This window comes from Phaethon aethereus (assembly GCF_964289735.1).
Source record: "Phaethon aethereus genome assembly, chromosome: 2".
In the NCBI taxonomy this organism is placed as follows: Eukaryota; Metazoa; Chordata; class Aves; order Phaethontiformes; family Phaethontidae; genus Phaethon; species Phaethon aethereus.
Genome location: NC_138582.1, coordinates 32,417,543 through 32,489,631, shown reverse-complemented (window position 1 = coordinate 32,489,631; position 72,089 = coordinate 32,417,543).

Below are 72,089 nucleotides of genomic sequence, written 5' to 3'. Positions count from 1 at the left end.
ATGTGTGGCACCAGGCTGACGGTGGACTTGCATCCCAAAAGAAAAGGCATCTCACCTGTCAGCAGAACACGTGCACTGCCAGTATGCAAGAAATTTTATAGCTAGAGGTGGACCTAGCTGTTTCAGAAAAGGTTGTTCCTCTGAAGATGGGGTTACTGGACTATCCACAAGTATTGTTGCTACTTTTACTAACTATTCATCAGGTCAACAAGAAAAGCTGTGTTGAGATTTCTGCTTCATAAATCCTCTTTACTTGTTTGTTTCCTTTCTACATAAATCCAGCAAGGAATTTTTTGCTTTTCTTTAAATGTTGATGCATTTCAACCATATGGGGCCCTGATCCTGCCTCAAGCCACTGGAAGCTGCAACAATGTAAAAAAAGTGTTTTTAGCGGTATTTTTATTCACTAGAGGTGAAAACATTATCTGCAAACCCGCATAATGTATTGTTTTAAATCAGAATTATGCTAGAGGACTCAGATGTTTTCTAAAGCTTCTAGAAAGCAGAGAATTCTAGATTTTCTTATATTTAGTAGTCTAATGGGATTCCTGGAGTGTTTGAAGTTAAATGGGTGTGGGATGATTTCTTAAGTAAACACAGACTTTACTTTGGGACTGAAATTAGTTTTTTGGAAACTATAATATTAGGACTATGGTATTGACACTGACAATTAAGATAAGCAACATCCTTTGCACAGAAATTTAATGGAAAGAATTGCTATGATGTATTTCAAAATTACAGTATTATCACTTCTTTTCATTCTTTATAACCATTACATGGCATATTTTTCCAGAGGTGCTACCTAATTATGTTGTAATTAAATGTGATTCATCAAATAGAACTGAAGACAAAACTGGTAATCAGTGAGTCTTTTCTATTCACAGAATCTGTAAAAAAAGGTATATCTTGTAATTAGTTTACAGATGTTTGCTTTAGAACAAGTAAATCAAAATTATAATATTTTTTCTTCTCATCATCTGGTAGAATATTTTAGCATATATTTGCAGTACATAACAATGGCTTTTATGGGTGGGATAACAGGCCACTGCCAGAAATTATCAGCATAGCCACATTCAGAGAATAAAAAATGTAGCTTCTTACTAAAGTTAATGAATAAGACCAGGTTTTAAGTCCAGAGGCAAGATCAGAAGTTTTTTTCTGTTTGTACACAATATGCATAACTGAAACATCAACTATTTATCGTTTGTGTTGACTGAGTTTACTTTCCTGTGTAACGTTGAATAAATACTACTGGAAAACCAAATACTGCTGTACACAATATATTGATTAAAAATGCACCTTCTTGGGAATATTTACAGGCTTCAGTTGTCTTTCTGCTAGAAGGGTTTGACCATGCTTGTAATTTCACTGGCTATAATCTCTTGACTTTTGGGTAACTGAGAAAAATGGGTTCTTTTCTCCCCTGAAGTGCTCAATTGCAAAAATCGGAATAGGCTTCTCTGTGCTGCGTACACCGAGCTGTCGTTTCGGCCCATTGCTCTGCTCGTGTAGTACAGAAGAAAAAGGGGCTGTCTGTCACCGCCGTTTTGGGGATGTTCCTAGCACATGGAAGTTTTGCGTGCAACACAGAGCTAGTGGGCCATGGATCTGCCCGCCCCTCTGCTGGGGTACTCGATCACACACCGCGGCGATAGCGTGGAGCCTTTTGGCATGTGCTGGTGGCAGACAGACCCTGGGGATTAGGGCACCCACGGCAACAGCTGCCACGTTTCTCTCCCCTACACCTTAGACCAACGACAGACTGAACGTCAGAGAGTGGTAGCTGGACCCCGGCCCCCTCCCGTCCTCATGCCTGACACAAACTGAGTGCAGCAGGGTCTTCTCAGAGAAAAGAAAAACTTAACTGAGGTCTCTTTTTTGTTTTGACTGCTGGAAGTATATTTAACCTAATCATGCTTAAAGCAGGTGATGATGAGCCATCCTGTTTATTTATGGAAATTGCTTTCTGCTAGAAAATAAATCTGTTTTCCTTCCGAGTACAGACCCAAGCCCATCCTATTTCCATCACTCACTGTGCTTCCCTATATTTATCCACCCACACAATCTATTTGAAGCTACAACTGTTTGTAGGACTCCTCTTCTTATCTTCCCAGCCTTTGCAAAGACTCTCTGGACAGACAAAACAGCTTAACTAAGCTTTGTTTAGGGTTTCTTTTTTTCCTATTAATTTGTTTAAAGAACATTTGACTGAAATCTAACTTTTGCTCTTTTACAGCTGTTTCTGCTCTTTCAGTAGCAACAAATCTTTCATTTTGTGACAAGTTATTTCCAGGACAACCTGTTATATGACAGAAAATTACAGATTAAGAGAGGAGGAAAGAGAAGGAGCAGTTGATATCGCATAACCTTACAAAAAGTATGACTATTAATAGCTATAAAGATGAAGGAAAACAGGTACTATTTACAATTTTAAAAGGATGGTTGCTAAGCTGAGCATTTTCCTAAGGACTTTGAGTTGCTTTTTGATAGTGATAAGCCACTATCAGTTCTGAAAAATGCCTGGCAATAGGCATTGACGAAGGAGATACAGCATAGGCAGACAGGGAATGCTCTTGAAGCTTAATCACATGCAAATTGGAGATTAATAGATTACAACTGACTTCAATGCACGTGAAGAATATGGTGCAAAGCCTTCATGTATCTTCCATTTTAATTCCACATTAATCTCTGGGTGTGAATCATTCTTAAAAAGAAAACCTCGGAATTGGGAAAACAGACCAAAGAAGCCTGAACTTCTCTGCTAATGAAATCAATAAAACCACATATGAAGTTGGTTTTGTTACATCCACATCTTTCCCTTAGAGGAGGTTAAAAAGTATTCCCAAAGATTACTTGCCCAGTAGGGTCTACAAGAGATTGCAGGATCTTTGGGGCCCATGGCTGAAGTGGGATGTACAGTGCATCCAGCTGCCCAGGCCATGCTGGTCTGAAACTCTGGTGCACTTGCTTTGTCTGGGACTGGATGGTCATGCCCTTGCCAAGCAACACATCTTCTTCAGTGATGAGTTGTGCGTCCCTATCCAGATATCTATTTAGGGGCAGAAGTCAAAGTAACATGTTGTATTTACAAGTAATGAGATTGCTTTATTTTATAATTAAGATACAAGGAAGACAATTGCTGGTTGTTAGTTAAAGCATGGGCTGCAGCTGTACACAAATCCTCCTTCATAATACTATCTCTGCCATAGATTCACAGGAATACAGAACTTAAGCCAAAAAGGACCATGATGATAAATGATCTGTTGTAGAATTCTGAAAAAAATTCTTCACTTGTTTGTGCTCCCCCTGCCCATCTTTGACATGATGGTAATCAGAGGATAAGTTCAGCTTGATATTCCTCAAGGAAACGTTTTTCATATCCCCAAATATGGTGTGACAGATTAATTTTTTCTTTTAGTTGCCATGCATGTTAAATAATTAGTGGGAGGTAGGTACTTACTTGCAATACTAAGAGGTTAGTCCTTGGTGCCTAATCCATGTTCAACCTACTTTGAAAATTTGAATACAGTGACTTTGGCTTGTTGTAGATACAAGCAAACTGTGCAGACAGCCTTCACCTGGATACATACTTTTTGTGAAACCTTTGCCATACTACTTTAACACCCCTTTTCCCACCATTATTCCAGTTTAAAAAATGAGTACAAATATTGTTTCTTTCTTGTATCAGGATGATAACCATTTTTATGTAGTAGTAGAGCATATGGGCTAGATCCTTAGCTCAGGAAAATAAAGGATGTGCCATTGTTGATTTATGCTAGCTGAAGATCTCTTTCCTGAAGTAGAAAATATTTATCCATAGAATGCTTTCTCCATCACTGGTAAATGTATTCATGGATTTTTCTACTCCAGCTTTGTCTGACTCTTCAACCATGATATATAATTAATACTGTTAAATCAATTTTTAAAAGTTTTTAAAAAATATTTTTTGCTAGTTCCAGAAATTCAGATTTTCTGAATTCAGAAAGAGAATAAATAGAGAATTGTCATAAATAATAAAAAAGGATGAATTTAGGCCAACTGATCATCCTTCAGTGGTCAAAGGGAAAGATTTTTATTTATACAATAGCATTTCACACATAATTATCAGTCAATTGTTTCTATATTATATGAATAGAACTATGTCAGTTGTGTGATCACAAATAAAAGAATTGCAATTATTCTGTCTTTTATAAAAAGTGAGAGATTATGTACATATTCTTTCATAGCAAAAATAGCTAATAGATTACCAACTGCAGGAGTCTGTCAGTTGGATGCAGGGTGCAGCCTTCATTTTTGTAACTAGTTCACTGGTATGTCAACTGCTAGTTTGACATGGAGAAAACAGAACAGTATTTTCCTCAGAAAACTTTATTCCCTTGAATGAAATCCTGGTCAAAATGTTATGTGGGAGCTGTGTTGGTAGGGAGGGAAGATAACTCCCTAAAATGGACTACTCACAGGCATTATTTACAAGCAGAAGCTACTCTAGGAGAAAATTTCTGTTGAAAGCTAAAATGGTATGGTGGTTATTACAATAGCCATTTCCTTCCGAGTACAAAAATAGCTTAAAAGGCATCTTTTATAATACTCTTCGTTGACAAAGAAATGACTGTGTAAAGTTAAATAGACCTACATTTTCCTCCATGTCGTAGACAGAAATGGTAAATATATGCAATTATCTTTGTATTGCAAGCACAGGTTCAGCATATGTGAGGAGCTACAGAGTTGAAAAACGATATAGCACTTACAACAGTTTGGGAATGACAGGAACGTTAAGAAGGAGACCAATAGTCCTCAGCTGATGTAACCTGACAGAGCTCCATTGAAATAAATGGAGCTATTATGATTCATGCCAGCAGAGGAGCTGGTCAATAAGTGCATTGCTTTGAGACTTGAGCTTTTCTAAGATTACGGCAATTGTTAAGTGCTGTGGATATTTTATTTTTTCTTCAGCACTACATATATATTTATAACTTCTGTGATGAGATTGGCATCTTATAATATAAAAAACTAGAAAAAAGTCTTAAAGCTTTCTAATCCATCAGTCCTCTGAGTCCTTTTTCAGGCAAAGCTCTCACCACTAAGACTTAGGTGACCTTTCAGCCTCATTACAAACTCACACTCTGCGTGGAAATGAGCAATTTGCTGTGAATGCAAATGTGCGCTGAAGCTGGTCACTCCTTCTAGTGGGCTGGACTGGATTCACAACTTCACTTTCATGACCCAGAAGTGAAATAGTGCACTGAAGTCTGCCTAATGCCCTAGTGCACGCTGACCTGGTAGGTGTGCTTTTAACAACCTACTCTACATTAACAGCATTGATTCTCCAAGAAGGTGTCTAACTGTATGTAATTTTTAAGTATTCTTGTGCTTCAGTTGGAAGTATCAGAATTTCTTTTATTTTGCCTCTTTTCAACAAAAAGACTGCAAGAGTGCATCTCTGGCCAAAAGGCTTCACACAGAGCTTTATCAATGACAGCTATCAATGGCAGGACATAATGGCCCTGTATGCCAGTACCCCAATATTGTGTCAGTCAACCATATGCAAACAAATATTGACCAGTGTAAGGTGTGTGGGGACAGATTTAAAATAAAAAGTTTACATGTGTTCCTTACCTAATATACATGCTTCTAAAATTCAGAGAGTTGCAAATAATCAATTTATTGAAATCCTGAGTAACTTGGATTTTGAACACATCATCATGGATAAAGAATACTTCTGATTAGGCTTTTGTGCCTCCGGATGTCACTGTTGTTTTGAGTAACATAAACAATGTTATATGACAAAGAACAAATGGAAATGGTATAATTGTCACCATCTTATGCTTGTTAAAAAGTACAAGGCTGAATACACTGGCAATGTAAGAGATTCCATTATTTCAGTGTAGGGGATGAACAGCTGGATATGTAAAATAATTCTTACTTCAGTTTAATATCAGGTAACAAGGAAAAAAACCCTATACAGTTCTTCTCAGATGAAAGTCAGCTTCTCTGGTGACCCAAAATGCATTCCTTTGGAAGGGCTTACAATGGAATATGAGTGTTCATTGCCCTGATGTGGCCATGTCAGATTGTGTCAAGGATAAATATCAGTTTATAGGAGTCAGCTGCAATGGTGAAAGTGTGAGGAGGAGGTGGGTAAGTGTCAAGTACCATGCACTACCAGTGCTGCTCATGGCTGCTCAGGAGAGCAGTGAAGCTTGCTTTTCCCAATTAAACCTGTTATGCATTTGTTACAAAATTGGGAGCAAAAATAAGGAAGGGAAAAATTGTACCTTTCTTTTTTACAGTCTCTTGCACAGCACAGAGTTCCACCTTCTGGAAATATATATGAAATTAATGGAGATTTAATGATTAGGGAGGGTATTTTCAGAATCATAAATTGCTGTGGTTGCCCCAGTTATTGACAATAAAATGGGATGTCTGCCTGCACTGTGTGCAGAAAGTCTTTCTTGGAAAAAGGAAGATTTGTTAGAAACTTGTAGGGCTAGTGGGGTGTGACAGAGAAATAAGACTGTGTACAATTTTCTAAGTGTCTTTAGTTTTTGTTGACAATTCAATGGATTAGAGCTGCCTTTGGTTGGAAGTATCAAATGCTAAATAAAGATGGCAATAGACCATTTCCGTGAAAAAACAGAACATATTTTATTTTTTAGAATCCTTGAATTTCATTTGACCTCAACTGGAATAGGAAATTTTGCCCAAAGAAGGTCTAGGACCTAGTGATCAGGAAACACACTAGCAACCTGTGCTTTTGAAGTCTGTAGCCATTGACTTCAGTTTGGATAGGCTTTCTTCTTTACAAATGGATCTCATAGGATCCCACTGTCAGAGTCCCACTGACTTCTATGAACCTTGAATTAAGGTAGTCAACCTACTTTAGAAGTAGATTAATGTGTTCAGGTATGTCTGAAGAACTCTTTGCTATTATTCTTCAGCTAGACCAGAGAAAATGTATTAAATCATTCATAAACTGTAAAGAAGATGCTGCTCTTAGACTGTATCTTCCCTTTCCCAGCAGCACGATGCTAATGTCACATCATGCTGTGTGGATAGGTTTTCATTCTTTTCTCTATTTTAAGCCTGCAGAAAAACATCTTACACATTTCTTTTATAGTTTCAAACTGCTACCATTACAAGCCTGATTAATAAGGCTTTATGAGCTAATTAATATGCCTTTATCTATACGAGCTTTTATCTTTATGTGCCTGATTACTACAGTAATTCTATAACATTACAGGAAGATATTTATTTTCAAATTAACGATGTCATCATGACCTTTTACCACATGGATAAGTCAAGGTTCTGTCTGCCAGGTACATAGAGGGCAGCTCAAACTGCTCAGTGCTGGTTCTAAATTACAGGCTGATGAGAGGGTGTGATGGTCTCTGTTCCTTAATGTGTATGCAGCAGTTTATTCTCCCAAACATAAATGATGATGGAATTCTCAAACACTGGAAAGATGAACAAAACAGGCAATTTTTAAAGTAGTAATGGCAGTAGGAGCATTAACGTTTGTCCTTTTGGGAAGCGAGTGTCTGTGTACCTGGGCCAGTACCTGATGGTTCCTGTGGCTGGACCTCCTGTCGACCCAGGGACATCTCCGGTCCTTCCAGATACTCTGCCCAAGATCCTCTGCAGGTTGTGTTTCGGGGGGTCACATCACCAGGCTGGTGTGGGTCTCCATTTCTGATCTGGTTCCCCCAAGCCTAGTATCTGCACCGACTCACTGGGCAAAATACTGAAAACTCCAAGAACGAAGGAATAAGACACAGATATTTATATTACTGTAATATATGAGGCCTCAGCAGAATATGGCTTAAGCTCGGCTCTTGGTAGTGAACTAACCTATAATGGGAAACTCTCCCTTCCAAAAACTTAAAATCTCGGCAGTAACAAAAAGGGAGGGGTTAGAGTAAAGCCACTGAAGAGCAATGGTTCTATTTTGTCATGACAGTGACTTCAGCATTTGTTTGCATTCAAATGTGTTCAGACATTTACAAGGGTAATTAATTAGAAGTATTTATTTTCTGATATTGAAACCACCCACTTCTCAGGTCTGTCTTTCCTTTGAAAGGACTGGACCTTATCAATAGCAGGATGACACTGCAAATATTTAGATTTTAAGAAATTGCATTATTTTGATGAAAAAATAATCATCAGTAAAGTAACTTAAGGGAAGTGCAGTAATTTTGGAAGTTTGTTGGAAAAACTGGGAAAATGGAACTACAGTCTCCGAAGTTTCAGTTCAAAGTCTTATTTTCTGACAAAAATATTTTCCATGCAAACATTTTTCTTCCCCTCTCAGTTCAATAGTTCAGCCTTGCATGGCTGATTTTTTTAATGACTTTTTGCTTTATCCACACAAATTTGAAAGTCATTTGTATGAGGTTTAATAAGGCCAAGTGCCAGGTCCTGCACTTCGGTCATAACAACCGCATGCAACGCTACAGGCTTGGGGAGGAGTGGCTGGAGAGCTGCCCAGCAGAAAATGACCTGGGGGTGCTGGTTGACAGCCGGCTGAATATGAGCCAGCAGTGTGCCCAGGTGGCCAACAAGGCCAACAGCATCCTGGCCTGTATCAGAACTAGTGTGGCCAGCAGGAGTAGGGAAGTGATTGTGCCCCTGTACTCGGCACTGGTGAGGCCACACCTTGAATCCTGTGTTCAGTGTTGGGCCCCTCACTACAAGAAGGACGCTGAGGTGTTGGAGTGTGTCCAGAGAAGGGCAACAAAGCTGGTGAGGGGTCTGGAGCACAAGTCTTATGAGGAGTGGCTGAGGGAACTGGGGTAGTTTAGTCTGGAGAAGAGGAGGCTGAGGGGAGACCTTATCGCTCTCTACAACTACCTGAAAGGGGGTTGTGGCGACGAGGGCGCTGGTCTCTTCTCCCAAGTAACCAGTGATAGGACAAGAGGAAATGGCCTCAAGTTGCGCCAGGGGAGGTTTAGATTGGATATTAGGAAAAATTTCTTTACCAAGAGGGTGGTCAGGCATTGGAACAGGCTGCCCAGGGAGGTGGTGGAGTCACCATCTCTGGAAGTGTTCAAAAAACCTGTGGATGTGGCTCTTCAAGACATGGTTTAGGGAACATGGTGGCGCTGGATTAACGGTTGGACTTGGTGATCTTGAAGGTCCTTTCCAACCTAGTGATTCTGTGATTCTGTGAAGTCTCTGCTGCTTTCCAGGCTACAGTTCAGATAGTGATTCTCTGGAAAACTTTTAGGTGGTATTGGTATCTGAGATAATTTAAAACACAACAATAATATTAATTGGTTATAATAAATATTACAAATATACTATTTATATAAGAAAGCATTTTTTTACTCTACTGTAGTTTCAAATTTATGGGTAAATAACTTAAAAAATTATTAGATTTGTTTCACAAGCACTTTTGATTTGGATTCTTCAAAAGTGCATAGAGTCTGATTTCTTTTGGAGTTAGAACTGATGAGACTTCCTTCCACTAATGTTAAAATACCAAGTTCTGGACTGTTACACAACGGGATTAAAAACTGTAGTGTGTCTAGGGGAAAACATTCACAAAGGAATGAAAATGAATTTATGTGGTATTTGTGTGACTATCATACATGCTTTCAAAGGATTTCTATTGTAATTCAAGATTAGTTGAGCATAAGTTAATGGACTCTTAAAGTATTATCCAAAGCTTATTATGATAGACTATAGGAGCCTCTTTTTAAAATGTTTTTTAATAATATCAACTACAAGGTCCCTGAAGAAATGATATTTCTAGGCTTAGTATTTCTTCATCAAATATTAAAATAGGTCAAGCAATTTTGTTTCAGTTCCTTTGCTGCTCATTCTACTGCTGTAACGTGCATACCAAGTAGAGTGTATTATGTAGATTTACCAACTGTTGGAGTTCCCTGCTTTGTTTCATTATGCTGTTCATCTTGTAATCTATACAGAAAATGGAAGAACTACGATTGCATGCTGAGGAAACCTGGTATTTACTAATTGCATAAAGTTAAGGTCATCTTCCATAGCAATAGGAGAATAAATTAATTGATCAGAATTCAATCTTGCAGACACAGGTAAGCTGTAATGAAAAGGCTGACATGAGGACGGATGACTCAACAAGGTTCATAGTTGCATGATTAAACCACTAATAGCTTATAGTATGAATAATAGGATAACTCTGTGGAGCAAACTCTGTGTTTCCCAGGGAATATTTGCACTTGCCAATTAGAATTTGGCGCAATTAATGGCCTCAAAGTTTTGTTCTTAGGGCCTAGTAGTCAAAGACAACGCCTGAAATACAAATCTTCCTGCCTTACTTTCCAGATGAACAATTTTCCACACACCTTCTTTTGTTTTTGAGCAGGAACAGGTATGTAGCATGTTTAAAGCTTAGTCCCATCAATCTAGCATTAAGTTCTGTAAAAATTTTTGCAACCACTAGGCAGAAATCAGGCAGCACAGGGCCATGGAAACAGAGTGAACTACCAGTTATAAACTTAGTTTTGGTGAAGTGTAAAGGAATGTGACCCTTCAGACCTCTTTTATTTAAAAACTATTTTTTGTACGAAGTAGCATACAAAAATGGCACATTTGAAGTGGACATTTAGAATAGAATTAAAATCTTTTTATGTTTCAAAAACGAAGATGCACACATTTTTACATAAGATCTGGCATGGAAGACGGACTCTTAGAGCATAAATTGCGGTGAAAACATGAAAGTGCATGACCTTATAATCTTATGGTTCATCAATAACATTGTTAAATGAGTTTTCATACCTTCTGTTATACAGTAGCAAAACGCTGCTCTCACTGATTTTATCAAAAGCAAGAGCTGGCAGCAGAACTGTTGCTGGGCAAAAAATAAGGTTAAAGAAGAATTTGGAATGTTCATTTTTGATTTTAAGCAATCTAATATTCAGCAACTCAACAACTTAGGAGCCTGACTTTCTTGAAAAAAGGTTGCAGGGCTTGTATAGAGCCATGTCCTTGATCCAGGAGCAGGATCCATGAAAGAGTATGTCAGGTATAGTTTGGAGTCTGCAGACTAAAATTATCTATGAGTCTTTGATTTGATTTTGATGCCAGAGACAATCTTTGCTCTGATATCCATGCCAAAGACTGTCAAGTAAAAGTAAAATTGTGTGTTTCAGCATGACCCTTTTGACAATACTGGTGTATCATTATCTTGGTTTGCCTTTCTTCTGTGTATATGATTCTGTTTCTAGCAATTTAAAATACTTATCATTATCATTTCAAAGATGCCTTATTGTTAATGATACATTTCAAGATGAGCTGCTAGCTATTCTGATTGAATTTCTCAGGGTATCACTTTGAACAAACTTAGGTTTATTGGTTTTAGTAGCTTGCTGAGGAATAAACTTAATGATTATCCTCTTGTCATTCAAATCAGTCTCAGATTTATTTCCACTCCAGGCACTGCAAAATACAAGACAAAATAAGACTAATTTTTTGAATGGTGACTGTGAGCAGCAAAATAAGAAAGTCATTCCTTAGGAAAGGACTTGATCCAGCATCCCTGCAAGTTACTGCAATGCGTCTTTTGACTTGCAGAATTTTGGATCATGATGTAAGTGTGCAGACTCAAGGAGTTAACAATTTCTACAACTCCCTGTCTTCTTACTACCTGCCTTGTTACCTCTTGGTTGCAAATTGTGGCCAAGATCACATATCAAAAGCTTTTGTGAAAGGATTATAGTTTCTCATATATGCAAAGTATTTTGCAAATTTCTGGTGGCTTTAAAATAATTGATGATTATAAGATAGAAAAGTGAATAACCTGAATTCTAATAACTGCAACTTCATTTTTTAATCAAATTTTAAATATTAGAAATTTGCAAAACTACTTATGCAAATGCAATTCCCCCATCTCACTGGTATAATAACCCTGCTCAATTATGGTACTGCTAAATACATATTTATCAAGTTTATATAAATGTGCTTAATTCTTCAAAGTCTTTGTGTAATTTCTTCTAGATTTGCCATCAGCTGTACTTGTCTTTGTGATTGTATCTGTACTTGGTATGTTTTCATGTTGTAATTGTATGGTAATTGTTTGTGATTGTATCTATGAGGTTTTTATGCAGTAATTTTGAATGGCAATTGTCTGATTTTACCTTTGCTGGAAATTTTAGTACTACATTTTCCCAGAATGTACTTGCTAACAAGCAATTCACAAAGACCAATATGTTCTGGACTGAATAAATATAAATATATATAAATAAAATGAGAGGGCATATCCACAAAGATAACGCATTGCGAATGGTAGAAGTTAGTACTTTAGTTTTTTTATGTAATGGTCAGACACACAAGAAGTGCTTCAGCATGAGGTTTACCTTTCAATTAAACTCAAAGAAAGGATGCTGTGAATATGACAGCATTTCCTATCATATTTATTCTCCATTAATTAGTTCTATATCACCATGTCATGTTTCACTGTGTTAATAGCTTCGTAACTGGCATATGCAAGGCTGAGTCCTCTTGCCAAGACTCAGCATAGGCAGGTGGACTAGGAGAGGGAAGACTTGCAAGACATTTCAGAGTATTATGTTTTCCTTTTCCTTATTAGGCAGGTTCTACATATGCATATTATGCAGCCTCACTGCTGAATAAAAAAAGTAGAGTATCTACATAGCTAACTACTGATTAACAGAACTGTTAGGATTCCACATCAGACTGGCCCAAGTCACATCATCTTACCATACTGAGCAACTTCTGGTACCATCATTTTCCCTGTATCTGTAAAGATAGACATCAATTTTCTCTATAACAAAGGAAAAATTTGTTGCAAATACTGCTTTTGTTAGCAAAAACGTTACAGCCTAAGTGTAGCCTTGAGTAATCTGAAGTCAAGAAGTCTGAATGACTTCTTGTCATTCAGAAAGCATGAACCTGAATCAGAAGTAATCTGGTGAGGATTTGGCACATCTCCCAGAAAATGGGGGTGATCAGTTTGTGAGTAAAGGACTGAAAACTTGTGGTCCACACAGTTTGTCTCTAAACTATCAGGTTTATCCTGGTAAGCTGTCCTGCTGCTCCTCTTTGGGAGAGATTGGGAATGTCTTTTATGTTTGGATATATTGCTTAGGGAAAACACATTCCTTGGATTTTTGTGTCAATACGCTGATTTTGACTTTTTGGTTTCAGACTATCTAGCTGCAGTGATCCCCAAGATTCTGTGCAAGGATCTGACCATCTTGTAGAGGGAGCAGAGACACGATCCCTCATGAGGAGACTGTAAATACATTGGGGCTGTGTCACAAGAGCTCTGGAGACCTGTGGCTTGCTCTGGGGGAGCTGGGTGGAGGGGAAGAAGTGATTAGGTGGGTTACTGAGTCCCCTTGCCATCATTTCTCCAACTTCTTCCGCTCCCTGGGCAGCTTCAGGAGAAATGGAGCTGTGCAGGAAGGAAGTGTTGATCCCAGTGCTGCCACATAAATGGCTCCTGTATCCTCCAGTACTGTCAAGGCAAGCTGCCTATCTTCTCTGTTGGTCTTCCAGTCCAGATAATTGCTTACATTGCCTGGACATAACATCTACACAGGTTATAGTAAAGAAAAAGTTTTCATTCAGGGGCTGATAAAAAAAAAAAAAAGACTATAAACAATCCTGACAAAATGGATTTTTAATGGATTTTTATTTTTTGGAAGTCAAACTAGAAATTTATCCCCATAAAAAAATGATTCCTGTTGAAACAAAAATAACTTTTTCAAAATGTGAAAAAGAACTTTAAAAATCCTGCAGCAGTCCTACAATTACTGTAGATGAAACTCATGCTTTGCTTGAAATGACTTTATCATAGTCAGTTGTTTTATTTTCAAATTTTTAACCCTTTTACGTGAATATTGTTCTTCAACTTAAGTAAATTATGTAATAATTAATTCTAGTTCCAAATGAAGAATTGAAAATTGTCAACACCATAAAATACTTCTCAACATATTTCTGAAACAAAATGTTTTCTTTCAGAGATGACAGAATAGTAATGTTTTGACACTTTTGATCTCTCTTACACTTTTTAAATTCCCAAACATTGTCTATGCTTGTTTTACAGTAAAAATAGTTTTGGTCTTCCTGAAACTCTATTTTGTGGAGCACAGACTGTGAATTGAAAAAAATTTTGCTGATACCTATCCAAGATCTTTTCATTCACTGGATGTCTGTAATTTATTGTATTCAATCAACATCATAATTTTTCTTGTAAGGTATTAAGACCATGTAGAGCACAGTGATAACAGCCATAAATCACAGAGACAGTTCCCAAATGAAGAGTGCTTACCTTAATCATCCAGTACTGACCAGAGTAAATGTCACTAGCTGATAGGAGAAAAGACGCATCTTATTTCTTCAGTCATTAGCATGTATAACTGAAATGAAGTTTTCTCATTGTGGAATTGCTGGACCATTTTCTTGAATTTTTGATAACTTTTCATTGTTATGCATTTGTAAAATAAATCATGGGTAAACTACCCTTTAGCTTTTGTAAATTCACAGATACTAACCTCAAAGAATATCTCTGCAATAACCCAGATTGTGCCTCCACATAACACTCTATTCTCTGCACTGACTTCAACACGTCTTTGAGAAAGATTCTCAATCTTTATTTAATGACTTCAGGTGACAAGGAATCTACCACAGCCCTTGGTAAATTATTTCAATTAACAGAGTTTATTTACCCTCAGCTAAAAATGATCAATTTATTTCTTACTTGAATTTGCCCAGCCTCAGTCTCCATTTGGTCATGTTATTCCTTCATCTGTTAGATTAAAGATCCCTGTGTAGTATTATACTTCTTTTTCCTGTGTAATCCTTAAACTGTTTTATTAAACGCTATGTATTTAAAAATAAAAATTCCACAATACCCAGAACCTAACAGTAGATTCAAATTTTCATAGTTTTCAAGTTTCATTTCATTTTCAAGTTTTTCATATAACTTTACCACTAGTTCCTAAAGAAAATTTCTTGTCTCCCTGCATTGTTCCCTAAATATAGCACTTGCTATATAATCTATAGTCAGAGTATTACAAATTGTAATTGAGTTTCTTCCCTTCCCCCACCTAAATAAGCATTATTTAATAGCTTAAATCCTTCAAGGTAAGGAGGACATTTTCTGCCAGGTGTTCCTTCAAATTAGCAATGTATTTTTCAAACGTGGACACTCAAAAAAAGTTGGCATTTCAGCCATGACATTAAAAGACGTAGCAGCTGTTTTTTCAGATCAACTATAAATGTTGCTTCTTAATCCTCTTTACACATTGCAGAGATAGCTAAATGGACACTCAGGTCTGCAACCTGGGAAGCTCTCCTGTGTCCCACTGACCCTAAAAGAAGTCTGTGTAGGTTTTAAGGTTGATATCACTGAATATCTATGACTTTCAGAAAAAGATGATTCCTAGCCTTCTCTGACAAAGCTCTGCTTTGCACAACCGATTTTTATTATTAGATCTTCCCTGTACTCAGCTTTAGTTCCAAATATTTCAGTTATAAGCCTCAAGCAGTAAAAATGTGAAACTCCATATTGGATTGTGACAAAAGGTTTGTTATTTCTTTGAAGAAAAAGCTTTTTGTAGCGGTTCAGCAATAGGTTTTGTACTCCAAAGTGATTATCGGCTGGAACAATTAGTGAGTGTGCACTTACTAATGTCAGAGGACAGAGGCACTCACAACTGCTGTATATCTGTATATAATCAATTTGTAAACTCCTCTCTGTAAAAACAGGCAAACAAACATATGTTGTAGAGAAAGTTAGTTGAAACTTAGAGCTAAGCACTTAAACATTAAGAATAGACAGAGCAGACAAAGCTAGCAGCTGAAACGTTAATAGCTAGAGCAGACAAAGCCTATAGATTGTGACATATGAACTGTAACTGTATTACAACATACCAAATAGCTAACTACAGAATCAGCCAAAACCAGCCTAAGAGGATGTGATATTATATATGAAGATGACCACTTAACAATGGCTTAGTAACGAAACAGCAATGAAAAGCAAGAAGACCCAGACCTTAATATTACTGTTGGACACACCTATTGCATGAGGGGTGGGGAACTTAGATTTTAAGGGTATAATTGCCCAGGGATTTCTTTGTTCAGGGTCTCTCTTCAGAGGCACTCAGGTCGAGTGGTAGTGCTATTAATAAAACTTACTTTCATAAAGGAATCTATCTTGTGGCTTATGCGGAAACCTAGAGTTAAACCCTGTTGTCGTGGCTGGCATGGATAATTTCCATAACACGTACAACTACTAGACACTCCATGAAATTAAAATTCATTTAAAAAATTTATTTTGTTTGCTTGTCTTTGCTTACATACATTTTCTACTATAGTATTATCATTTTGCTAAATTATATTTCACCTGTAAATAATAGACATTTACACCTACTTACCACTTGTTTTGGATAGGAGTATTTTTAATGGAAGGAAACGAGCAACCTTCATATTTACAGAGAACAATCTTTTTTAAAGATTTAATTTTCATTTCTATATTTGAGCATTACCCTCCATTCTATTAAATCTTAGGAACACAGTGACATAGGAAAAACTTAGGTGCTGGATCTGTTCTTAACCTGAAGACTTAACATAAGTATTTAATGTTGGAGACAGTTAGTTTGATTTGACTGTACTTAATTAAGTAGGCATCACCTGATTAGGAAATTCATGTTCATGAAATAGGATTCAGATAATCACTAGTACCTTGTTTGTAGCCATTATGTGATATATCAATACTACGTGATAAAGAGCTTTAAAGATTTATAACTTTTCACTTCAATTTCTTCTGCCAAAGAAAAGCTGTTTGAGAAAGACTGGTAACTCTATTATGCCTCAGTAGCTTTGGGGGTTTTCACACTCTTTCTGTGCGTTCCTCTGTGCAATTTCTCATGGGCACTCTAACGAATGATATAATTTTTTACAAGGTAATTGGATTCCGTTGACATTTATTTTCAAGGCAGGAACACAGCTTAAAAGCAGAGCCAGGGCCAGCCACAGTGGCTGGGCAGGTGTTTTCCTGGGTACCTCCCCAGCGGCAGGACACCAGCCACCCCTCTGTTCCAGTTAGCTGTTCCGAGAAGAGCCTTGCCTGTGATAAGCCTGTTCCATCTAGGTAATTTTGGTAGTGAGTATTCTGAATGACTTGCTTTGCCAGAGCATTTAGAGGCTCTCGATACAGCCCTGGTGCCCCTGGGACTTTTCAAGTCCGTATGTAAGTATGGCTTGGCTGCGCAGAGTGACATAAATGCTAGGCTCATTCCATAAATTCTGGTGTATGAAATATAATATCACCCAAGCACTCACAAATGGAAGACAAAAACTAATTTATTGTCAGCAGTGTTAATTTTAGAATCAGCGCTTTTTTTGGTGTATTTACTAACTGGTTTGCCTCATTTTCATGTGTATTGGGTTTGCATAGCAAGGGTTTGCTGGCAGGGACCTACAGTTGTGGCTTCTGCGAGAAGCTGCTAGAAGCTTCCCCTGTGTCCGATAGAGCCAATGCCAGCCGGCTCCAAGATGGACCCACTGCTGGCCAAGGCTGAGCCCATCAGCGACGGTGGTAGCGCCTCTGGGGTAACATATTTAAGAAGGGGGAAAAAAATGGCACAACAATTGCAGCCAGGAGAGAGAAGTGAGAATATGCGAGAGGAACAACTCTGCAGATACCAAGGTCATCAAAGAAGGAGGGGGAGCAAGAGCAGACATTCCCTTGCAGCCTGTGTTAAAGATGATGGTGAGGCAGGATGTCCACCTGCAGCCCTTGGAGGACCCTATGCCAGAGCAGGAGGATGCCCGAAGGAGGCTGTGACCCCGTGGGAAACCCATGCTGGAGCTGGTCCTGAATCACAGAATCACAGGATCACAGAATCACTAAGGTTGGAAAGGACCTTCAAGATCATCAAGTATTTAACCAACCATTAACCCAATGCCACCATGTTCCCTAAACTACATCCTGAAGTGCCACATCCACACGTTTTTTGGACACCTCCAGAGGTGGTGACTCCACCACCTCCCTAGGCAGCCTGTTCCAATGTTTGACCACTCTCTCGGTAAAGAAATTTTTCCTAATATCCAGTCTAAACCTCCCCTGGCACAATTCGAGGCCATTTGCTCTTGTCCTCTCACTAGTTACTTGGGAGCAGAGACCAACACCCACGTCGCCACAACCCCCTTTCAGGTAGCTGGAGAGAGTTATGAGGTCTCCCCTCAGCCTCCTCTTCTCCAGACTGAACATCCCCAGTTCCCTCAGCCGCTCCTCATAAGACTTGTGCTCCAGACCCCTCACCAGCTTCGTTGCCCTTCTCTGGACACGCTCCAGCACCTCAACATCCTTCTTGTAGTGAGGGGCCCAAAACTGAACACAGGATTCAAGGTGCGGCCTCACCAGTGCCGAGTACAGGGGCACAATCACCTCCCTACTCCTGCTGGCCACACTATTCCTGATACAGGCCAGGATACTGTTGGCCTTGTTGGCCACCTGGGCACACTGCCGGCTCATATTCAGCCGGCTGTCAACCAGCACCCCCAGGTCCCTTTCCGCCGGGCTGGTCTCTAGCCACTCGTCCCCAAGCCTGTAGCGTTGCATGGGGTTGTTGTGGCCAAAGTGCAGGACCTGGCACTTGGCCTTATTAAACCTCATACAGTTGGCCTCGGCCCATTGATCCAGCCTGTCCAGATCCCTCTCCAGAGCCCTCCTACCCTCCAGCAGATCAACACTCCCACCCAACTTGGTGTCATCTGCAAACTTACTGAGGGAGCACTAGATCCCCTCATCCAGGTCATCAATAAAGATATTGAACAAGATCGGCCCCAGAACTGAGCCCTGGGGAACACAGCTTGTGACTGGCCACCAGCCGGATTTAATGCCATTCACCACAACTCTCTGAGCTTGGCCATCCAGCCAGTTCTTCACCCAGCGAAGAGTGCTCCTGGCTAAGCCACAAGCTGCCAGTTTCTCCAAGAGAATGTTGTGGGAGATGTGGTCAAAGGTTTTACTAAAGAGAAAAGAGCTGCAGAAACAACGTGTGGTGAACTGACTGCAACCCTGCAGCGGTCACCCTTTGCCGCTGTGGGGGAAGAGTTAGAGAAAATCGGGAGTGGAATTGAACCCAGGAAGAAGGGAGGGGTGAGGAGAAGGTGGTTTTAAGGCTTGGTTTTATTTCCCATTACCCTACTCTGATTTGATTGGTAATAAATTAGACTGATTTTCCCAAGTTGAGTCTGTTTTACCCATGACAATAACTGCTGAATGATCTCTCCCTGTCCTTATCACAACCCACAAGCCTTTGTTTGTATTTGCTTTCCCATGTCCAGCTGAGGAGGGTAGTGGTAGGGCAGCTTTGGTGGGCATCTGGCATCCAGCCAGGGTCAACCCACCACATCAGGACTGGGAGAATTAGAAAAAGGAGTAGATTCTGAAAAACTCTCTGAAACCAACACTCTGAAATAAGTTTCAAGCTTATGGATTTTATTTTTTTTTCTCTCAATAAATTTATTTTATTTAGGTTTTATTTTATTAACTTTGAGAAGTAATGGACTCTCTTTTCTGTTTCATCATTCAAGGTCAGTGGTAGGGAATTCTCAAATTAATTTTTTTGATAGATTGCAGTATTTAGATGTTTCATGTTTTTCTTACATGTCTTGATTTCAGATATGTGAGGTTGAATAAACCAACTGTCTTCAGCACATTTTCTTAATTGGTTGGTGAAACTTCATTCATAAAATGTGATGAAAGATTCTCCTTCCCCTTAGAGACTATTCATTCAGTTCTGAAATGCTTGTATTTCCTGAAAAAAATGATTCGCTAATCATTTTTTACAGCTAGTGTTTTTTCTTTTCCTCCATTTTGTTTCCCAAAACTGTCTAACAATAGGTGACAAAGGTAAAGGCAGGCAAACATCAAAAGATGTCATTCTCCCAAGTCAGATCTACTCTTTCAGTGGCCAGAATTCAGCAACAAACTAGGAAAAAAGTATTTTGTTGCAGGCCATTTATGTTAGCAAATGCTGTACGAATGAACCATGAATAGATGAGCAGGCAAGACCAGATGCGCTATTTAAATGGATTAGATGGGCCAGTTAACTATTATTAGGAGTCATTGCAATTCATTTAATTGAATCTGTTCTTTTGGCAATGATCCTGATAAGAAGACATTTAATTGCCCAGAATGCATGTGATAGGTAAGCGATTTCAGACTGAATATAATCTACTTCTAATCTATTCTGTGGTTCCCTTAATCATAAGCCATTCTTACTCTGTTTTTAAAGGTATGAATAACTTGAAAGTACTGGTTTTACCGCTTTTGTTCAACTGTGGAGTGCTCTAGCGTTGCCCAAGAGAGAGCATGAAGAGTAAGCATGTAAGGAAAGGTGTGCCACCTTGCCAGGGAAAACTTCTGTTTAACTTAGTTAAAATAATAAGGCAAACTCTTCTACAGTAAGTATTGCCTGAATAAGAATGTATTAAGAGATTTAATCAAAGACATCAGGATTCATAGGTCTCCACAGTTTAGAATTTCCTCAAACCACTGGATCTTGTGAAGCTTACCATCATGATGAATTGGAAAGTTAGTGGAAATCCTACATCTCATGGATGCCTACGGTCCAGTAAAAAGGAAAGAACTAAACATCAGTGGCAAAGAGACTTGAAATAGAGAAATGAATGCACAGTTTAAAACTGTGCTTACTGAATTGTTAATACATTTAACACTGAAGAAGTCAAAAAACACCAGCTGGTCAAAACACCTCGAGCCTGCAACTGTTTCTGGGGTCTCCTACAGACTTCATGACATCATTAACCAGTGTCTGGGTGGTGCCGTGTCCCTTCCCTGGTTCTTGTAGCCATGTCATTGGACTGTGGGAGATATAAGGGGTCAAATGGGACTCAGAAGAATAAGCACAAGGAGGGGACACATCAAGTAGAGCATGGAGGTTCATGTCCTATTGTGCTGCCTTCTAGGAAAAGAGGATTCTGAGTTTTGGTGCCTATTTTCAGGATCATATCTGTATTTTATATTCAGCTAGCATTACCTGAAGACCAAAAAAGCTGTCTACAGAAGCAATCTGCATCTGTCCTCTCTGAGCAAGGTGGACTAATTACTTGCTAATTGCTGGGGTTACCCAGCCTGTTGTCTAGCACAGTATTCTTCATTACAGGTTTTGAACCTTGTGTGGATGAGGAAGGAACAAAATCAGTTTTTTGTTTAATGTTTACATCCATTCATGTAAGACATCGCTAATCACCTGACTGCTATGCAAAAAACATGTGAGGATTTAAAAAAAAAAAAAATAAAATAATATTTTTGCTTCCTTTCAGATCACTAAATCTACAAGTAATTTATTGCTTGAATGAGCAAATAAGGTGGTAGGTATTTTCCGTGTGAACTGTTTTTGAAGCTTTTAGCCCCCCCTTTACCCAATCAAAAGAGTCCTGAAAATGAACTGACATACTACCTACAGCGTTCCTGTCACAAAAGTAACTCGTGTCCACTGGTTTGAAGGCCTGGGACTCCACAGAAATTGGTACCATGTGAAGTAAAATTCACTCTTTTTCAGGAGATCAGCAAAAGGACTTCTCAAGCTCTGTTATTTACAGATGCTCAAGCCTTCTGCTGTGTTCTGTATTCATAGATCTCAATGTGCTTTTTGGAAAGTGGGCAATTTCCAACCTGAGGGAAACAGCTTCTCCTTCAAACTTTACAGCTGGCTGTGCTAAGCCCATGTCCAAAGCAAAAATAAGCATCTGCTTCAAGAATGTATATGAGGCTGGCAACAGGAAAAAAGGAAAGAAAAGTGTAGGTTAAGTCCTGAGCCAAGCTGAGGCTCAACATGGGTATTTGTTTGTTGACTACTGACAGACTTTGTCCAGACAGAACTTTGTCAAGTAATAAACCGTTGTAGGGAAACTGTGTCCTGAATATCAGATTGTTTGCTTGCAATTGTTTGTGTACATTTACTGAGAATAACAAAGAATTTGGCCACTTTAAGTGACAACAGTAAGTTATATATGTTCACTGACACTTGATTACTTTATACTAATTGGTTTAGTAAGTACCAATTACATCCCTAAATGGTTTTCTGAATGTTACTGTATCATCTGCATTCCTCATTTCCCTTTGTATTTTGTGGTTAGAAAATGAAGCAGTAAGATCTCTCTTTCATACCTATTAGTCACCATTACATTTGCTAGTAAAATGGTGTTGGGATCACTCTGCACGGCTCGACCTTAAGGAGAAGGAGCTGCAGCATTGAGAAGCTGGTAAACAGCTAGATATCTGCACGGCTCGGCCTTGAGAAGAGGGAACTGTGGCACTGGGAAGCTGGTAAACAGCTGGACATCTGCAGGGCTCGGCCTTGAGGAGAAGGAGCTGTGGTAAACAGCTAAGAAGCAGCACTGTATAAGAAAAACAGGATGGAACCCGGACCACGTAGCAGTAAGCGCAAGTAGGAGGAGTATGATAATGCACTCTTTAGAGCTAAGCCAATGATTGTAAGACAAGTATGCATAAAGTAGAACTTAGTGTATAAATATGTGTAAGGTTTTGCAATAAAGTTGAAGCTTGCTTTATCACTCATATTGAGTCGACTGCATGCCTTCCCTCGCTCGTCGCAAGTGGCGCCCGAACAGGGACCCCCATCCTTGTTTTTCACCGGACAGCGAGATCGGAGAAGCACTGGTAGCAGCGACCAGGGAGCAGAAGATTGGCGGACGCTGCCGCGGCGCGCCTGATCCGTGCTTGAACCCAGGATAATTAAGAAGGGGTTCGCCGTCCGAAAGAAGGCTACCCAAGGGAAAAGGCTGCAAAAATAATTGACCGGATAATTAAGAAGGTCAACGTAGCGCGCAATGGAAATAGAGGTAGCATTCGAAATCTTAAAATGCTTTTTAGAAAAGCGGGGAGTAAGCCAATTAAAAGAACTGGCTGGGTTAATTGCGTTAGGGAAAGCGAAAGGGTTTTTTAAAGACCCTGAAAGTATGTTTGAAGTAGACGAGTGGCGTTCTTATGGAGATTGTTTGTGGGATCTAGTAATCGATGATGAAAAATCAGCAAAAAATTAATGAAATCTTGGACAGGTGTTATTCGTTGCATGAAAAGATATAAAACTGAAAAGCGAATAGCACAGGCAACAAAGACAGTATAAAATCTACGACGCTCTAGAGGTTGATCCTAGAGACATTAAAAGAACTAAAGGCAGAATGCATCGCATGAAGAAGGGGCGATGGTCAGACTCCTGCTGCATATGCTCTCTAAGAGAGGACTGAAATATGATGAATATACACTTAGAAGGCTTCTAATTTGGTGCCAAAAAGGGTACCCCCCCAATGCGTCTGTGGCGTTTAAGGCAGAGACGTGGGAGGAGATAGGAAAAATGTTATAGGAACATATTGGGAATGGAGATAAAACCACCGCAGAGTTAGTGACGACATGGAAGTTGATGTTAAACACATTAAAAGCCTTAAAGGCAGAGAGAAAAGCTGCAGCTGATATGGAGGAGGCTGTTAAACCACCTTCAACCAATCCCTTTTTAACTGAGTCAGAGGGTCCAGGACCTTCAGCGACTCCGACTGCACCTCCTGAGGTGCCAGATGCACCGAGTAAACCGGCTGCATAGATAAGTCAGAGAAACAGATCTACGATGATGTATGTCAGGGCAAGACGGGACAACGTTGCCCAGAACAATGTACTCAGTGTTCCCCTGTGTGCCCATGTGAAAGATCAATGGGGCGAGTCTTGAAAGGAGATGGGCAAGCAGTGGAGCTAGCAACAACGTGGCAATTGCTATTGGAGACTGTTTTGAAGAGCCAGGGGCTAGCAGCAGACTCTGCAACAGCTTTTGAGTTACCTACCTGGGAGAAAGCAGGGAAATTGGTGTTTGAGGCAGCCTCTAAAGAGGATCATACGGCTGCGAAAGTGTTAACAACCTGGCGATTAGTCAGAGGCTCTATAAAGACGATAAAATCAGAGCGGACGGTGGCAGCAGCTGCCGCTGCCACAGCCTTGGGAGAGAAGGGAGGCCGAGCTGGGGATGGTGAGAACGAGCAACCCCCGCCCGCCCCCCCCACCCCCCCCGCCCCCCCCCGCTAACGCAACCAACGGAGGTGGCGAGTCCTCCTTGGCCCCCGCCTCCTGACCCGTGCCGCAACAGGAGGGGGCTGCCTGGGATGATCCTTCCCCCAAGTCAAGATACGACCCTGCCCAACATTGGCGAGGCATGAGACAAGAGACTTTGGCAGAGAGGGAGGGGACGGAGTGAAGCAGGTACCGGCCAGGTCGGTACGGCTGGCAGTAAGACCTGAAGATCTTGTCACACGTCCCACGGACGCAGTCAACTCCGTCGTACCACCAGCTGATGCTTTCACTCTTTTGTATGCAGAATGACGGCTCGTTGACTGTCTCAGCGGCACTCCCCGGACGGTCAAGAGCAGGAACTTCAATATGCCATATTTGTAAAACGGTGTTGTGGGTTTGTTCTATGTCGTTGTAATTATTGTCACAAATGTATCATTTCTTTTGCAGGGAATCGAAGAGTATATTTCAATTGCTTTTTTACCATTCCCTTAGCAGCTGAAGATGCAGAGAAGTTTGCCTTTACGGTACCATCGGTAAATAAAGGAGAGCTAGCAAAAAGTATCATTGGGTAGTGTTACCACAAGGAATGCAAAATTCACCTACGATGTGTCAGACATTTGTGGCATGGGCTCTAGAACCCGTGTGGAAAAAGTATCCAGATTTAATAATGTATCATTATATAGTTGATATATTAATAGCAGGGACACAATTGAATGCAGACCACATTTTACAGCACTTAGAGCACTATTTAGGAAAACGGGGTTTAAAAATAGCACCAAAAAAAAAAAAAAAAAAAAAAAGGGCAAAAGAAGGGACCATGGCAATATTTGAGCTGGATTATTACCAGGGCAAGCGGTCCACCCACAAAAAATAAAGATTAAGGCGAAAATAGAAAATCTTTCTGATGTCCAAAAATTAATGGGGGATATACAGTGGGTTCGCAATATTTGCGGAATTACTAATGATGATCTAAGGCCATTGATGCCACTCCTGGAGTCTTCGGTGGAGGCTCCAGAGCGACGTCAACTGAATGAGGATCAACACCAAGCTTTGCAGAAAATTACTGAGAAGATAGCCAGGTCACAGGATGTAAACCCCACGTTAGCCATTTTTCAGAATGCTACCAATTGGTGTAATTATACAACGAGCAACATCTCACGCTCTACTATTGTCCCAATGAGACTCCCTAAAGGAATATTCTTGATTTGTGGTGATCGTGCATGGCAAGGTGTTCCCTCCCGTTTGAGAGGTGGTCCTTACACATTGGGGCACCTAACATTGTTAACTCCCAACACTTCTATGATATTGAACCTTACCCGACGGCATAGAATAAGATGACAGATTTGAAAATATCAGGAAGAGTGCAATGACCAACTGGATTTTTGGACTGCGGACAAAACCATACTAACCTCTTTCCTTGCCCCTGGGGTCGCTGCTGCCCAAGGCTTAACCACTTTAAATAAATTGGGATGTTGGCTAGCGAAACAAACCAATGCTACTTCTGCAACACTCAGTGCTTTGTTAATGGAAACTGACTCAATAAGGCATGCGACATTGCAAAATAGGGCAGCTATCGACTTCCTACTTTTGGCCCAAGGGCACGGGTGTGAGGAGTTTGATGGCATGTGTTGTATGAATTTAACAGATACATCGCAGTCGGTAACTCAACAATTACAAAAACTGAAGGACTTAACGGACAGGTTACAGACAAGTTCACTAAACCTCGAATCATAGCTGTCAAGTTTGGGCCTAAGTGGATGGTTACAAGACTTAATAAAAGGGGCAGTTGTTATAGTACTTGTTATCTTAATACTAATGCTTATTGTACCATGTTTATTGCATTGTCTACAAGGAATGGTTCAAAAGGTAGTAAAGAATGCTTGGCTAGCTAATAACTCAAACAAGTATCTTATACACCCAATGAATGAGCTTTGTTAGATAATCACGCTCAAAACAAAAAGGGGGAGAGGCTACCACATTACCCTAAGAACGTTTGAATAAAGCCTTATATGTGTTAAATTATTTGCGGAAGGAGAAAGGACCTTTTCAACTGCTAACCAGGGGACGAGGTTGACGGTGGTGGCTGTTTAAAACCATGGGTAAAACCATGGGTAATCCACTTTGCAGGTGCCTCGAAGTGGGTGAGGCCATGGGTGGGGCAGTCGCCATCGTCATCGTTGGACACATCATGACACTATCAGGTGTCATCACAATCTGGATGCCACCTCAGTCAAAAGAAAATGTAGGGGTAAATCACACTGAAATTTGCAGTATCATGAGATGAACGTGGAAAGCTTTTGAGGCAAAGCGTTCTATAACTACAAATGCTTTGGTAAGATATAATATTGGTCTTCGTAGCCTTATACAAGTACCTTTTTTCTATCACTAGGAGTAGTTTATATCACTAGAAGTAGTACAGCTAGAATTGTTTTGCTTTGTAATATTCTGCTATTGACTTAAGCATAAGTTGATATGTGACTGCTGAGTTATGAAAAAATGCCGTGTGAACAAAGCCTACGAACCAATAGACAGGATGGCTGTGGCGTGTGCAGCACGTCTGGCCAGCGGGCGCATACGCCATAGGCTCCCTGTGTTAAAAGGTGACAACTGAGGTGAGTTCCGACACTCGCTGGCCACGTGTGTCGAAACTCGTTCCTCTACAAATGTGTAATACCGGGATTTCCTGAAGGGCAGTGGGCCGGTGTACGGCAAGGCCACCGTTGCCTCCGTGGGGACGCCCACGTAAAGCTGGCACCTACCAACTGCTGGGCTGAGTTCGCGGCACAGGACGATAGAAGAATGTACAGAGGGTCCATCTTCCTCACAGTCCTTGGGTTGCAAATGATCCATCAGGTTTTGTTTATACAAAAACAAAAAGGGGGAGATGTTGGGATCACTCTGCACGGCTCGACCTTAAGGAGAAGGAGCTGCAGCATTGAGAAGCTGGTAAACAGCTAGATATCTGCACGGCTCGGCCTTGAGAAGAGGGAGCTGTGGCACTGGGAAGCTGGTAAACAGCTGGACATCTGCAGGGCTCGGCCTTGAGGAGAAGGAGCTGTGGTAAACAGCTAAGAAGCAGCACTGTATAAGAAAAACAGGATGGAACCCGGACCACGTAGCAGTAAGCGCAAGTAGGAGGAGTATGATAATGCACTCTTTAGAGCTAAGCCAATGATTGTAAGACAAGTATGCATAAAGTAGAACTTAGTGTATAAATATGTGTAAGGTTTTGCAATAAAGTTGAAGCTTGCTTTATCACTCATATTGAGTCGACTGCATGCCTTCCCTCGCTCGTCGCAAAATGGTATTTCAGATGTAATGATATTTGCAGAGGTATTTAGACTGAAGTTCCCAACATTCATTCTAAATGTTAACCCATTATATTACTCTAGGTAGAAGCACATGGAGAAAAACCATGAAGAAGAAAAATCATCAGATGAAGTTATGGTGTTTATACATTTTTCTAGTATCCAAATGTAACATTGACTGACTAATTAACAGAATTTTAAAAGCTTTATAATGACTTTAGCTATTGATAGAGCCTAATTCAACTCTGGAGCCATTTAGTAATGCATCACATTAGTGGTTCGTCAGAATAGAAGTGGTCCTGTTGGTATTACTATAGATGTTTGGTTCATTTTTTGTGCTGAAGAATAATATTTTGTTGGAACTAAAAGTCTTGCAGGAATACACTTGCAGGAATCCAATGAAAATACAGATTGTTTCAAAAAGAAATGCAAAAACAAATCGTTTGTTTTTAAACTGACATTTGGAAATGAAATGACAATCTTAATCTGCTTCGGATGGAGCTTTGCTTCATATTAGATAAAAATAAAGCAAAACAAAAACAATATTTTGTTTCAAAATGTTGATATGAAATGACAATGATCAAGTCTAGACTACTCGTACCCATATTCTGTTAAACTTGATGTACTAAAATACCCAATGTCCTCCTTGACTGTTTTGGAAAACACTATAGATGTTTAACATCCACAAACAGCTGAAAAGGAACAGCATTTTGCTTGTGCAAGTAAGTATTAAATATATGTATATATATCTGGAAACAATATGTACCTCTTCTGCATATGATAAGGCAGATGAGGTTAGCTGTGAGTGAACTTGTTTGAACTCCCACAGGAGTCTAGCTGCAGTAGAATTGAACACCATGTGAATTAATTTATCCTGGTTTCAGGCTGCTTGGCTGCTTTTGGCACTCACGCTTGTGTATTTATGGCTGGCCTGAGGATGTACATGCTGCATGACAGCACAGGCATATATCCTTATTCAGTGTTTAAACATAGGAGTAGTTGTTACTCTCAAATGTCAGCTGGTTATCTCTTAGAGAAGCTGTCATGGGGATTGCATGGCATGGATTTACATTACTACCTTAAAATAATATATGATTTCTGTAGATTAAAGGACACTGTCAAGTTAAATAAACATCACATTTCAAATGTTATGTCTTTATTCTTAATGTGCTTTGAATTGAAAAAATTTAATTTGTTTTCTATTTGTGTTACTCTCTCTGCTACCACACTTTGCTTTTATGTTAAGCTCTAGTCCTTTGCCTGTAAAAATGTGATTTCTCTTTGCTTTTAAATGAAAGTGTTTTAGATTTCTGAATAAACAGTTAACAAAAACATAGAGTGTTTGACAGGGAGAATGTAATTTCATTTCAAAAACTTCACTTCAGGAAGACCCACTGCATTTTCTTTTTTTAAAGAAAATCTGACATTCCATCTCAGTGTAACTGAAGTCTTGCAGTCTATTGTTATTATTAATTTTTTTGTATGGTGAAAGCACCTGAGCTACCAATGAGAACTGACACCCCCATCACGCTAGACGCAAGGACTTCACTAGACTTATTTCCAGCCCATGAAGAATGCATGCAATGAGTTACATACTAACCACCAGATGCATATTAAAGGGAGTGATTATTCAGATGGACTACGTACACCTGTGACATAGAACTGTGAAGAGAGGAAAAAGGAACCTTCCTTATGTACATGCACAGTCTCAGGAGATGATCTGATGCTAAAAGTAAATTTATATTTTGAGGCTCTACTGCCTGAGCCAGGGATCTCATAGAGTACGTATACATAAAACACAGTGCCATGTGAATGTACCTGAGAGTGTTTTATGTGCTGTAATATCTCCTTGCACCATGTAACTTGGTTCTAGAGGTGATATAGTCACATTAGTACTGCACCATGGGCAGCTTGATTAGCTGTGCCAGTGAAAGGCTCTTGAATAGATGTAGATGGAGCTGCATTGCAGAGTAGACTTAGTCTAGGTTGTTGTATTTAGTAAAGAATTTAAGGAAAGATTAATGGGGAAAAATTCCATGCTGTATTTGCAGCAGAATGGAAAGAGTCTTTAAAATGCTTTATGCCCCTTCTGTGTTGAATAACTCCAACATTTGGAGCTGTAACTATGTGGAAATCCAATGACAATTAACTACAAATACCCTCTCCCTTTCTCTTTTAAAGAAACTGTGGCATTTCTTGGGTCTGTGATAAAAATCACTTGTCATAGTACTTCCTACACTACTTATAAGTCCTCCCCATATTTTTCTTTGGCTTTGGTCTTTGAAGCTTCTAAAACATGCATCAGGGGAGGAATAATCTCTTTTCGATTGTTTCCAAAAGGATGATGCAACTGAAAATTACTGGAATTGAAGGGGAGAAAAAATTGATATAATAAAAAAAGAAGGCAAAAAAGTCTAAAATTAAAATGTACTGAAGCAGATTTGATATAGCACATAGCAAACTTGAGCTAAATGGACTGTTGCCAGAGCTGGATATTACTTTCTTTAGAATAAGGAGAATCTATTTTGAATTCTATGATCAAGCTGGCATAACTCATAACTCATCATAATGTTAAAAACAACAACAAGCTTAGTGCAAGATAGCAGTGCAGCTACTGGTGATGCCTACTAACGTTATTATCAGAGAGATGGTCTGTTTGGCAAACTGGGCATAGAATAAGTACTTGCAAAACCTAAGGTCTGTGATGAGCCCTGCTATTCATTTTCTTGATGATCCTGAGTGTGGCACTCCTTGGCTGCTTCTCATGCCTGTTTTTATGTCTTAGTTGTATAGGTAGTAAACTCTTTGGAACAGTGCCTATGTCTTATTTTCCAGCAAGCTAAGTGAGACCCTTGGTTTGTCCTCTGTCTCCGTCAATCCAAATTTCAAAATCCCAGCCTGATTTGCCCCTCTGCAAACATGTTCATGCCTTCCCAACTCTTTGGGATCCTGCCTTTTCCTCCCATCTGTTCTCTACTTCAAGAGCTGCAGTGATCTTAAAGCCAGCAATATCAGGACCATGTTTCTGATCTCCCGGGAAGATATAGTGCTGCGCTAGTCTGGCTTGTGTCATTGCCAAGTACTTTGGTGTTTGAAGACATATTTTGATGACTTTCTTGAATACATATTTGTTTCCAGAACTGAACAAGTCAGAGCCTTTCTCAGTCACATAAATCAACAAGAAATCAATGAAAAGAAAGTCTTTAAAGAGAACACTCAGGTCTGACCAGGCTACTTTTCCCAAAGTGAAATTTTGTGCCTAAACTGTAGAGTTGAACAGATTTATGACAGCTCTGAAACAAAGACAACCAATTTCCAAGGAAGTTTGTAATTATACAATGTTTAACAAAATGTGGGGTTTTCAAATATTTTTAAAATCAGTAAGATTCTAACATTTCTATTGCATCACACTGTTACAAAAAGGCTAACTAGTGTAGCAGATTTGTAGGATTTTTCTGTGAAGGGAAGAGTGAATTTCTCTTTCTGACTAAATACCATCTGAAAAAAAGATTGTAGAAATCCTTGGTTTTCTAACTGAAAAAAATTCAAACTCATAATAAACTTCTATTAAAGGACTTTATCAGCTAAGCTTTTGTTTTCCAGTTAATGCAATGAAATATTCTTTAAAACCCCAACAGCGATTAGCTTGATCTTTGAGAAAAAAATTTTAGAAAGAATTTTGGATTTAATAACCTGTATAATGAAGCCTGTAATATCCCTACCATATCGTATATCTCTCCCAACATTCTGTTAAAACAAGATATAAACTAGGAGGTTTTGTTTGCTCATTTGTTTAGGAAAAAGGGTCATTTTCTGCTGGACTTAATGGCAGATTAATGGTAAGGTTCAGAGAAGAGAAAAAGAAATTATTTACATGAGACCTCTTTACAAGTGCTAGTACTAGAGACCTTAATCTAAGGGGTTTATATTAATGGGATGTCATATGCAGTAAGGAATAAAACACATACTTAATGTGGGTAAAAGTACTGAAATAAAATAGAATGAGGATTAGATCGAGCTTGCAATTTTTTTTTTTTTTTTTTTCTGGTGATAGCTAAGTTTGCAAAGTACTTGAGGAAAACAGGATTAGGTCATAAGGATTTAGACTAGCTACAGGTAAATGCTTGCAAATGAACTTTTTCAGTTTCAGTAACTTTTAAAGGATTAATTTATATTTAATTGACGTACTTAACATATGCATAAATGTACAGATGCATGCATGATTAAAACATGAAAATATAGCCGAGAAGATGATAGGCCAGTTTACTTAAATAATATAAACTAAATTCCTTTGAAAAAGGACAAAAAATTTGATATTTTGTTTTTAAAAAAACTCCTAAAATAATTGGGTTAAGTGGGTTTATTTTCCCCAAGAAAATTTAGCCAAGTATTTCTCAGTGAAGATAACTAAGAGGCAACAAAACCCCTTTAGCTAATAACGTTGTCCACTGCAGAGAGTTCTTGAATTCTAGATGTGGTTTTAAAACTAAGGTCCAGATGCTGATTAAGGACCAGAATCCCTGGCTGAGTTTCTGATTAACATTTTGAACACGGAGTGAAATACTCAGTCTCTTCATAATCACAAAATATAGGCTTTAGAGAATAAAAATGCCTTTGAGTGATCTATTCTATGTCTTTGTGAGAGCAAGATTATCTTTTTAAGATGGCAATTACAAGGGTTTTTCTAAATTGAATTCTGAGTGTTCCCATTGGTAGGTTGCAAACTGTTTCTCTTGGAAAAATATTCCATGGCCTAAATGATCTTCTTTCTGGAAAATCTTGGCAAGTCATTGATGACCACACATATCTGTCTTTTTCTCTCCTATGTTCACTCCCTTTACATTTACATTTACCTTTACATTCATTTTCAAATTTTAAGGTGAGTGAAAAAAAAAAAGACCTAAAAACCATACAGAGTTTACAAAACATTCCTGGAACTCAACATTCTTATTTTAGCAGTTCAATGAGTTTAACCTGACAAAGAGAATGGTAAAAAGGAGCTTATTAAAAGTTTATAAAATATAAAGAAAAGCTTTGGGTTATTAGTGAAATATGTAAATGAGCAAGGACATAATGAAATCAAAAGTTAGATGTAGAGGTTAGAGAAAATCTATTTTGAAATACAACAAAACATTTTGTCATCAAATGTTTAACCAACGGTACAGCTAAATGTGAGGGGAATGATGTGTTTATCATGATTTAGAGTCCTTAAACTTCTCTGGAAGTCTCGCTCAAAATTAGTTCAAATCTATTGGTCTTGTGCTAACTTATGTCATAAAATCATTTCTTCCACTGCAATCACATTTGTTACTTATAAGCTCGTTTGTGCAGGTGGCTGGATAAGATGATTCTGGTCATCTGTGTGGACCTTAAAATGTGTAAACGTTAATTTTTTTTTTAACAATCCATTTTTACACCACTTGCAATAATCCTTATCCATTCTTCTTACTCATTCCTAAATCATATGTTCCCTCAATGGGAACATATATATAAATATATATGATCTAATTCAAGAATATATAACATAAAACATGTTTTACAAAATATCATTAAAACATGTGTTATGAAACATGTTATTAAATGTTATGTTAACATATTTCAATAACATTAATGTTGTTAATGTTACGAAACACATTATTAAAACAATGTGTTATGTAATAAATGCATTTATTATATAATAAATAATTATATCACCATTATATAATAGAAACATGCATTATGTCATTAAAATGTGTTAAATATTCTATACACACTTTATGCCCTCGGAAATCAACTCCCACAGTCCTCATACTGTTTTCCCACTGCAGCTCTTGATTACTTTATATAAAATGTCTATATAAAGTGACAGAACACTGTTCATGCTTGACTGTGAAGATAATTTTCCAATATATAATCCATACACCTTCATAAGTTTTTTATTTGCTCTCCCAAATTTTTTCCCAACAGTCACTAGTGGCTAGAGTAGAGACACAAGGGCAGACAGAGCTGGCCCTTGCAAATTCTCATATGGGAAAGTACTAAACTGGAAGATGTACGATGCTCTTTTTAGAGTTTGCTAATCTAAATGAGCCTCAGCACATACTGAAATGGAGTCCATCCAGTACCACAAGATATTTGTGATACTTCTGCCTGTAGAGTACTACCTCTGTAGTATACATTTTTGCTGCTGTATTGCTCTAAAACCACACCACATGCTGCAGAGCTTTACCAGCTCTACTTGACTCCAAGGCATATTTGGCCAAGCTGCTTTTTTGTATTCTGTCGTCTTCTTGCTAGAAATCTGTTTAATATAATTGGGATTTCTGGGGATGGATTCTTTGGGTTTTTTTGTTCTTTGTTCTTTGGATTTAATTTTCTTTTTTACAAAATTGCTTTTATTTTTAAACACAACATCCAATGATTATTTTTTTTCTCTTTATTACAATTGTTATAATTCCTACTATTCTGTATCTTATTTACCTTGTTACTCTGTATTAATCATTTTCTGGATCAGAGCACAGTGTAACATCATGGTAACAAAACATTCAGTGCTTATAGAAATAACAAAACAAGCTGGAACCAGAGCCAATTTATAATTCACTGTTGATATTGTATGTTGATTCATACGCTTTATTTACAGTTCTCCAGCTATTTCCCAGTCCATCTGATACATCCAGCGTAGCTGTAACCAAAATGAAGACCTTCTAAAATGACTCAATATAAAAATGAATGTTTTCAGAAGAGCTGAGAGAACCTTTCACTCCTTAACAAATTTTAAAAGCCCAAACTTGCATACGAATGAAGAAAAATTCATTCAAATGTTTTTGAACATTTGACTCATAGAAGGAGACACCATTTTACATTGAGAGTGTAATAATGTAATAATCTTTAGTAAAATAACGCATTTATTTGTTTGTTTAAAAAGCAAATTTCCTAGTTCGGTATAGGGTCAAAACTATACATTCAAATAAAATCTGCGACCAAACTTAAATTATCACATATCTAAACTCTAATAAAAATTGTTTCCAATTGTTAAATTTTCATCTGCTCTGAAATCTCTTCTTAATATTCTGCTAGTCAATTTCCCGATGTTACTCTTGAATTTAAATGTGTCAAGGAACTACTTCTAATACATTAAGTACACTGTATTTTTTAAATATGCAATTTTACTCTTTTGTTTGTGTGAAGAAATATGTGAATTCTAGCTTCAATAACTACATTTGTCCTATCTTTATTTCCCTTGAGTTTACTAGGTACATTATACTTTCCTGATTGCCTTAATTTAACATAAGAGGCCATATAATCTATAAAGAACCCCAATATACATCCACAGAAACAGCATATTTTTTAATACATATAGACAATATATTGCATTTTACTTTTGCATTTTATGATGTTGCACCCATGACCACATTGGCTTTTACATTAGGTATAATAGTCAATACATACACTACCTGTATATTTTTTCTTTTTTTATTCTGGTCTGTCATAAAGGGTTCAGAGATACTCAGAATACAGACCTTTTTTACCATGTACCATCATTACAATTTTTGTTCTTTGTTGCTTTCCACTTTTCCAGTTGTTCCCTCTGTCCCCATTAAGTTTGTTTTACTTGGAAATTCAGTACAAGGTACACTATGAAAACTTCATACTATGCAATGTTTGCAATTTGATGTCAAAGACCATTATACCTGTCACAGAGCAAGTGTTACAAATCTTTTTATGGGGCTCCTGATATGCAGATTCCCAGCTATGTCCTCCAACACATAGTTTTGCTGCTTATTTTTGGGATGCCAAGCTCAAGATTTTCTTCTCAAAAATCTTCTCAAAAAGAAATCTAAAAGTATAAAGGTTAGTTGTTTTCACTATGTTCTTTTAGCAGGGAGGTTTCATAAAGTCTCTGACACGTAGCTGTATTTTGTTTTTCATTCTCTGTGCGCTGTTGAGAAAGACCAGGTAAAAGTGAGAACCTTTGAGTGCACCTTGAAGATGCAAGCTGCTATCCAGTATTTCTGCTTCTTTCCAATGGTGCCAGTGTTCTCTGAGAACATGATGTAAAAACCAGCTCAAAATACAAATGAGTAGGTGCATTTGATGTATACTTATCCAAAATTTCATTTGAAATTTGGTGTTTAGGAAAGCTGACATACAATAAATATGCAAACTTTTTAAAGCTTCTAGGAAAGCATTGATAATTTGTAGGACAATGAGTGTGTTAATTAGACACTGGGCTGTTGACAGCACTATAAAATTGACTGCCATGCAGACATGTTCCACATGCAGCATACTCAGTGGTGTCAGTACCAATGTAGTATTCCTCCTGGCAAAAGTGAACTTGAACAGTATGTGTTTTATGTAGACATAATCACAGAAGGTCCTGTTTCCGTCAACTCTACCTGGAAGTCATACAGATGTTAACTGACAGAAGGGAATTCTGCAACATTAAATATGAAAGACTCCTTCAAGAGAAAATAGACAAATACCATTAAGTTAAGTTTCAGCTCCAAGCATGTGTGCAGTCACTTGAAGGCAGCATCTGCTCTCCGTATCAGTGACTTCAATTTTCTAATAATTAATGTCATTTCTGTAGGCTCCAGTATAAACTCATCATAAGAACAGCTCCATCCTAAGCAGGTGATTGTCATCCATGTTAACTGGGGAATTTTCAGTGATATGAGATTTTCTAACGCTTAAATGAGAGATGACAAAACATCCAATCCAAGAGAAACAAATGCATATCATCATGGTATAGGTTGCTAAGCTAATCACTCTAGAGAAAACTTATATCCACTCCAGATGCTTATCTGCTTCTTGCTTTTATGGGAGAGAGTGATGATATTTTGTCAGCAAGGGTATTTTTGTCTAAATTATGGAAGGTATTTTTGAATTATAGTCTTTCTTTTCCTCATAGTAATGACAGTAGGGTTGCCTTATTCTGCTCATTGGGGTGTAAATGGATGTAACAATTGAAGCGATACTCAAACTCTTATCTTTCTTTGTTTCATTCATAATAATCTGTTATGGAAGTGAAATATAAGACCTGCTGAATGGACTCAGCTAATAGATATTTTCCTAATAGATCATTTCATTTCTTGAAGCACTCAGATTTCATCCAAGAAAAAAATATATGTAGCAAAATGTCATAGGCAAAATGTTTCCTATTGCAGTTTCAGCACTAAGGAATAGGGAGGCTGCTTCTGCTATAACGAAATCTCATTTCTAAACAACAATGAAAAGCCATTTTCACAAGTATCGTCATTATTAGTAAACGCTAGAACCTAGATGTATTAAAGTCCAGCTTTGTTGTGAGAACTTATTATTTGTTACAGAATTCTGGAGATTGGACAAAAATATTTGCCTGAAAATAGGGGTTAAAATAGTTCATTCTTATAGACTAAAGAGCTGTATTCTTCAGTAGGTATATTTTGCATTGCCGTTTGTTTTGATTGGGTATGACAATATGCAAAATAGTAATGGGATCAAAACTGCTACCTGCCTTTCTAGTATCTAAATGCATATAAATATTTTGACATGAGGAGTTGAGATTTTTAAATGCTAAGCACTACAGCAAAATGGATTAGCCTTTACTAAGGGGAGCTTCAAATTGACAGAGCCAGGGGGTTAATGGAAAGCACTGTGTCACATTTCCCGATTTACCCTTTCACTATCTTGTCCAAAACACCTGGGTAATGTGCTACTCATAAATTATAATTCAATAAGCATACTTCAAGCTTCAACCCTTATTCTTTTCAAAAGTTTCAAATAAACTGTATGGAAGTGCTGGCTATGTGGAAAAGTAGTCTGCTTTTGTTAGTGTTATAGAAATACCTTATGGTCAGAATGAACATAAGGTTGATAGATCAGCCTTTTTGATAACTTCAGAGTACTTGAAGGTCTAGAGATACTGTAACATTTTCACAATGGGCTCATGGGAACAGTTGTATTAATTTTAAATAAGTTCTTTATATCTGTCATAGTTTGCTGGAAACACAGAAACGTTTTCTGTGAGATTGTTTGAAAAATATAGTAAGGTTTATTATTTCCATTAACACTTAGGCTTTACAAAAACACATGTGGCATAATTCCTAGGTGATGAATGTCTAATTTAGCTTACACCCTGGGGACTGTTCAGTCTGGAGAAGAGGAGGCTGAGGGGAGACCTTAAGGCTCTCTACAACTACCTGAAAGGGGGTTGTGGTGAGGTGGGTGTTGGTCTCTTCTCCCAAGTAACTAGTGATAGGACGAGAAGAAATGCCTCAAGTTGCGACAGGGGAGGTTTAGACTACATATTAGGAAAAATTTCTCTACCAAAAGAGTGGTCAAACATTGGAACAGGCTGCCCAGGGTAGCAGTGGAGTCACCATCACTGAAGTATTCAAAACATGTGTAGACGTGGTCCTTCAGGACATGGTTTAGTGGGCATGGTGGTGTTGGGTTGGTGGTTGGACCTGCTGATATTAAAGGTCTTTTGCAACCTAAATGATTCTGTGATTCTGTAATTCTGCAAGTCGTTGAGCAATTACTATGAGTGAAATCACTTGCCATTCCCATCTTGACATGTGATGTTACTCAGAACCTTTAATACAAGGTTTTTATCTGGTTATTTGGTATTAATATATAGTACACAGAATTTATATATAGTATTTCCTACTGCTCTTTCACTTTCTTTCTTGTCTCTTGATAGATTTTAAAAAGTCAATCAATATCACTGTTTTACTTTCTGATTTTCTGTCATTCTGCTCCTTTCTAAAATGAATGTCAGGATGTTTTTCTTCTGTGTTGGACTTTCTACCCTTTCTCAATTTCCTCTGCAGTTCTTCCAAGAAAAAAATCAAACTATTTTCTTGATGATGAAATCACTATATCTGCTCTGCCTCTTCAAAGAGCTTTGCAGTACTGAATGTATCTGTTGTGGTTTAACCTGGCAGGTAACTAAAACAACCCCATAGCCATTCACTCACTCCCCCCGACCCCCGCCCAGGTGGAATGGGGGAAAATATTGGAAAAAAAGGTAGAACTTGTGGGTTGAGATAAAGACAGTTTAAGAGGACAAGAAAAAAAGAGAAAAATAATAATGATAATAAGAATGATAAAAGAATATACAAAGTAAGTAATGCACAGCACCATCACTCATCTGCTGAACGATGTTGAGTTAGTTCCCGAGCCACGGTGCCTCCCTGGCCAAATCCCCCAGCTTTATATACTGAGCATGATGTCATATGGTAGGGAATATCCCTTTGTCCAGCCTGGGTCAGCTGTCCTGGCTGTGGCCCCTCCCAGCTTCCCGTGCACCCCCAGCCTTCTCACTGGCAGCCCAGCACGAGAAGCTGGACTGTCCTTGACTGCTTAGCAACAGCTCAAAACATCAGCACGTTATCAACGTTATTTTCACCCCAAATCCAAAACACAGCACTATACCAGAGATCAGGAAGAAAATTAACTCTACTTCAGCCAAAACCAGGACAGTACCCCTGAAAAGACACACCAAACAAAGAGCTTTTAAGAAGTGAATTTAATAGTAGACATGAGGAATGCTGACAATCTCAATCCCAATGAAAATAATGTGATTTTGGTCATTAATTTTCTTTAAGGACACTATTTCTCCCTGGAAAACAAAAAGTTCTGATCCAATACCCATCAATGGAAGAAGCTGCATTGATTGTGTTCAAAATGAAAGAGGACTTCAAGGTTTCAGCTGCTGCTCACAAAGATGTCTAAATCCAAAGGTTTGTTTTACAGCGGAATTTTTGTTTCAAATTTTTCATTATTTTTGTATTTTATTTTCATACAAAGGTGATGCTTATTTTTTCTGGTTTTTTCATTATTAGTGTATCATATATCAGGCAACATCATGCTATTAATAGATTCCAACAGCATCCATGTCACGATATTACTTCTTGAACAGCCTTGTTTTATGTTCTGATTACACTCCTGCTGTAATGCTTCCTTTTGTACATATCAGCTTGAGAGCTCAGCAGTTCACTTATGCATGAAGGTTGCTGAGCTAACAGAAAAGGCTAAAACCAGGGAACATAGCACAGGTTAAAAGAAAAGCTAGGATGCCCTCAGTATCGGTGCCTATGAACTTCCTCCAGCCTGTAATATTTAGTAATTTAAAAGTTGTGTAGTATGATAGCTTTAGTTAGTTTAAATGTGTCTTATTATGACTGAACATGAATTTTTTCTCAGTATACTGCAGCAAACCCTTCCCTTTGTGTATATATTGCATACAGATTTTATGGCTATATGCTGTAAGTTTCCACCATTAGGTATAGAATAAGAATCCCCTCATCAAAGAGCTTTCCTATATCAATTTTTATGATTGATTTTAGAGATAAATCCTTCATGGTGATGTGGAAAGTGGGAACACCTCACCCTGTTTACAAGGAAGGTTCAGTATATTTGGTGAAGATACGGAACTGCACCAGGGACTCAAACTCTGTGATGGTGCAGATGATACCAGCATATGCTCTAGATACCTAAAGACATTAAATAAAACTAGACTGAATTTTGCATTTTTCTACCTTGAGTAGTGACCTACTTTCTCTTCCGTTTAGCTTATAAGAGCTCATAGCTCATATTCTGTCTTAGACTTTATTATATTTATAATAATGATATTGAAAGCTTTATCAGACACTGTGTAAAATCTTTTTGTAGTGTTTCATATTTATGAAAACAGAGCAGTGGCTTTTCTCAGGTATCTTAGGATTTTTGTAGAGCAATCAGCTCTGGTAGTTCTGTTTTGTAATCTCTTTAACTTCAACTTCTTTTATTTTTTCTTTAATCTTTTTCTGTCACTGGAACATTTCATTACATAAAATTTAAGTTGCACACTTATGTTTACTGTACAGTACACATCAGCTTTTATTTGGCTTCTTACACCTTACTATATTTTTTTTGATGTTATGTAGGAAATCCTTGTTTATTTTTTTAAAACACTTTTAAAGATTTTTCTAACTCAATCTTCATGGGATTTTAAAGAACATTTTAACTAAAGCAAACAGATCTCATATTTCACTTTTTTTTTTCCCCCAATTATGACCAGTGTGACCTGTTTTTTAAAGGAGAATGGTGAATAGATTGAGGCTATGATTGAGAAACCTTCATCCTTACCCTGTGGAGACACACAGTACTCCACCAGATCACTCTGATATTTTTCTGGAGTACTGGAGAAAAGTAATTTTTTTGTAAAGAAGAATTTCTGAGCCTACAGAGACATACATAATTCAGAAAGGAGCTGGTGACCACAGCTTTTTTATAGATTCTCAGTAACAAGATAAATACAAAGGTAATTTTTTGAACTTAATCTTAAAAATGAAAAATGAAAGCATATTATCCTTAAAAAAAATTTTGTTTCCTTTCTTTTTGACAAACCATGCTTCCACATTCGTAATGAATAAGGGTAGGTCACTGAGTAGATGGAAACCCTCCGTTTTCTTAAGCCTCAGTGTACCTGTGGAGAAGCACCACAGGTACCATTTCTGCAGATGGGACAGGTCTCTGCTCTGTCCTCATCATCTTCCTTATATACTTTGTAGTGTTCAGGGAGAAAATTAATATTGAAGGAAGCCATGGCTTAAAGGCTGAAGGCCAACATTTCATGTAGCTATTTCTCAAAGCCTAGTAGTATGTGCTACTTCTTATCCAGTTTGATTAGGGCCTCTCAGAACCACTGTCTTGGATATCTGAGGGAAGACACTTCTGCAAATATCATAGACGTCTGAGGCTGGATTCAATGTTCAGCAACAGTGAACCCTAAGTGTGATGTAACTGGCACAGATCAGCTGGCTTAGGATAATATGAATAATATTTTTAAGCAAAAGCTGGTATTTTCCTGAGATTACGAGAGACCTGTGTCAGTGTTTAAAGCAAAATTTAACAGATATTGTGATTGAAGTAAAGCAGAAATAGAAATGGAATTATGGAATGGTTTTCATGGTGGTCAACATAGAGAAAACAATAATTTGTGTAAAACACAGAAAATTTTATTGTAATTATCTGTCAGGATGATCCAAATGGCCTGTGTTGACCACAGTATTCAGACTTGCATCAAGTTATCCTGTTTCTCAAATCCATGTTCCAACATGATGAAAATCTAGAGTGTAGGGAGAAATTCAGAAAAATGAGATGTACATTATAACCCCATGGAGATTAAACTTATCGTGAAAAGTAATCACAGTCCAGAACATTATTTATAGTCTGCATATGACCTTAATAAAAGCAAATTACACTATAGGCAAAACAAGATTTGCTTTAAATTAGAGCTCAAAGATCAGCATGATGTCCCAGTTTTAAAGGGAGGGGATGAGAAAGTGTTATCATAGGTATTTTGAGGGTTTGAAGTAAAAACAAATGAAACCAGCACCTTAGGATTTTTACTGAGACTAATAAATTGCACTCACCAGTGACAAAGATTATCCAAGTGTCTTTGACTTCAATACTTTTGAGTAGCACTGGGACTGCAGCTATAGTAATGAAGCAGAAATGAATGTGAAGTTCAAAATCAGGATTTTTCATAGTAGGGAAGCTGTGTAGTATCTGTTGAGAGGAGCCACAGCAATAAGGTTCTGTAAGTATTTGCATATTATCTGTCACCAAATATTGCTGAGATTAAATGGAGGAATCCCTCTTTACATGCATTTAACAGCTGATCACTAGCAACATCACTGTGGCTGTTAAGACTTTCTTCCTATAAACACAGGGAAGCTCTGCTCCAGCCATTGTTTTGTTAAATACAACATACCTCATCTAGGAAAGCATGTCACTACACGTTTACCTGTCAAAATTCACAGCTTTATCATACAGAATCAAGGCCTCAGTGCACATTTATTCAAAACTCCTCTGAAATCCTGCAGCAGTGGCACCTTGATTTGGTAAAAATTTATACATATCAAGGATCCAGAGCTTCAAGGCATGAGTTTATGGTTTTAAGGTTAAGTTTGCATCTATCCCACAGTTCATATGAAAAACCATTCTACCGCCATTGGCAAGTGCAAGTTATCAATCATTCTACTTCACTTATGGGCGTAGGAGTAGGCACGTGTGTATAAAACTCAAACAATAATTCTTCTGCTTTTGGCAGCCCTAGTACAAGTACTCCTAGCTGCAATATTGTGTCCAGTTTTAAAACGCTTTTCCACGAGGAATGGGCCATTTAGGCAAGACACAAAATAATGATTAGACGTCTCAAAAAATTGTTTGTGAGGAAACATTAGAAGAAATGGGATTGTTCATTTCAGAGAACATGACAGGAAGACATAGTAACAAATTTCCAAATGTAGCTGCAATAAATGAATGTGAAAAAAAGTGGTTTCCACATGTAGGACATTGTACACATAATAGGCAATTTAAAGAAAACAAAACACAGGTTATAAAGTAAGAAATTATAAAGGTAATTAAATACTAAAATAAATTGACTGGGAATGTTGTGAAATCTTCTGACATTTAAGGCTTTAAAAAACAAGCTGGATAGATGTCCCTCAGGAATGTATTGGGTATATATCTGGGGGAAGAGGTGTGAAATAGCAATTTGCTCCCCTAAATGACGTATAGGTATGAAGTAGATCTCAGGCTGAAAAACTGTGTGAGTTTGTACCAGATCAAATTTGGTGAGGTATAGTCAGCAGATTCAGCTTTGGCTGGCTGGGATATTGGTTAAGTGAAGGGGAAGGAGAGGGAGCACAGAGACCATGGTGAAACTAGGGGACAGGTAGAGACTGGCAATGTGGTACAACAGCTGAGATATGCTTAGGCTAAGAAAAGAAAGCAGCAGCAGTGAGTTCTGGCTACAAAAAGTGAGGGGCTATTGGACTAGTTTGTATCCTAGTCTAATTCTATGATGCATTAACAGTTTCCCTTAAAAAAAGAAAAACTTCAGGAGATTCAACTGGAACTCTACTAGTAAAACATTAATATTGTGTTTCCTTTCATTTGAAATTGTCAAGAAATGCAGCTTTACAGAACTATTCACTATTTATGACATGTTTCTTTTAAATAAATACTTTAAAAGTGAAAAACAGGCTGTTGAGCCTGAAAAATTGCATATGAAGTTTATTAGGTTTTCTAGTTTTTTTCATTCCATATTCTTAGAAAGATAAATTCTATGAAGAAGTAAGCTTACATAAGTAAGGACTTTTGGCAAAAAATTGGATTGGTTTCCATTTTAAATCTAAGCTGTTGATCCTCACAGATATGTCCACAAGTACTAATAGCAAGGGCAAGACACATTAAGCTGTTGTTAGAGCAGTTTCCCAAAGTAATTTTGCTTTTGACTGGCTCAAAGCCAAACAGAAATTTATCAAATAGATTAAATGGTAAACCTAATGGTAGCATTTCAGATCTCAGTCCTAAACGGGAAATGAAGGTTCCACAGAAAATTGGAAAGTTCATCTGTAAATGGTGACTACTTAAATATGCAGTATGCCTGCAAGGCACCCTTAATATAGCTATAATTAAGATATGTGGAGGAAAATGTATATTCACTCTTTCAGCAATAATCGGATTAATATTGACATTTTCAATAAGTAGTATTGGTCAGTGTCAAGGAATAAGCAGCAGACAGACCTCTTTAAAACTAAGATGATATGCCAAAAGGTTGTGAGATCAGATAAGCTCCTCAAATTTTGATTTTTTTCCCCACATTTTTACTAATTTCTCATTTTTTGCCATTTCTTTTCTCAAGCATACCAGGTATTTCTGTTTCTTCTATTTTTGTTCTGATCTCCATAATTCTTAGGTGAAGCTATTTGATAAAACTAATTGTTCGCTTTGCAGACACTTCTTTGTCCATTAAAAGTTGCCATCAGAAAGTCCTGCTCCCTGTGGCTGTGGGTGTCCTTTGGGAATGATGCGCTATACAAGTTATTGCTGGGAGTGTCTGTGGGGATAACTCTTCCTCCCCTCCAGATTTGCTCAGGCTCTGGATGTCCATACTTCCTGAACAGAGGACTTGTTGGCCTCACAGCATCTCCCCCACTGTCTTTTCCCATTCCCACAGCTAGGTGCTACTCTTTCGGCAGTGCTGAAAACCTTGTCAGGTTTCACCCTTCTGCAGTTCAGAAAATTAAGCTTAATACTCTGCAGATTCAGGTTCCAAAACTCATCCTGCCAGCTATCATTCTTCAACTTTTTGGATTTCTTTTGCTCTCTATTTCTTTTCTCCTTGTCCTTCTGATTCTGTCTTTCTGTATTTGAGCTGTCTTTTTCTGGCATCTGACTTCCTTTTCTTGCATCATATGAAAATTCTGATTTTCCTACCGAGTCTGGGACAATAAGGATCTTCAAACTACATCTGATCTTAACAAAGCAGGGAGAAAACAAAAGTGATGAAGGCAAATCTGTCAGATTGAAGAGATCTTAGTACCAGGATATTAGAAAATACAAAGAACCAGTGAAAAACATTGAGACACTATACTAAAAATATGACTGAGTGATGATGATGTTTGTCAGAAATTCCTCTTGGAGCCAAGTCAGTTAGTACTGAAATTGATTTTGCTCCGGTGGAAACTGGAATAGACTACTTTCAATTCATTGGAGATTTGGTGGAAAACCCCATCTATTGTACTTTTTTCAGCAGTGCTGATAATAGATTTATTCCCATCTCCATTGGCATTTACGCCATTTTCAGGTTGAGCTGAGGAGGATAAGCAAATCCCACAGCTCATCCAACAATGAGCTATTTTCAGGTATGTCCATAATGTTGTGGGATTCCACAGGGATTCCTCAGCCAAAACCTCAAAATCATTATCAACCGAGTTCTAGATATTTCCATCTATGTTAACACATCCTATTGTAATCTATTACTGACATTAGTGTACCTTTTTCTATAACCAAATATTAAAAAAGTATAATATTCTGCATGAATGATTCCAACAGCTATTTGTTAAAGAAAGGTTTACACTTCATTCAGTGTTTAGGTTTCAGCTGTATTTTAAACAGACATTCCCATTCCTATTTAAAATGCATTCTAATTTAGGCTATTGAAAACTGTAAATTAAAATTTCCTTAAAATTAAATGAAGTATTTAATCCCATGCCACAAATAATGTGTTATGTTCTGCTACTTCCTTGTTTTATGTTATTCTGGCTGGTTTTGGTTGTTTGGGGTTTTTTTTAGTCCTTTGCAGTTATTTAACAGTGATAGCAAAGGAATTTGTCTAAGCCAGTGTCACTGTTATTACTATAGTTGTTGCCAACGCTTGCATTTGAAAAAGTTTTACCTTGTGTCTCATTTACATATATGTAATGACATATCATGAAGCGTCTGTGAGATATGGATATACACCTGTATTTGTTGCTGACAAATGACCTGCACTTAAGATATTTCTTCTCTATCATAAAGGGGCTGATTTCAAAAACTACAAAAAGTGCATAAACATTCTCACAGAAGTATCTCTGAGAGGTTGCTTTATTTTTATGTTCTGCCTCATATGAGACAGAAGGTTTCCCTTGCTCTTGTCTATTTGCATTGTGATCTGTCATTGATATTATGTTATGAATTAGGATGTCTGCTATGCAACACCAGTCAGAATGCAGTATGTTTCTAAAAGAAGTAAAATGCAAGTTTGCAGTTCAGGGAGCAGTTTCTCTGAATCAGAGACTTGCTGTTAATTCACACAGGCAGTGAATTTTGAAGGTAAGTGTTGTGCCAAAGTGTATGGAGAAAATGTAGGTAATCCAGACATGTTACAAATACAGACAAATTGCTGCATGGATAGTACATAAATAAAATAAGAGGATCACTAATTATTTAAATGATGGGAGACACTTTGAGCCACACAAAAAAGAAAAATGCAGCGTCAAACCTTCATCTACTGTGAAATGTCTTGTCTTTACTGATGTTGTTTGAAAGGGTTTCCTTTGTATAACATGAAGAGAGAAACTAGTTCAGAGAGGTTTTAATTCTTAAGACTTCATTTTGCCATTACATACGTGCTACCAGACTAATACTGGAATTATAAGCCTTTGGGGAGTGAATATCATAAATTATGTGTAACATAAGAAGTCCTGCACCACAGGCAAATGGGGTCAGTCACCATGAGAACGATATAAATTTCATGTCAGTCCTGGTCTTCCTCTTTTGCAGGATAAAGCGTGAGGTTTTATTCAGACATATTGCCATGTCTAGTAAGGAAGAAGTGATGAATAATTGTAAGCGAGGCACTCAGGGGCTGATGTTTGGACAACATAGTTCCACAATGTTTTGCCATAGAATAGAATGTGCAATGATTGCTCTGCCGGTGAAAAAGGTATTCTTGCTTAACTGGCAATTAATCTGGCCTAGATAATAGCATAGGAGTAATTTAGATCGTGCTCAGTGCAGATCAAGATGAAGAGAAGTTCAGAAAGGTTGAAGTCCTTAGTTTTTTGTTCTGTGAGAAAGAGACTTGTCACTTAGTGGGTGTTTTCATGCCTTTGTGTAATAAATTATGTACCTGCAGTATTTATGGGCAAGTATTATTAGACAGGTGAGGAGTTTCTGGGGATATGTGTATATGAACTTCATTTGAATAGGGAATTAAATACATGCAGAGATGGACCAGCAATGGCTTTTGGATCCAATGACAGTTTTTAATTCCCTAAATATGCCATGGCTGCTGCAGAAATACAGAGGAATTTGCAAGGTTAATTGTTTCAGAGATTGAACAGAAAGTTTCTGCTTGAAATGTGAGTCTTTGGATCAGCTGTCTGGATGGCCAGACTGTGAAGTCATAAATTTTAATTACTCTTGCTCCTATGAAGTTTGTAGAAGACCTAATCCCAATTTCTTTATGCACCAAAATGTCTAATGACTTCTGTACAAGTGGGTATGCAGAGAATGCACATTCAGACCCCAAATGATCATACACTGTTGGATCTTGCTACTGTTTTCTCTGCTATGAACTGACTGTTGATTCAATTTAACCTGGAAAAATCATGCAGCTGAACAGATTAGCTCTGCATTTTTCTGGACCTTTACATTGCGTTGTGTTCTCTCTATTTCTACCAGCTCGAATACTATAATGCAGTTTTGTCAAGGTTTCTTTGGGATGCCATTTGTCAAGGACCAAGTTAATAAGTCAGGCTGGGAAAAAGAGGGGAAAAGTCAAGTCATCATCCAGGTGCAGAGGGGTTCATCCCTATTGCTCCCTGAAATAGCTTTATTGAGTGACCATTTACAATTCCCTGACTTTTTCTTTAGGATTTTTTGTCTTTTCTCACAACTTTTTTACCTCTTGAGCCCTGAGTCTTATCATGGTGCTGTGGGGGCCAGTGGCTCTCACTGCCCCAGCCAAGAGCAGGGCAGCCGGGGGGCAGCCGGGGCAGCCCCAGCCCCATGCATCAGGCACCTCCACAGCTCTCCCTCACAACGTAGCAGACTCCTCAGAGGTCAGAGCCAAGGCTGCACAGCAGGGTCACACCAAAACAGGCTTTGGACCACAGAGAGATGAATGCCTAGGAAAAGGGCAGACTGCTATGCAAACCTCTGGGTCATTGGCCGGTGATGACTCTGATCTTCCTCCTCGCCATCTGCCCCTGAAACTTGCTCGTGATAATATCTGCTTTTGAAATTGGGGCCAGTTTAAGAGGAAACAGCTAAGAAAAACTAGGTATGATGAGCAGACATACCCCATGGTAATATTTAGCTATCCTGGTTCATTCGCCATCTAAACTGGAGGGAACACCACGGTGAACTCCTCTCAGCGTCCCTCCCACTGGAAGCACAGATCTGCAAGGAGGAGATTGCTGCATGTGGGTCTTGCGCTGACCAGGGAGGGAGGATACATCTGGAGTTGGATATTGGGGGGCATGCCTGACACCCATGATCCACAGGCCCCTGTCCCCCTGAGTTAGAACACACTTCTTGCTGCAGTGTGCAGGCTTGCAAGTAACCACGGGTGGGTTTTTTTTATTTTGTATATCTAATATTGTAAAAGTGGTGTTGCATATTAATGTACAGCAACTGCTGTTTTCAATTTCTTTTCTCCTCTGTATTCGTATGACAACATTTTTAGAATTTCTTAGTTATCTTTTACCATTTTTTTTCCTTCTTTGTCAGGAGCGTTCACATTTTAGGCAAAACTGAGTAGCATTGTCTTTTACTGAGGTTGCCAAGCACTCTCCTTGATACATGCCTTTTTTCAGTTACTTATAACTCAGCCAGACTCTAGCTCTTCATGATGAATTTTTCCATGCCAACTTCTGCCTTCAGCTGAATCTTTGCTGAAACATTATTTTCGTAATGTTTCAAGCTTTTCTGAGAATGATGCTAGGGGAAAGTAGGTTATTTTGCCTATATGATTCAGAAGTTTTTCTTTGAAATATTAAAATATCTTTCTTTTCGGAGAAACAGGAAGAGATGAAGAAGCAACAGAAAGTCTGCAAAATATATGTGTCATTTGTTTCCCGTAATAATCTGTTGGACCAATGGTTGAGGACAGAAACCCAGATTTTGGAAGGTGGAGTCCTGAGAAGGTATATTGGGCTGTCAGGAAATGGCCAAGGAGTGTATGTGTGAAGCTGTACCAAGGAAAGAGAAGGGGCAAAATGTGACAGATCAGGGAGAGACCTGGAACAAATAGACCCGGAATTGCCCAAGTGCGTATTTGGAGACAGGCAGCTAGGAGAAGCAGGGTGTTTAGGCAAGGATGCTGAGATAGGAACAGCCTGAGGAGTCCTGGGAGACTCCTTGGACTGGGATAATTGCAACTGGGATTCAGCACAAACACTGTCTCGTGGGGTTTCACTGCATGATCATCCATTACTTTTCCATAGCATTGCAGTGTCATTCATTGTGCAGAAAGTATCTCTCCATGAAATTCTTCAGTTACGTTTGGTAAAGGAGATTCTTGTTTGCAGGATGCTAATCTCCCCACTTTATTTATGTATTTATTTTGCATAAGCTGGAAACAGTCACAAATGCCACACAAATTGTGTAGAATCTTGCAATCCAAATTTTCTTCAGTACAAAAAAGTTAATGTAACAAACAGTGTAAACAAAATATGCCTCCTAGCATCATCCAGAACCTGAGGTAACGGAACTGATATTCAAAATGAAAGTGGGGCTAGAAATTAATCTAAAGCAATTGTAAGATTTTAATTAGCCTTAATGATGAACAACAAGAACAAAAATAGGATTTTTTTTTCTTTTCACAATTCTCTTATGTTTTCTTTGCCTTCTAAGGGTTGTTTTCCTCTTTCTTATTTTATTCTTTTGCCTAGGACTGATTTAACTGGCTATGATTTCATCTTTTGTAACACTACAGTGACCTGTGACCACAAGGGCAGCTAACAGCAATGACTTAAAGAACCTGACTCTGACATCTGCCAGGTCTTGAAGGTGCTGATAAGCCTGTGTGACGTGTTTGCCTTTCTCTAGCAGTGAGTTTGCAAGTAGGAGTCTGCAGCTCCAACTGAAAACATTTTTTTTCTCTTTCCTTTCCACTTCTCTGTGTGTTTTTCTTGTCCTTCCTTCTAGAAATAACGGAATTAATTTCTTGGCTTTTTTCCAATAAAGAATAGTATTTCTGTAAATTGATCAAGCAGGAAATTTTCTTTTGAAAAACCCTTTATAGTAAAAATAAGAGAATAAGAGATACTATTAAAAAGAAAACCCTTGGTAAACAAGTACTTTAAAGGCCCTGTATTCATTACTTGAGCGTTATTTAACAATTTAATGTTGTGCTGTCATATGGTCATTTTACACTTTTGACCTTTTAGGCCCTTTTAGTCCTTCAAAATTAGAAAACACTGCAGAAAGAGAAGGAATAGCAGTTAGTTAGTTAAATAAATTTAATGGTGCTCTGAAAATTTGGATTTTTGTTCCTAGCTTTGTCAATTGTCACTTTCAGTTAGTCAAGAGATTAAAAAAACTCCTTTTCATTTACTGCATAGTCTTTGGTTTCTGGGTGTTTGACTCTACATCCCAAGGGCTGATCTCTAGAAGTGCCAAGTGTCTCCAGTGCAATTGAAAGTAATGTGAACTGCAGTTTGAACATTTAAATATCTATGTAATATTAAATTGCTTTGAAAAGTCATGATCTAGCTTACAGTTTGGATTCCATTCTTCTGTTCCATGTTTTTGCATTTGTAGGAATGAAGCTAATGTTATTTCCTCTATCTCAGATTCATTCATATTGATAACAACTGGTAACAATGACAGTGATTATTCTGACCCAGTAGTAATTTAGCGCTGCAGACAAGATGGATCAGTGGGTTCTGTCGTCTTCTCACAGGATTTATCCGTGTTTCAAGAACAGTCACCAGCATCACCTTTCTTGATCATCCTGGCAGGGAAATGACACGATAAATTGGCCTAGAGCAGGTGTTTTTAATTTTCTGGATTTGCAGATCCCCAAGAATTTTCCAGCAGAAGCACAGATGTGTGGACTGAACCAAAGCTCTTCTGACAAGAGAAACTTTCTCTTCTTTGCTTACCCTTCATGGATTCATTAAAAGATGTTCACTGTCTGGTAGAGGTCTCTGGGCCACAGGTTAAGGACAACTTTATAAACACTAAACTTTCTGTCTCAGCTCTCTGCAGACATGAAGTTTTCACTGCTGTTATCTACATTGTACAGGTTCTGGAGATAAAAAGATAATTTCTATGTACAGCTCTTCCTCCTGTTCGTTAAATCTGCTTAAATATCTCCATCTTTAAACTACATTTTCAGTAAGATTGGTGACTTTTACGTTCATTTAGTGCATCTGGTTGTCCCATTAGAAAAAGAAGCATGTAAGAGGAGTGGTGGGAATTCTACACAGGATACTAAACCACAGTCCATAAATATAGCTTGAGAGATATATATATATATAAAATGGAACAGCATTCATTCAAATATAGTTCCCAATGACAATCCTGCTGACTACACATATCAAAAGATAGACTGCTGGGAAGAGATATTAATGCTGTATTAGCTGAAATGGCAGTCCCATTTGGCCATCAACTGCAAACCTACCTGGAAACCACAAATGTGTTTTAAATAATGCTAGAAGGGAAATAAAGAGAAATGAAAAAGCTATTGGTGCTACTAATTTGAGAAAGGATTAAAAGGCTAGTTAAACAGCTCTTTTGCAGTCTCATTTTAAATTATTCATTGTGCTGGACATGCAAAAAGAATGACAAAGCACAGGGGATATGGCTTAATTAGCCTAAAACTTTATTAACTTCCTTCATCTGGGAGCTATCTGGCAGTAACTTGTGCAGTATAGGTTATCATGCCCTTTTCGCTCTTTACGACCTCTCTAAACGGGGTTGTCTTCAGCCTCATCCCCGTTCACACCCACTCGTACTGGCTCATTGCAGTTGCAAGCAAGTTTAGTGGCCTCTTGGTCAACACATGTTTTACTTTTGTCAGTCATCTCCCTCACCACACTCTGTTGCAACCTTCAAAATTCCGTTACAGGCTCTTCTGCTCTTGGGAAAGGTATGGAACTTACTTACTTTAAAATGTGACAGTCTCCTCAGTGTTATGCTAACCTCTTACAAAGTCTCAGCCTCACAATGTACACAAAAAGCAGTGCATCGGACTATCCCCAGGTGCCAGACTGGAGAAATGGCATGGACAGTCTTCCCTGCCTCAGCTGGGATCATTCACTTGCCTGTATCCAGTACCTTAGTCATGCTTCCACACATACCCTTACAATAATCCCCAGGTCTCTGAAGAGAGTACAGGTAATAATATTAGTTATTCACTCTGCTTAGTTCTCATTCCTAATGGTGCGGAGAGTGGACAGATTCACACATGCTGTGCGCACACTTGTGTCTCTGCTGTATACACTGCAGCTTTGCCTCCGTCGTAAACCAAACCGCACAAGCAGTACTGTGACTGCCCGGAACTAGAATTAACCGTACGGAATGAGATGCCCATTTTCAGCCTCTTTCAGCTAAATATAACTCCTGAATGCCTCAGTTAGCACAAAACCTTTAATGGAAACCTCTTGTAGTATTTTTTGTGTTTACCTTCCCTGCTTTGTATTTGAGATCTCACGGTCAAAAGACCACTCCACTCCTGTGCTTTAAGTTTCCAAACCTCCACATGTCCAATCCTTGGCAAGACGGTTACCTTTTCTCTGCTGTAAACACTCCACAAATGCCACCTGGACTGTGGTCGAGTGCAGTGAAAACTCATTGTTATTCTGGCATATCTAAACTAACCAGGGACAACAGATGTTCTTTAAAGAATGCTAGGAAAATTCTTTTGACTTCACTAATTAACTGGCAATTTAAAATGGCTCTGTTTTCCATTTCCATTTTAACTGCTCATACTAATTTCTGACTGAGCCTTTGCTTCACTTGAGATTTTCTCCTGAGAAAGTAATTTGAAGGATCTACACAAACATCCTTTTACAAGCTTCCTCCTGAAGTTCTGACATAGAATTGTGAAGATTTTCCACAACACACAACAAAGCTCATCTGAATAGTCAGTGCTGACCTGAAGGAGGGGTCAGAAAATTCATATTCACTGGGGAGATGGAAATCACTCAAAGTGCAAGCAACCTAAAAGCATCAGGCAAGCCAGGAATCTTTTGAGTTTTAGTCTTCTTAGGTAATAGGTCTTAGATTTCCCTCTAAATCATTGAACTGAAACTCACAGACAAACCTGTTAAATATGAGGAAATATATACATTCAACTTGCCTCTCTGCCAGCTGTCAGGAAGTTAACCATAAGTTGTTTGGATTTCCTCATTGCTATTCACATGTTGCCAGATATTTGCTATCTATGTGTTACTCTGAGCATGGAATGAAACACTTGAAGGACCTGAAAATTTATGTTTGAACTCCATGTTTTTTGACTGACTATGATTCATTTACTATGAATATTAAGAATGTTGTTCTTACACAGTGTGCTAGCAAGGAAAACAAAAAGATAAACTGAATAAATGGCTTCTTACATGAAATTTTAAGAATTGATAGATTTTTCACTAAGTATATGAAAGCAAAAATCTAAGGACAAAGAAGTATCTGGCAGGTAAAATTTGAAGAAAATCCCCTTAATTTTCTCTGTGATAGCATATAAAAAAGCAGGTATAGGTGGCTTTTGGTATTTTTTTCCAAACTAGGAGAATATTAGCAGTACAAAGTATTTGAAGTTTTTAGGGTAATTGCAGGTAACATCTTAATATTGGAGATTCCTTTGAATATCTTGATTCTAACCACATCAAAAAGCCACATTATATATCAAATGCAACGTTAATGCTCAAAGGACTCCCAAATGTCAAAAAGCAAAAGAAGGCCTTGTCTCTATAGGATGTTTCATATGAGTTAACTTCTAACAGAGGAATACTTTAATGAGATGTGTGATTTGGGACATTTTCTTTCTAGAGAATGAACAGAATCAACCATCAATGATGCCTAGCTCAATGTTCCACTTTTTCTGGGCAATGGAGTCATTCAACTGATTGCTTGGATATGTCTTCAAACACATGTACGATTCCATGAAATCTAGATTAGTGATCGACTACCTCAATCTTAAATACTGAACACATCTGAGATGAAGAAACTGCAAAGCTAGTGAATACAAAGTGGGAGCAACTTTTTATCAACTAGTGAGCCTTAAGGATTTGCCTTTAGACATTTCAGTAAGGAAGTACTGTAGCCTTTTTGAACACCAGGTTTGACTCACAGCTCACATGGACAACAAATCTATCAAATCTGGTTTCAAAATGTATTTGTTATGAGTTTCAAAAGGCTATCTATCAAATCTGGTTTCAAAATGTATTTGAGTTTCAAAAGGCTATGTGATATTGTTGAAAATTCCAAAATATCAATTGGTTACATAATACAGATGAGGGTATCTGATGTTCATGGCAGTCTCTTTATCTAGAGTAGTAGTGTCTGCTGAAAGTCCTGCTTATTAAATCCTCACTCTATAGCAACAAGAAAAACATCAGATACTTGGATATCAGGCAGAATTATTTTGATATAGAAAGACCGACAAACAGATACACTCAAGGAGATATCTCACTTTAAGCATTTGAAGGAAAGAAAGGATAAAATAAAAAGGAAGATTTGGCACTTAATATTCATGAGTAGACTTGTGCAAATAATAGATCTTTTGGTTCAGTAGTCTTTCAGAAATGTATATACATAAAATTTCTTGGGGTCTACTGAACATACTCAATCCTTATTTCCTTTCAAAATACACATATGTATTTCTGTTTGTCAAAACTGAAATGAGATATTTTGATTTTTCCACTTCTAATCCCTCAGTTTTCTGCCTGAGACTATTATTCAATTAATAACAACATCAGTTTTGTTGCTCCAAAACTATGTTTTCAGCTTTTCTTTTTTCAGAGTACACTTTGAACAGTTCTGCTTATGAATACCCTGTGCATAAATAAAGAATGAATATTTAAAATGGTGCTTTTATAAGGACATAAAAAAAAATACCAAAACCTACAGATCTTGAAATGGTAAACCATGTACATTCAAACCATATTCATGCTAAAGCATGGTCCAGATTTAATGAATTCTCCAGCGTGTACCAAATTCTGTAAACTAGGACAGAATCAACAGCAACTTTACAATGACTTTATGATGCTTGGCCTTGGAAAGATGCAGGCATAGAGTAACTAGGAATTACCAGGAAGTAAAATATTTCATAACAGCTGTCAGTATATGGACTGTAGGGAAACAGATATCACACAAAAAAAGTAGATTTTGTAAGTGATAGCTGCAAAATTTGTTTGTTTAGCATGGAATACCCTGGTCTACCTGAAGATGTCCCTGCTCATGGCAGGGGGATTGGACTAGATGGCCTTTAAAGGTCCCTTCCATCCCAAACTATTCTATGATTCTACAATCTTTAGTAGCAATAAAGGTTGTTATTTATATTGTCTGGTATGAATGTGTACATTTGTAGCATCAGCAGAATTTTAACATATCTCTGCATTACTTCTGTAAAAAGTCACACTACCTGTCCCATCTATCAAGATATTATTAAACAAAGACCTACTAGGGTAATAATTCCTTGGGCAGAAATACTGGTTTGTAGAAAAGGCAGATTAGTATAGCTATACACGTCGTAGAGCATACAGTTTGCTGCCTGCAACAAGTGCATATTTGAAATTATTAACTGAAAAATTAATCAGTGGTGAAAGCTGTTATGGCAAAAAAACAGAGTACTTGAAGCCAAGATAATTCAGTCTAAAATTAAAGATGTCTGAGAGCTAGAGGGAAAGGACATGCTTGCATAAAGTCACCAAAACCCTCTGAAAAGCTATTTTGTGCAAAGTGTGCTCATCCATACTAGTGACTCACAGACTCACAGCAACAAACTCACAGACTGATGATGTAAAAAAATGAACAAGAACAAAAACATTAAGTTTGGAAGGGACCTTTTGTGGGGAGATGTCCTCTTGTCCAACTACCTTCTCAAAGCAGGGCCAATTTCAATGGGAGATAAAGTTGCTCAGGGCCTTGTCCAGCTACATCTTGGATGGAGGGATGGGAGACTTTATCGTTCTCTATTAACTACCTGAAAGGGGGTTGTGGCGACGAGGGCACTGGTCTCCTCCCAAAATAACTAGTGGCCTGAAGTTGCGCCAGGGGAGATTTAGATTGGATATTAGGAAAAATTTCTTCACCGAGAGGGTGGTCAAGCATTGGAACAGGCTGCCCAGGGAGGTGGTGGAGTCACCATCTCTGAAAGTGTTCAAAAACCGTGTGGATGTGGCGCTTCGGGACATGGTTTAGGGGACACAATGTCGCTGGATTAATGGTTGGACTTGATGATCTTGAAGGTCCTTTCCAACCTTAGTGATCTTGTGTGATTCTGTGATTCTGAGGGCACACAACCTCTTGGCATCTTGTTCCAGATAGGACATGAATCGCCCAAGGATGAGTAAAGGAAGCTACTCAGAATAGAATAAGACAAAGTAGAATGGCAAGATTCCCTTCTTACTTCAAGTACCACTCAGGAGAAATTATTTGGTTTTGTTTTTGAGAGGCAAAGTGTATCAGTGGATGCTCCAGGCTGGCACATACTGTACTGGTAGTTCCAGTGGGTGGTGCTTCAGAGCATTGGGATATTTCAGGATTAGTAACACTGCTTGGAGAGCACTAAGAGAAAACTCCATCTTGGTATTTCACAGAACAGGAGACACTTCCCCCAACTTGAGTTAACAGTAATGTAGTTTATGAAAAGTGCATCAGATACGCTGAATTGATTAATCTGTAACTCTATGTCACCACAGTGACAGACCTTTGCACAAAATAGATCATCACTCTAGTCGTAGCTGTTAATTGAACATTCAGATCCCTTTCTGGCTAATTTAATTGTATCTTTGATAAGGTTTTTGTATAAAGAACATTTAAAAAAATGTATTTAGTGGTTATATTTTATTTCCTACAGCTGTACAAGATTTAGTACTTTGGTAGATCTACAGATGGGCTAGAGCTCTTATTCTTTCCCGATTTGCTTGAATTGTCCTTTTTGACTTTACCTGTCTTTGTGGCTTATTTATGTCTCCTACCCTTTACACTCATGGTAAGAAGAAGAATTTAAAAATTCAGAAGAGGAACAGGAATATACAAAGCTTTCAAAAGCTAAAAGTGTAACATTGCAATGGGATAAACACACAGCACCTAAACTTATGTTAGGTAGGAACCTAAAATCCGTTGAAAAATGGTGGGTGGAGGTAAATGCATTATAGAAGCTGAGAGCTCGTAAGTGAGATATTAGAGGCTATTCTTCACTCAGTGTTAAATTGTCTTTCAAAAGGAAGTAGTGGGGACACGTTTCATGAGATGAACGATACCTTATCAGTTCCTCCATTAGTATACACTGTCAGCTGTTTCGTTAGTATTAATTTGTTCCTACACTTTTAACTGTACTCATATTTACTTAGGTCTTTAATCTCCCCACTTCTCTTTAATGGATTCTGTGCTCAGTGTCATTGTCAGTGATATCAGTGTAGCCCGAGTGTTTCTGGCCTTAAATACTATTAATTATTTTTGCATGTGATTGATTTTTATTTATTGGCAAACTGAATCCTGTGCATATCCCCTTTCTGATTAGTACATAATAAATGGGAAGGATAAGTGACAACATTTGACTTTGCCTATTCAAACAGTGACACAGGGTAGGACATGGGAGTGGATAAACAGCTGTTTGAAATTAGACACTGTGCTTGTGAAAATGAAGACGTGTCAGCTAGGGAATAGAGCTGGGTAAGGTCTCAGACCTCTGCTATCTTTAATGGCACCAACATGCTTGTGAGAGGAAAATGGGAGAATATTAAGTAAGTGGAATGTGGAACAAATAAAAGCTTCTGGAGAACTGCTTTGAAAAATGAGTGCTCTCTGGCAAATGAAAGTATGCCTCAGTTGCATAATGCTGCTATGTCCAGCAGGCTCGAAGCAACACAATTACAGCACGAGTGGTATTGTACCAGGGACAGAAGACAAATGAAGTATTGATTTCAGAACCAGCAGAATACCACAAAAGGGACATACAATATATCCATGGGGCCAGATCCTCACTTGTTATAATTTGGTGTTGCCCCATTGAAGTCAAGCTGATTTATGCTACCTGTAGTTCTGGCCAGGTATATTTATATCAGAAGCATAAAAAAGTCATGCTCAGAATGCTTGGTAGGAGTTGGTTTCCAAAAACAGAAAGATGAATACACAGGTATTACAGTTTATCTGTTCTTTCAACTTACTGTAGTGCTCATCTTCAGATTATTTCTGATCTGCCTTTAGCCTTTCTGAATAACTCTTTCCCTTGCTTCCTGGAGTCTTGTCTCAGCCTGATGTTCTCCAACTGAAGAACTGATTTTGCCACACAAGTATAAAGACAATTGCTAACCCTTCCACTGCAAGCTCTCCTGCATCATGCCATTCTTTTCCTTTAGTCCCACCAAAGTGTTCATTGCAATGGGCTCTTCCTTTTGGGGTTCCTTCATGCCTGACAGAATGTGCCACCAAAAGGAGAGTGGCCAGTGTTGATACATCAAGTTTGTATCTTGCATGGATCAATGACTGCCAGCATTATAGGATGGATCACTCTTGTCTGCATGTTCAGAAAGAGGTGAATCTTGGACATAAGTCACTTCATTCTAGTGGTTTCAGGAAGACCCTGCTATGTATGCAAGCAGTGTACTAACAGAACATCCCACAATGCATGAATGCACGAATGCACCACCACGACAGAACACCGTGGGATACTCCTCAGAAAGCTGCATGCTTGTACCTGCAAAAAAGTCCATGCCATGTGTGCATTAATTGTTTGGATGGAGTAGGGCTAATTCATAATTCATGCTGAAATAGCCAAAGAAAAGCTATGTGGCAAATAAATCTCTATATTCTGTCCCCAAATTTTTTATTAGTGCAGTGCTATTTTTTACATTTTACAGACCACCAAGGGTGCTGCTGATGTTCCTTTAGGTCTGGAGTTTAGATAACTTTCATATGCACTTTCCAAAGGTCTGCATGCAGTGTTTCATGTTTGCAATATATGGATTAGCTGAGACAATCTAGGCTGCCTGAGAGTCTGCTTTGGTTGCTTTTGGCATTGATTGACCTAAATAAGAACAGAGACAACATTCTCATTTTTTATTTTTTTTTTTTTTTTAGTGGAGAAGAGGTTCCAAGATTTTTTTAGTACAAGTCTAAACTTGTCTAAATATAGGGGAGTGTAAAAATCCAGAGGAATATAAGTCTTTGAAATATTTCTGTCAATATTTTCCTGAGAGAATCTTGGACAATATCCTTGAGGTTTCTTTTTTTGCAGGCTTCATAATGTATGACTGTGTGTAATTTCATTCTGACTACACTTGATTTCCTCTTGATTTACAACATTGTAAGTAAGATGAAAATAAAACATCAGGTTACTGAAGAATGCATTTGTGGCACTGTTCAAAATATTAAGACATGTTGCATAGAATATATTTTTTTAAAAACTGATGAATTCTCCCATAGTCATATATGTGTAATAATCTTAGGTAACTGGTGAATGAAATTCAAAAACATTCCCAGTATATAAGGTTGCTTTAAAATGAGTTACTGAAAGTCCAGGATTTTTGATTTGTAATAATAAACTGGGTTTAACTACATACCCACTTGAATAACATATGCTTCTTGAATATTACGTTAATATAGTTTAGTCAATCTATTGATTGAATAGTATTCACAAAAGTCTTCAAACCAGAGAAGATCAAAGGAAACAAAAGTTTGCTGACTTTTTTCCAATGTGTCATGAGATATTTTGTCTTTGTATTTGAAAAAACCTGTCCTGTTAGTCCAGTTTAATGTACAATATGTAGTACCAACAGAGGAATCTACCTAACCCAAACACTAAAGATTCTATTACTGTGTAAAACAGAATCATAAATTTGAAAGCCTGTATTGATTGGTTAGCAAATATCTCCCCATAAAAACTGCAAGTCTTTTGATTCGTTTATAATCAATGTATATGTGTGTTAGGTATAAGGCCCGCTAGGGTATACTAAGAAGAAAAAAAGCTGTCTTCTATTTTAAGGAACAAAAAGTATCTCAATTCCATAACTGAATTCAGAACAATATTTTATGATGAACAAGCACTTGTTGTGAAAAGGGGATGGGAAACAAACTCTTGGACAAAACCTTTTTTTTTCTTTTTCATTTTCCCCGTTTTGCACATCCAGTAGAAATTTGGTCACCTAAATTCCTTGATTTTTCTCTGCTTAACCAGATAACTGTTGTGGGGGCTTCCTTTGTCTTCTAAGAGTGCAAAAAACTTCTGTCCTTATAGATTATTTTCATTCTGCTTAGGATAACTCCTTAAAATCTTGTGTGGTGCAAGAAGACTGAACACATGAAAGGCAACGTTTTCCAGTGTTTCTCTAACTCATTGAACTATGGAAGAGGACTCCACACTCTTTTGGACATGGTGCATGCTTTCCTGGGGAAAATGGAAAACTAGGTAAGTATGCACAGAATGGAATCATGCAAGTGAAATGTCATCTTTAAGGAGAGGGCAGGAAAAGCATTCACAAAGACATGCACATGTAACTGGGATCAAGAAAAGAATATTGTGGGGATTTTTTTTTTGTTTGTTTATTTTTTTGTTTTATGTTGTTTTTCTTTTTTGAAAAATAGTTCTGGTTTTAAGAAACATATCTCAGAAACATGAAAGCCAGAAAATTTCAGTTTACTGCTTTTAAACCTGTTGATAACTTTCTCAACTGAAAATTATTCCAGGTAATATTTTTATTTATTTATTTCCTATACCATCAAGATTAAGCATTATGGAATAGACATACCCATAATACGACCTGAAGGAAGCACTTACAGTGATAAAAAATTAAACAGCTTGATATTTTATTATTATTTATAATTTATATGGTATCCGTAAGGTTTTGCAAACATGTGACTGGATCTGCAGGAGCTAACAAACTAATTTAAACAGATACAACAGTATAAATGATCAAGTACACAGGCCAAACTGAAGAGGGAAGATGTTTTAATACTAGTTGATGGATGTGACATGAATCCTCAAATCCAAAAGCCTTCATGACCTATCCACATCCAATCTATCATCTCCTAGGTAGTACCCGGAGGTCAGCTGGCCTAGGATATCAGCTACTGTCATTGACTAGTTACATGGTTAGAAAAGTATTTTCCTGCTCTCTCCTATTTTACTTGTCATTTGAAAGAGCTGCTTATAAATACAGCCAAAGGATTTCTCCTTTAAATGTCTCTTTAAATGTTACCTGGCAGTGATGCCCTGGAAAACATTGTAAAAAAATATGTCTGCTTCTGGGCTGAGACTTTTGCTTACAGTGTTGACAGCAGATGTCTTGGTTTTTTGTTATCTATTGGCTTTTTTTCTTTAAAACTTGCAGAAGATGATAAGCTTCTGAAGACAGGCTCTATAGTTTTGTTATATGTTTGCCCAGCAATGTTTTTTTCCATGGCTAGAATTTGGTGCGAAGAAAATTCAAAAAATAAATAGACCTTATAATTACCAGTGAGTTTTAAGGATGGAGTAAAAGAAGAAAAAAGAAGGGGGGAAAAAAGACAGAAAAATTACTTAATAGTGGTCCTGTGACATAGTTTGAAAAAATCTAACTGTGTTATAAGTGTTAAAGGCACTATGAGAGTGCCTTTCATTGCAGGCACTCTCGCTGCAATCTTCTCCATATCCCCTCCCTGTCTGGTTACTCTTCCCATTTAGGATGAGCACATGCATCCAGTATAGAGGCTGGCCTGAAAAGCAAGGTGTGATATTGCTCATATAACAATATGGGAAATCTGGGACTTCCTCCACCACAGCAAGAAACTGGACATAGAGGGTTTTTATCAACTATGTTTTATTAGCGAAATTTTTCTCTCAGGGCCTATAATTTATAGTTGCATGTGAACGAGGTAAGTCTCAACCTCTGCAACTCATGCAATGCTCTAACAACACTCAGGGTAAGAGGAAAGAGATAGGAGCAGAGCCATGCAGCCCCGAGGAGAAGTTGTCTGGAGCTCACATGAGAAAAACATGACACAGGTAGACTGGAGGAAAAATGAGATCATTTGATACTTGGATCTTGGCTGGCTTCTTGAGAAGCAAAGAGATCAGAAAGAAGAAATGTGATGAATAACAAGCTGGACAAGGAACAAGTTGATTGAACATGAGAAAGGAAGTCACCAGAAGGAGTGATGGCTTTTAAGATATGTTGTACGAAAGATGCAACAGAGATAAGTTTTTGAGCCATTGGGGGTCAAGTTACCCAGAAGAGGAGGCGGAGGATGTGGAGGTGGTAAAGGAAGATAGTCATGGTAAGAGAAAAAGCAGAGACGAGGTTGTGATGCAAAAGACTGTGTGTTTATCCCACTTAAATTGCACTGAGAAAGTCCTATTTTGGCATCACAGAGATCCTCGGTTATGAGCTACCTCTGAGATGTTTGTGTTACATATGCCCCTATAAAATACCATTCCTAAGAAGCAATCCACAGGCAGTTCTAGTATGTGGATTTCCTTCCAAGGTGGCTCTGAATTCACCAAACTCCTCTGGTTGTGTTCCTGGGCCCTTGTCAGTGATGTGGGGATCATGGAATGATGTGAATTGCAGGGGGAGAGGGAGCAAGCAGTGGCAGAGCTCAGATACCGAGGTATTCAGTGAATGAAAAATGTGAAGTAAACTTCTACATGTCTGTATCTTCAGATGATGCATACTGCTGAATAATAAAGGCATTTTCTTCTGTACTAACAGAAAATCTATGAAAATCCTTATAAAAAAACTTAATCTTGAGTTACTGAGAGTCTGACTAGCTATTATGTCATTGTAAAATGGCTTGAAAAATCAAGATATCAGAGAGTCACCAGAACAGAAACTATGGCTACAGGAGAAGGACTGAAAGACAAATGGTAATACGTTAATTCTTGAATGTGGTCCTAACCTACACATTGCATGCAACAAATCCTGCCTGCCTGCAGCTTGTGTCTGACGTGCCTAAGGCAGTGCTCCCTGAGAGGTATTGCAGAACTGGCTGCACTTGTTCTGTCTCTGTCAGAAACTCGGTCTTCATTAATGACAATTACATGAAAAGTTCATCTATTCTTCTCTATGATCTCACTGTGCTGTTGCAGCCTTTGGGAAGGGTTGTGGTGCAGTGTGAATCCTGGGCACTATTTAGTGCTGGGATCAGATTAGGCTAGGCTAGGCTGGCAGCAATACCAGATCTTTGTAATCACTTAGTTGTGTCACTAGGCTGTTTCTGACTCTGTCAAAGGGTCTAGAAGCATAAGAATACAGAAACTGCTTCCATTTTTTTTTAAATTTACTGTAGGAAAAGAGATCTTTTCATGTCTATTTAAAATTCTGAAAGCACATGTATTTCTTTCTATATGCACAGCTTGGAGTAATATGGAAATTTTTTTCATTTAACTTGCATATTTCTCTCTAATTATGTTTTGTTGATATGCCAGTACACTGGGGCTTCTATTGCTCTGGAGTCTACAGCCTTCTGTCATCCTACATACACAAAAATTCAGTGCCTCATAAGAAAGCATCTCATTGAGGGTTAAGAGTCTGGCAATAATTTACATATATTTTTGCAGCTTTGCTCTGTGCTGCTCCTTCTTTGTTTGTTATATTGATTTTGTATTTGCAGTCACCTGTTGGCCTTGAGTAGGATGAATGATTATATATTGTTTACATTGCAGTAATGCCTCAAGGTGATGACAATTCAGTCAGCTGGACCCTGTACAAATGTTCAACTGGATGGATAAATTGTGAAAGAACAGTCTACCAGAAAAACAACTGTCAGAACAGGTAAATAGGATGAACTATCCTACACAAACAACTGGCAGGATAAAGTCCCATTGGTTTTATTATAATAAAGACAAAGTCAATGCTGACATAGTGAAGTGGTGAGAGTTTAAGAAGGTATGATTTTAATGAACTTTAGAGGGGAAAATAAACTAGATTTTAACATTGCCTCATTAAAGGAGCACAGAACTACAAGAGACCGGCTGTGTCACAGAGACTTGTCCCTGGGCATGTCTCCCTGCTGCCCCAGCCAAGACAGCCTTGGGACTGTAACCCCTTTGACTATGTGAGACGCCCGTTTTTTAGTAAGTAAACCTGACGTCACTGGAGAGGACTAAATATTTTTTTTTTTTCTCTCTGCATGAAGAAAAATATCTCCATGAAACTCCTGTGTGTGCGTTTTGGGGCCTTCTAAGTTGTGTGACGGTTGTGTGCTGTGACTTTGAAGACTACTACAAAAGGGAGTGTTCAGCTCGCAGCTGCCCACGTCAGCGGGGCTTTGGGGTGGAAGGAACTTGTTATACTAGCTTCTCTGTGCCTTCTCTCCTTTCCTTTTCACTTCAAGTTTGTCTGTAAAGGGAAGAGGTCTGTCTGGTTTAGGTCTCAGTTATCTGAGAAGACACCTTTTCTTCCCTGTGTAATACTGCAGCCACTGAGATAGCTTGCCAAGGGAGCCGTCTCTGGGTCGAACCGTCTCGAGGCCAGCATCTGACCTTCGCCTACGTAACCGGTTTCCTCTGCTGATAAAGTGGATTCCACATCACATCAGTGTGCCTGAAAGCAAAGGGCTTTACTCAGTATCTGATGCCACAAATAGTGTTGCTGTGTGGGTATGATTACGCCAATGTTACAAATGCACGTGTATATATATATTATAACATCACACCCCACTTCAGTTGATATTCAGGGCACAGCTGGAGGACATGCTCCCCACCTCAGCTGAGCAGAAGGATGAACAAGCTGTAAAACCAGTTCATGACAATTTTATTGCTGCCCTCTCAGTGAACATGAATAGTAGCTAATGGAGGGGATCAGGCCGCACAATTCCCCCCACCCACCGCTCGCCCAGACATCAGACAGCGGAGAGAAGCCGTGCCCTGCAGAACCTGGCCCTGCCTCTCCGAGTGTCTTTGCTCTTTGCAGTTAATGGCAGCCTGCGGTTGGACACTTCCTTGAGGAGTCTTTCCCAATGACCAGAACTGCAAGAAGGAAATTTCCTCATAGTGGATCAACCACCTTTGATGCAGGGCACTTTGCGTAAGGAAAGCGTGGCCCTAAAATGTGCTCCGACATTGCACAGAGCAAGGGCAACCTGTCGTGCTTAATTTTTTAAATGCTTTTTGCTTTCTTCATGTGTCGCTAATCTGTATCAAGCTGCTCTCCTGCTCGCGGGTGAATCATCTGAGCTGCGATTATGAGGCAGAGACCTCGCTCTGAATCTTATGCTGCGTTTTACCAGCAGTTTTGTTAGATTCCAAACTTAAAGACTGCCAGCTGGGGGAATCTAATTTTGCCATTTACTTCAGATGTGTCCTTCATAGTTAGTTTAGTTGATAAAGCATCCAAGCTTGCCCTGGAGAGCACAACTAACAGGAAAACAACAGCGTAAAGGCTGCTAGTGGTAGCAAACTCACTGCTGTTTGTCTGGTAGCTGCTGATAACGTATTGACACATGTCTATGTTTTGGAGGATGGGCTTTAATAAATGAATTTCTGACTCTGTAAACACAATTACATAAATATTTGACTCTGTTATTTTCTAGTATAGTTGTGCAAATTTTCTCTCTTAAATTGTGACATCTTCTTACTCGTTAAATTATAATGATTTTTGCCAGTATGAAGATTCCTGCATCCAACTTTCAGGAATTTACCCAAACGCCACATCTTAGTGTGGAAAATCAGTCATTACATTCAGATCATTTTTCTGCAACTGTCATTCCAAGGACATGTTCATTTCCCCAGCTAGTTCAAGTTTAAAAAAATCCAGTTATTGAAAAATAATGGATGTAGAAAAACATGTACATGATTTCTATGTGTTCTGAAACCTAAACTGCCTAGAGGTGCCCTGATTTCAAGCTCATGAGTCATCTAAGCTCAAGCTGTAGAAATTCTAGAAGGCATTTTGTTAAATAATGCATGAGTGATGTAATTTTACACTGTATCTCATTAGCAAAATGCTGCAGGAAAGAATTAGGGAAAAGAACCTAAACCAGTCCTGGTCCTATCTCCCTACTACTTTTTTTTTTTTTTTCTTTTAGAATTGTCACATCCAAGGAATTAATTTATCAGTGACAGGATAACAAACCTGTGTTAAATTACAGCATGACAATCTCGCTCAAATGATGAGAATTCCAAGAATACATTCTGCTTCAAATCTTATACCCGAGTATGTCTTGCACTTTCTCCTTTCCCAGAGTGTTGGTGTGTATGTATGAATATGTGTATCCAGTGAATGTAAAATTATATATGTATAAAGAGACTGGGAGAGATCTCTCTTGCAAGAAATTATATCATGCCTTCCACTAAAAAAAAAAAAAGAAAAAAAAAGGAAAAAATTTACTTCTTGGTCTCAAAGTTATTAAAGCTTTTTTATTAGCTCTAGCACTGTATAATATTCGAGTAAGTAATCAGGTTATGCAAATAATAATCTTTTATCTAGAGGTATGCATCTGTAATTGAGAATGTCAGTCACCTTATCATGTAAACAGTCTGTTCTTAGTACACAAATACGGGATCTGGTGCAGATGTGTCTGTTTATGCCAGAACACCAATCTATCATTTTTGCTGCATCTAAAGCCTGCAATTTCATGCTTAGCACTTGGCATTGTAACCATAGTTATCTCCAGTTAGATGCAGAATACAGAGGCTTCAGCAGATGGGTTTTTTACTTAGACCTATGGCAATCAAAACACAGAAACAGACCAGAATTCTAAATATATATGTGTAGAATATGATAGATATAACAGTAGTATTTACTACATGATACGTGAGGTTTAGACTCTATCAGGGATGCTTTTCCTGAAATTTCTTTACTAACCAAGAGAACTCCTAAGTCATGAGTAAGAGAAGTAGACCTCTCTTTCTGTGAATGTTTTCCCTATGCAAATAGTAGAAGCTGGAAGGCTGGTATTTCTGTAAGGGTGAGTTTAAAGTGATACATTATGTGTAAAAATGCATACTTTCAAAGGTTTGACTATATTTTATTTTATCTTTAAAATTCTAGCATGCTATTTTTAAATTTTTGGAAAGTAATAGAGGTTCACAGCTTTGATATTAACCTAGAATTTTGTACATTTTTATGGGGCTCCATATGACAGTGTTTGTTTATCAGAAAAAATTTACAGCAAGGTAAATGAAGCAGATGACCAGTGCATCTTTACAGGTTGAAATGAATTATGAAGTTTCTGAGGAGTATGCACGATTGTAACTTTTTCTTTCTGAACACTGAATTATGAAGTTTCTGAGGAGTATGCATGATTGTAACTTTTTCTTTCTGAACACTGAGTGTTTATACACGTGATCTTAAAGTTTTGATTTCTCAAGAGCATAGAATTTTCTGTAAACTCAATGTTTTCTATGAAAAAGTGTAATATTATCAATCCTTATCCTAGAAGAATTCTCTCTTTAAATTGCAGACAGTTTGTACAGGCTTGAGCGGGCTGGGCATTTTCACTAGGAGTCACTAGGTACCATGCTTTAGACAATACACTTCTGCCATGCAGCAGCTAGAGAATATTGGTTATTGGGAACAGAAGAGAGTCAAACTCAGCTAAGCTCTCCAAGTCCCTCAAACAGCTCTGCTGAAGAAGATTCTTTGTTCAGAGCATCATTCCAAAGTAAAATTGGATTATGCTCTTAAATGACAATATCTACTGTAAGGAAGAAATCTGGGTTGAGCATTAGCTCAATCTTTCAAACAAAAACATTTACTTCATATCTGTTATTTTTATTCGTTTGTTGGGGCACTGACCTGGTAAATGGAGGTTACTCTGAAAATTGTACTTAATAACTGCTGCTGTTTTTCACCATACCCTATACTATACTGAATGAGTGCCCTACTGTGACAGCATACTCAGGCTTACCGAGACCCAGAAGCTGCTGCTAGAAATGTCCCAAGAGCCAAGAGTGAACTCCAGAAGCATTTGGGACCTCTGGCATCAGTCTGCCGCTGAGCTTGTGCAGAGAGATGGAGAGCGCGTGTGCTGCCACTAAACAAACAAAGGCTCTTGTCCGCGTTGAAAACAGCTGGCAGCATAGCATGTGTTTAGCCTCCCGCCATGGGCCTGAGGAGGTGGCACACAGCATAGGGAAGAGCAAAGTAAGAGCTGCGGCACTGGAGGAGACATGGAAAGTCTTTAGACTAGCTGGAGCTGACCCACTTGCAAGCATGCATGAAAAAAAAATCAATAAGTACTTCACTCGAGGCCAAAGACAAAGAGGAGCTGTGCTGCCTGGAAGGGAAATGTGGCACTCAGTGAAAAGCCCTGCTTAAAGAACCCAGGCAGAGTAATTTTGCTGCTTCAGGATTTTTCTTAGGGCTGAATGTTCAGGGACAGTGTTTGAATTTAATGCAGTACCCTGAACAACAAGTGGAAATGACAACTACAGAAGACAGAGACAGGTTCTGCCATGTCTTGGTTAAGTGTAAAAACCCTATAGGGAAATGGGAAATTCTTTTCAGATTTGAATACCTTCCTTTTAAATGTGACACATCCAGCAGGTCCAGCCCCACCGTGTATTTTTGGAGATAGGTCTGTCATTTGTGCTATGGTATGAAAGCTAAAGGTTGCCTTCACACTGAGCCCTTTATACTAAACAGTGCAGTGATAAACTAGCAAAAAGCTGTTCCCTTCTTCGAAGAGCTTACAGACTTAAGAGAAAATATAATGGTTGATCTCACAAAATTAGGAGAACACAACAAGGGCAAGGTGAAGGAGAAGGTTTCCATGTAAAGCACAAAGGAAATCTTCAGGATTCCACAAGGATGACGTTTTCATCATTCATTTATTAAGCCATGTGGATCTCCTCCATAAGAGTGCTGCTAGGTATCTGCTTATCCTTAAAAAGTGCAAACTGTGATCTCTGTTTCATGTCATTTGAAAATTTAAATGATGTAGGATTTCCACTGTAAGACTGAGTAGGTTTTAAAGTAAGCAAAAAAGTTACACATTGAATCTTGAGTCCAATGGTCAATATGTCCTAGAGCCAAACCCTCAAATGTTGGGTTAGATTAAGGTAATGCTTGGTGAAATTTTGTAGTGAACCGGGTCTGGACTATGCTGTTGTGTTCAAATACTGAAATCAGTTATAACTACCTTTCATGCAGCCTGTCTGCAATGGCAAGAGGGTGTTGGCATTCAGATGAATTTTGCTTTGAATTTTTGGATTTATCTGAACATAAATTTCAAAGCACAACTCAGAGTGCATGAGATCAAATAAATCAAAAGCCAAAAGACTGCATGAAACTCTGTGACATGAAATAACTGAGTTTTCCACAGTTCTACTAACTATATAAAAATAGTTTAGTCTCATCTCTATTCAGAATCTTCTGTGATAGCAGAAGGAGGGATAAAAAACCAAGAGACACCTGAGAAGCTAAGTCAGTGGCTTGAAAGGAAGACAAGGAGAAAGAGACACTGTAACTGTGATGTAAAATTTGTCCCTCCTTGAAATGGCATTTAAGTGCAGTGGCTGTGGTATTTTCTGTAAACGGATTATCATGCACACTTCTAAAGCTGTATACATGCCCTCTGCGAGAGACTGAGTTTCTATGTGCTGTTTAGTAGCAGACTAGTCTTTTCTTCCTTTAAAAAAAGAGAACAAAAAACTTTATGGAAGTGTGGTAGAACAACAAAAAAAAAAAAGAGTGAAGGAGAAATGTTTACTAATTTTAACAGTAATAGCTCTCTTCCATAGACAGTTCAGTATTGAAGCTGTTGCTATTTGAAATAGCTTAATTTCACTGTGAACCCGAGGCAGCCACCATCAAATTTTTTATCTTTTTCTCTGCTGGATAATCCTTCAGCTGTTGTTATTTACATAGCAGCCTAAATTACATTTGCTGCCTTGCAAGCGAGAAGATGGGTCCCCTGCCTGAAGGGGCTGCAGCCTGGTCCCACCATGCACTGAAGAGAGAAGACAGGAGCACAAGACAGAAGAAAAGAGATGTCTTCAATATCCAAGTCCTGATGTCCAAATGCAAGAAATGCGTCCCTCTCTTTGAGCAGATATTTTTTTGTCCCTTTTATTAGTTCTTTGAATACATTTTTGTTGTGTAAGCAGTCCCTCATTAATTTATTTTTTCTATCTTGCCCCAGATTTGGCTAATACTTAGGCACTTGTTGAACTTCAAGTTAGCTGACTGTTATCATGCTGAAAGCTGGGCCATGTGTAAATATTTGCAGCGTGAGGACTTTTTTTCAGAGTTTCATCTTTTTCATTCTTCTACTACAGCCAGTTGAGCTGATTTCTCAATAATTGTTATAAAAAGTTTCTAATATTTTCTGTTTTGCATTATTGGCTAATTCACACTTCTGTTTTGACTGGCTAGTAATCTATCCTAGTCTCTTTAGTTTACAAAGAACAATCTCTTCTTTTATCATCATTTTGCTATGAAATACCCTACTTACTAAAAATTTTAGTGAGTATTATTAAGTTTGGTCTTCTGGATGGGCTTTTGGGTGGGTTTTTTGTTTATTTGTTTTGTTTTTAAATTATGAATAAAGTGTCCCAAATCATACTCCAAATGAGGTATAAGCCAAATTTTTATTTTATTTAATTTTGCTGTCTGTTGTGTTTTCATTCTCTCCTACTTCTGTAACACTAGGGAATTTCTTAGTGTTCTGCTACACTTTCAAGTAATCGATGGCTTTATTAACTAGTCTGCAGTGACAGGAAAATCTCTGCCAGTCAACAAGCAGACTATATTTTCAGCTCTTGCACACAAAGTTCTGTATACTACAACGGGACCTTACATGCATAATTACTGATAATTGTAGAATGAGCAATTCCACATTCATTATTAGCCTGTAAATTCAGATGTAAAACATCTCAGGACTTAGGTCTTTACTTGCAGTGCAACTACTAAGATGCCTGATATTTCTGAGGATTTTAAATAGCCATTAAAACGTGGAAAAATATTTACTGAAGACCACACGCGACTGTATAATCTATTGGGAAACATGCAAAACAGGTTTTCATCCTTAGCTACATAGTCTTCTCAAATTTGTATACGAAGTGAGGTAGTTTAATGCTTACCGTATGTTACAAACCACAAGTAGTTAAAGCCACAAAGCACTGTGATGGTAAAAGTTTTCAGGCAATTTTTTATTTTACTATTTATATTGAAAATTAGCCAAAGACATTTCCTGGGGAAAAACAGCAATCATAGCTTAGGATTTATGATTTTGAGACAAACTGGAAAATTTGGTTAATGTACCCAGACTGCTAATTGCCCAGCAAATATCTTAGACCTTGATCCTTATTGCTATGGCAATCTTTTTGCTGTAACATTAAATCAATTAATATTTTTTTCCATGCAGTTATGTTTCTATTAATCAGATCACTATGGGTTTTCAAAGTACTGTTCAGCTAACTGCATTTTTGTGTATACCTGAAGAATTCGTGACTGACATTAAATACAAATGGCAGCAGCAATGAAACATTAAAGGTACATCATGAAATACTGTTCCCTGATACAGGGTAGGGAGGTTAGCAGCCCAGAGAGCCCCAGCTCAGGTGAGGGGCAAGGCTGTGTTGAGCCAGGCAGCCTGTGGTTCTGTGCCACAACACTGGAGCATGCAGATCTTAGGATGATGTGGGGAGCAACAATACTGCACTGAGCCACACACCACTGCAGTTCAGTGGTACTAAATGTAGTACTCCCATGCTGAGAGCTGACAGGAGCTTGGGGTCCCAGAAAATATCTTTTTTTTTCTTTTTTTCCTGGAAATGAAAGAATTTCTATCCCATGATAGTGGTAAATTTTTTTTTTTTGGTGCTCTTTGGAGTGAAAGTTATCTGGAAAATGAAAGTTTATTGCAAAATGGAAATTTGTTTTCCCACCAGTTTTGCTTTACATAGTTCAGACTCTACTGAGGTGTCACCTGTTCTCAGTTATCTTCTTAAAACCATGCATCTTGGAAGGAGCTGGGCTGCTATACCAGTATTGTTGCGTTGCTACTTTCTTTGGAAATCCTCACATGACAAAGTCTGTACTTCTACCTGTAAATTTAAGGTTGAGGACAAGCGAGTGGTCAGTCTTACACAGTCAGATACAAGAATAAGAGCAGGTATAGTGCTTTCTTATTTCTGTAAGAAAACAGCAAAGTCCTGATCTGGTCAGTCAGTAATGGAGTGTAATTGGCTGGAGGATGAAAGCTGAGCTAATAGTCAGAGCTGAGCAAATTCATCTTGTTTCCCTAACTCAGAATTGTTCAAACATTTTAATTTTTATTTTTTTGCTTCATTTCTGGAAGCAGCAAAAAGGCAAATGGGTTTTGGAAGAAGTGAGAGCTGAGTAGCTTTA